Genomic DNA, 72,089 nt, shown 5'->3' on the forward strand with positions numbered 1-72,089 from the left:
TTACTATGAATATTATGTTCTCTTTTAATTCCAGTTCTTGATTAAAAAATTTTCTCATTAGAAACTCTTTTTTGATTAAATCTATCTATCCTAGCCAGGAACTTGCAACATCAAGAACAATTAAATGAACATAGGATTTTATCCCTATTTACGTAGAGGAACAGATTCCATCTTGATCAACACTTACCTTCATATATAACTAGTAGGAGCCAACGCATGCCCATATACCCATGCACAGTACAAGTATGAAAACAGTATCACACTCAAACCACCTATATACAAGATAACTGTGCTATCTCAGGTCTAAAGATTATATGCACTGATATGATTTATGACAATATATTGACAAGAGTAAACTCCATGTGCTTGTCATAAGTGTCACTGGTTCGACCTACTTATCATGTATAAGTGCCTATCATGTTTGTCATATGGCATGAGACTCACCATTCCATCTTATTTATATCTCATATAAATAACTTGGGAACAAACATGAGTACAATCTTTCTGGATAAGTCATGTCCTTATTGTGAAGTATCCTCGATTGTGAACCCATTTATGATACTTTGTACTAGAAATACTGTCATTCATATTCTTAACAACTTAAGAATAGAATTTCTAACAAAATATCAATGGACCTTTTCTATTACACATAAATATATTATGTAAACGGAAAAGTGAAAATGCCTTTTATTAATAAAAGATGTACAAGATACATACTAAATGATATGCTCTAGGGCATACTACTAACAATCTCCCACTAGCACTAGAGCCATTCATTACAATATCTTAGACCTATCTTCTCAAGATGTTGGTCTAGCTGAGTCAGTGACATGGGCTTAGTGAATGGATCAGTTGGATTTTCAGCTGATGCTATTTTCAGCATGGCTACATTGCCTCGCTCAACTATTTCTCTAATAATGTGGTAGCACCTTTCTATGTGTTTAGATTTCTGGTGAGACCGGGGTTCCTTAGCCTGTATGACTGCTCCATTGTTGTCACAGTGAAGTGGAACTGCTAACTCAATGGAAGGAACTACTGCAAGTTATGTCACGAACTTCTTTATTTAAACAACTTCCTTTGCAGCATCTAATGCAGCAATATACTCAGCCTCGGTAGTGGAATCTGCAGTCGTACTCTGTTTGGAACTCTTTCAATTGACTGCACCTCCATTACAAATGAACACATATCCAGAGGTAGACTTTCTATCATCGATATCTGATTGAAAATCAGAATCAGTATAACCATCCAATTGCAAGTCTCCACCTCCATATATCAAGAATAAATCCTTAGCTTTTCTCAAGTACTTAAGGATATTCTTGACAGCTATCCAGTGTTCCAAACCTGGATTGGATTGATACCTGCTAGTCAAACTAACAGCATATGCTATATCCGGTCTAGTACACAACATTGCATACATTAAACTTCCAATAGCCGAAGCATATGAAATCCTGGCCATTTTATCTCTTTCTTCAGGTGTCTTTGGAGACATCTCTTTAGAAAGGTGGATACCATGTCTCACTGGTAACAATCCTCTCTTGGAATCAAGCATGTTAAACCTCTTTAACATCTTTTCCAAGTATAGACTTTGGGATAACCCAATTATTCTTTTCGCTCTATCTCTATAGATGCGAATCCCAAGGATATAGGTTGCCTCCCCTAAGTCTTTCATGGAGAATGTATTTGACAACCATACCTTTACCACTAACCTTCTTATATACACATGGCTCATCCTCATTTTTGATAAAACCAAATGACTTAATCTCTTCATCAAAACGGATGTTCCAACTCCTCGAAGCTTGTTTCAACCCATAAATGGATCGCTTTAGCTTGCATACCTTAGAACCATCTTAGGATTCAAAACCCCTAGGTTGTTCCATGAAAATGTTTTCTTCAATGTATCCATTGAGAAATTGACATCCATCTACCAAATCTCATAATCATAATATGCAGCTATTGCTAATAGAATCCTAATTGATTTAAGCATGGCAACAGGCAAGAAAGTCTCCTCATAGTCGATTCCTTGCCTTTGGCGAAACCCTTTCGCTACTAGCCTTGCCTTATAGGTCTTTACCTTTCCATCAGAACCAATTTTCTTCTTGAAAACCCATTTGTTCCCTATAGGTACAATACCTTCAGGTGGGTCAACAAGATCCCAAACTTGATTCTTATACATGGAATCAATCTCGGATTTCATAGCATCAATCCATTTTGAAGAGTCTATATCTGATATAGCTTCTTCATAGGTAAGTGGGTCATCTCCATGATCTACTTCTTCATGAGTAGATAACTCTTGTTCATCTTCACGAAAGAAATCATATTTCACTGGTGGGTGAGATATCCTGGTTGTTTTATGAGGAATAGTTGTAGATGTTTCATCAATGGGTGTAGGTTGACTAGATGGATCTATATTCATCTGATCTGTTGGTTGGTCAGAATTCTCCAATTCTAACTCTATTTGCCTTCCTTTGCCTCCTTTTTGAACAAATTGTTGTTCAAGAAATATGGCATCTCTACTTATCACAACCTTTTGTGATGTAGGCAAATAAAAATAATATCCAAAACTATCTTTTGGATATCCAACAAATCGATCCTTTTCTGATCTAGTTTCCAATTTATCAGTGTTCAGCTTTTTGATATAAGCTGGACAACCCCAAATCTTAAAATGCTTAAGACTTGGTTTTCTTCCATGCCATATCTCATAAGGTGTGGAAGAAACTAATTTTGATGGAATCCTATTCAGAATATACAAAGCTGATTCTAATGCAAATCCCCAAAAGGAGATTGGCATATCAGTATAGCTCATCATACTACGTACCATATCCAATAGGGTACAATTTCTCCTTTCAGATACACCATTCAACTATGGTGTTCCTGGAGGAGTCAGCTGGGAAACAATGTTGTGCTCTCTCAAGTATTCATTAAATTCAGTACTCAGATATTCACCTCCATGATCTGATCGAAGAGCATTAATACTCTTTCCTGTTTGATTTTCTACTTCAAATTTAAATTCTTTGAACTTTTCAAAGGATTCATGTTTGTATTTCATCAAATACAAATACCCAAACCTTGATTTATCATCAGTAAAGGTAATAAAATAATGAAAACCGCCTCTAGCCATTTCCTTAAATGGACCACATACATCACTATGTATTAGCTCCAAAATATTTTCAGCCCTTAGCCCTTATCCAACAAAGGGTGATCTAGTCATTTTACCCTGAAGGCAAGATTCACAAGTTGGAGTAGGCTCAGAGCCTAATGAGGAAAGAATCCCCATTTTCTCCAGTTTTGCAATCCTATCTTCTGCAACATGACATAACCTTAAGTGCTAAATATATTTTGAACTTGAGTTGATTTTCACTGTCACACCCTACCCCTCCGTAAGGCATAACATGATCTCGTAGTATACCTAATGAATTACCAACTTCGTCTACTGATAATCCATTAAATACACTACAAGGGATTTTAAACTTTTTTTTACTTCTTTTTACAGTGGTGAGCACTATTTACAGGTGTTAAAAAATTTTTTAACTAAAGTGAAACCAGATAAAACATTTGAAGCATTAATAATTTTTGTAAAAATTTTGACAGAGTGCCATCTGTATTTTGAATAAAATAGTTCTTCAAAAACCTGTAAAAAGCACTTCCAATATTTTGTTCAATCCCCAAACTCTAATAATAATTCAACACAATAATTTTCTCAACATTTATCAACTCAGTTCAATAATCAATTTTCCAGTGTTTCCAAAAGATGAGATAAAAGAGACATGTCACAATATTTTTACAAGCCAAAATAATTTACAATTTTAATTTACAACTGCTCAAAACCAAGTACAATATATACATACAGTGCACATACATTACAACAAAAACTACACAAAATGGTATACTCGATATACTCGGCGAAATCTCAAAAGGTGGCACAAGCAGCCTACTCTGCTGGTCTGTCTATCTGTCCGTCTGTCTACCTGCGACAGCAATGAAAAAGCTATCGCTGAGCCAATGTCTCAGTGGTGCACAACATTAAGAAAATGCAATTTAAAACCATAAGCCATAAATCATATAAACTGTGGATACTTAAAATCATAGTTAAATTCAAAAGACAGTGAACGTCATAAGGAATTTAAACTCCATTTCACAATATCACAATAAATATCAATAAATCACACACACAGCTTAATCATTTTCCAAAGTTCAATTCGTCCCAAAAGCCGATGGCTAGTGAGGAATAACATAACTAGCTAGCAATAATATGAGTACTCATTCTATTCGTCCTCAACAGGCACACACCTCAACACTTTAGCCAGAGAGGGAATTTAAAGTCAATTCATCCCACTAGACAAGCTAGTGAGGAATTCAATCAATATACATGATAGCTGTGGTTTCAAACCATTTACAATGTTTTTCAAGCAATAAGTATCCATCAAATATCATTCAAATAATTTTCCACAATTTAAAATAACAACATACAAATAGTCATAATTTATTTCAATTGAAAAATTCAAAAGAAATAACTGTTGTGCACAAACCTCTGATAAATATCTCTTGGCCCTGACTCAGTGTTTCCTTCCCCTTCCCTGAGTCTTTGCTAACTAAAACACACAATTTGAAGTGTTTCAGTACTCATTTAAACTGTCTCTAACAATAAGGCTTAATAATTAATTTATTGAATTCTATTATTTTCCTTAGTCAACCTAAAATGTTGACCCTCGATGCACTCTAGGTGAATTAGGTTTAATGTTACCAATATGTCACATTTTATAGCCCTTTAGTATTGGTATATGTTACCAATTTCATTTCCAAGTATATTGCATTTTATTGTAATTTACCGGATTGACTATTTTGACCTAGCCAGACGACCTAGTTCCCTCGGTTTTCGAGTTTTGGTCTAAACTACAAACTTGTAGGTCTATGTCTTATTATACACGGGACAAAATTTCAGGTCATTCTGAGTTGTATAGACCAAGATATGGTTAATTTACCAATGCTGGACAGAATGCACTAAAATGGTAGGTCCAGGTCATTTTTAGGTCACTTTTGGTTCGGCCAGTTTTGGTACCTGAAATTGTGCAAGCCATTTGGCTTGGTTCTGGCCATTTTTGGGCTTTGGTGTCTTCATAAGAATTGTAGATCTATGTCTAAACTATTCATGGTAAAAATTTCAGGTCATTTGGACCTGTTTTAAGTAAGCTATGGTCAAAACACTAACTGCTGCCCAAATGGTCAGTTTTCAGGCTTTCAAGTAACTAATCCGGATTTGGTCATTTTTCAAGTCACCATCTAGGCAGAATTTATGTAAGTTTCCTTTATGAAAGTTGGCACATTTTGTGCCTAGTTTCACCTCCAATTGGTCTCATACCAATTGAAGTCACACACTTAAGGTTTCCAAGCTAAAACATACACTGCCCTACTACACATTCTTCATCACATACCAATTACACATTCTATACTTACCAAGCTAATCCTTTCATGCCAATTCTGGTTTGTACCATAACATTAACACACTTTACATTACATTTTGGTCATTTTGGGCAGCTTGTATCCACTCTCAACATACACATTATAACTCAGAATTTTCAAAATCCAATTACAATAATTTAACCACATGAACATACCTCATTTACATGTCCAAATCCAAATAATTATTCACATACACATGCTGCCACCATAAGCAACATAATTCAACAAACCAAACCATGAAACAACACATTTCTAACTAAACTTTAAGGTTGCCGAATCACCTCATGAACACATCTCCTTTAAATTTGCTTTTAAGCTTTCAAAAATAAGTGTACTATCACACATACACTTAGTACACATTGTCAAAATTATTTCTATACAAATAAACACTTACATCAATATCTTAACAAACATTTACATGCAAGAACAAGCTGTTCATGGTGAGTTCTCATGGCTGCCGAAATGGCTCAACTCCACTAATTCATCAAACATAAAAAATTCTTCCATAAATCAACTCCCTACAACATCCACTCAAAGTTTAAGGAAGTAAGATTGAAAAATACTCACTTACCACTTTTGAAGCTTGATCAAAACCTCACCAAAACTTATCTTTCTTACTCCAAGTATGCTGCCCAAGGTGTGTGGACAAGGTTTAGTGAAGGAACCTAGTGGAAAAAGTGACTTAACCAAGGTTGCATGGAGCTCACCATGGACGGCTATGGAGTTTTCTCTCAAGTTGATTTCAGCTGGATGTCCCAAGGTTGAAGATGACAGAATTTTCTATCCAAAGGCTAATTAAAAGTCCACTTAGGTGATGTTAGTGGAGCACTAATGAAGTTTATGATTTGTTTAATCCAAGTTTTCCATAATTCCCACATTTTCCTCATATCTTTTACTATTTAGATTATGGACCACCATTTTAATTTTAATGGTATTTTCAAAGTTTAATATCATTTATTTTTAATGTACATTTAGGTCAAAAGGCAACTCGGGGTGTCAATTGACCACAATGCCCCTATTCGGGTTGCATTCCCGATTTTTCGGTAACACCGAGTTTTATCGTTTTCTCGTTTTTCTTTGTACTAATTAATTAATTTTTTTCTTTGATATTTCTAATTACATTTATACTTTAATAAACGTTTATTTAAGTCTTAAAAATATTTTCCATGGTTCCCCACGGTCCAGGGCTAGTCAACGGTCCACGCTGCAACTTCCCGGTGCGGTCACCCATCGCTAAGGTTTTCGGCTCGTTTAAGTTGGTTACATTTCATTGCTATTATTTTTCCTTTGTTTTTCTTGTATTTTCCTTTGTTATATTTCATTATTTTATGTTTCCGCACTAACATTTAAATGTAGTTCTAAGCATTCTAGCTGTCCGGACAGACACTGGTCACCGGAACAGTAGAACGCACTATCAAACATAGGGGTGTTACATTCACCATGGCATTGCATTCATTTAGATCACTTGCATTTATTTTGTGTTTGTCATTATTATCCAAATAATAAAGACTATTATTCATATAACCCGAACCAATATATTTATTTCCAAAATAAATATTGCAAACATCATCTGTGAACTGAAATTCATAGCCATTTCTAGTCAGACTAGATATAGAAATGATGTTTTTAAAAGCATCAGGCACATATAAAATATTATTCAAACACAAAACATGTCCTGACATGTAAAAAGATTTAGAACCTAAGGCTAAAGCTTCAATAGTTGAGCCATTGCCAAACCGGACTCTAACATCTCGAGAATGCAAGCTGCTACTATTTGCTAGTTCCTGCATATCATAAGAAATGTGAGAACTGGCACCAGTATCTAAAACCCAAGCTGTAGATGAACTATGAGTATCATCAGAATCTAAATAATAAGATATGGACATACCTTCTGATGGTCTATCCTTCTTGTCCTTCAGAGAAGCAAGATACTCTGGGCAGTTCTTCTTCCAGTGCCCATCCTTCTGGCAGTGGAAACACTTTCCTTTGCCTCCATCAGCTTTAGTCTTCCCTTTCTGTTTAGCTATTTTCTTGGAAGGACCAGGAATCTGAGGTTTCTTTTTCTTATTACCCTTCTTCTTGTTGGACTTTCCAGCAAAAGAAGATGCAATCAAAGCTACCTCTTATCCTTTATTGCCCGGCATATTCTTTTGGACAATAACCAGCATGTTGAGTAAACCAGCCAAGGTGCATTCCTGTTTAGTCATATGGAAATTTGTCACAAAATTCCCAAAAGACTCAGGAAGGGACTAAAGGATCAAATCCGTCTGCAGTTGGAAATCCATGTTAAAGTCAAGGTGTTCCAGCTGCTCAATTAGCCGAATCATCTTGTGGACATGATCCCCAACATTCTGTCCCTCAGACATCCTCATGCGGAACAACTGCCTAGATATCTCATACCTAGCATTCCTGCTGTGCTCACCATATAACTCTTGTAGGTGAAGGAGGATCTCACTCACACTCTGCATGTTCTCATGCTGCCTCTGTAACTCATTACTCATGGAAGCAAGCATGTAACACTTAGCTCTCATATCATGCTCCTTCCACTTGTCCAAAGTTTCATGTTCCTCTTGGGTGGCCTCTGGAGGTAAGGGACCAGGAACATTTGAGTCTAGAACAAATCCTATATGTTTTAGGTTCAGGACAAGTTTCAAATTTCTTAGCCAATCAGACAGATTAGGTCCTGTCAACCTATTGCGATCAAGTATGCTTGCAAGGATATTGGATGGTGGTGGTTGTTCTGTGCTCATTATTATCAGAAAATTAACTGCAGAAAATAGCTAAATTAATTAGTAAATGTATCATGTAATTAACCAAAATGATTATGGTCTTTTAATCAAATTGGTCCTCCCACTAACTTAGCGAATCCTACACTTCCAAAGTAGAAAACGAAAATCCTAGTTGGATGGATTTCTAGTGGGTGATTGAATTCTTATAATTCTATTGATCATCCTCAGGTACATCCATTATTGGAATTACAATAAACTATAAGTGAGCAACTCCTTGCCCATCACATCTCATGTGAGGTTCAATCCTTTACCTAGCCCCTAATGCTCAAAATCTCAGGTACATCCATTATTGACTTATCTTGCATTAGTTAAGTTGATCCCATTTACCCAGTAATTATGTAAATAATTTTAATGTCCTCAGGTACATCTAATATTGGCCATTAAACTATTTATATATTTACAACATCTCATGCTTAACAATTATTCTTAAGAAAATCTCTTAAATTAATTGCATCTTATGCAAGTATGTAAAATTTCTTAAAATAATTGCCTCAATGGAGGGCCCATGTTATAATTACTTTAATTATAGCATTTCCAACTTAATCATTTGTTTGGAAGATTTTATGGTCATCCTAGTTACTATTAAGGTCTCACTTTGCACATTATCCATTTAGCATGCATATATTATATACTTGCATACATTCACATATATCTCATGCATTCATGGATAAACAGTAAATATGGTATGATCATGGACTTTCTAAGGGATTCAATTCTGAGCCACCAAGAATTAAATCAGGGCATTCCTAGGTGCATTTCATTCATTCATTTTATAAGAGTTGCTGAAGGAGTACATAATCAACACTTGATCTTGAATTCCTCCCACTGGTCCTACCAATGCTCTTGACCTCATTGATCTTCTTGCAATCCAATTACATAGTAATCCTTGGCATACCAAGGCGAATTTACAAGAACTAAATAAATGAAATTATAACCCAAAATTATTACAACCTTAATAATACATGCCCAAAATAAATTAAAATAAATTAATTAATTTACAACCCAAAGAAAACATAAAAGAAATAAATCCAATCACATTGGTCTTTTATAGTCCATGATCATCCATCATGCATATCACTATTTAATAATTAAATAAAACATATATACTTAAATTAAATTGAATATCTCATATTCAACTTAAAAATTCAGATTTGAATATGCTTCAAATAAATTTAAAAATTCAGATTTTAATCACATTCAAACAAATTTAAAAATTCATATTTGAATCACATTCAAACAACTTTAAAAATTCATATTTGAATCATATTCAAACAACTTTTAAAATTCAGATTTGAATCACATTCAAACAACTTTAAAAATTCAGATTTGAATATGATTGATACAACTTTAAAAATTTAGATTTGAATCATATTCAAACAACTTTAAAAATTCATATTTGAATCACATTCAAACAACTTTTAAAATTCAGATTTGAATCACATTCAAATAATTTTTAAAATTCAGATCTGAATCACAATTTAATTGTGTGATTAAAACTCTAATTAAACAATTTAATTAGACATAAAATGGACATAATTATGAGCATTAGATCATACAACAATTGCACAAACATTGCCCAAACCATGCGCACCATAAGAAGTGCACAAACCATGCACACAAATGGAGTCTTCATCAAGCCGCCACCTTTATCATTGTAACCAGAAATGGATCTATCATCTCATGATCAAACCACACAATTAAATCATATAATCAACAATCTAAATGGTAAATATAGTGACTTTGATACCATTTGAAGGAGCGGAAGTATGAAAAACACAAGTTTATATCATTGAATTCAAAAATTTTCACCTAGGGTCACATGCATCATGCAAGATTTATTTTTATATATTTGATTTCAATGATAAATAACATATTAAAACTCTTTTAATATGTTTTTGAATCTGTATTTGTCATTTAAGATTTTAGAATTAATCAGATTAATTTTAGAACCCTAGATTAGATCAAGAACAAGCGCACTAACCTCTTGATGCACTACAGTGTGTTTGTCACCTTTGGAATGCGTCTTTAGGACACTAGATGTTGTCCCTCTAGCTTGTCCACACCAAGATCACCTATGGCAGCCCTTGAACAGCTTCTAAAGCTTTTTCTATGAATTAAAAAATCAAGTTTTGCCTTTTGAGAGATTAAAGATGTAAACAGAACACTAGAAACAATTTTTAGTATTTTTAATTCAAGAGATTGTTTGCTAATCTCTTGGAATTGATGAGAGATGAAGAAGAAGAGAAGGGAGAGGTCTCCAAGGTGGCGGCATAAAGAGAAAGGCAACAGCTTGTTATGTTTTTCTTTTCATAACAACACTTATATAGCTAGGTTACCACTTAAAACCCTTGCCAAATGTCACCTTCTCATTGGCTCTAGGTTTAATTGACCCAATCACATTGTGCTAAGTGTCAAACCTATATTTAATCTTGACTTTGATCATCTTATATGATTAAAAGACATTTGGCAAGCTTATGTGTAGTGCCATGTGTCACCATCTCATGGTGCCACATGTCACCCTGTGAAATGACTAAAATGCCCCTATGTCTTAATTTTGAGTTCTCAACCCAAAATAATTATTTCTCTTCTTCTAATCAATTTATATCAAATATAAATTAATTAATTAATCTCTATTAATTAATTTCTCATTAATTAAATTCATATTTAAACACTTTAAATATAAATTTAACTTATATTATACATCCAATAACCTAGATTTGGTTTCAAGCCATGCTAGGGACTTTGCAATCTAATTGCAAACCAAACCTATTTAATTAATCAATTAAACTCTTTAATTAATTAATTAAATCATATTTAATTTAGTTATTACTTGTGTATGTGTGTGACTTACTAGGCTCATCACTAATTGGCAATGAGATATGATATCAACTCTTAATATCATCAGAACTCTTTCTTACCATAAATGATTTCTCTAAACCATTTTATGCACCTCATAGACCATGGTTAACACCTAGCATAGCATGCCATGGCCACCCAATCAGTAATAAGGTTTACCTTAAATGAATCTATAATCATATGTTACCATGCACTAGAATCTCTCTGTTACAAAATCTCAAATCAATCTGGAGTCATGGTTTATGTCAAACCCCATTTGTTATGAATATTATGTTCTCTTTTAATTCCAGTTCTTGATTAAAAGATTTTCTCATCAGAAACTCTTTTCTGATTAAATCTATCTGTCCTGGCCAGGAACTTGCAACATCAAGAACAATTAAATGAACATAGGATTTTATCTCTATTTACTTAGAGGAACAGATTCCATCTTGATCAACACCTACCTTCATATATAACTAGTAGGAGCCAACACATGCCCATATACCCATACACAGTACAAGTATGAAAGCAGTATCAAACTCAAACCACCTATATACAAGATAACTGTGCTATCTCAGGTCTAAAGATTATATGCACTAATATGATTTATGACAATATATTGACAAGAGTAAACTCCATGTGCTTGTCATAAGTGTCACTGGTTCGACCTACTTATCATGTATAAGTGCCTATCATGTTTGTCATATGGCATGAGATTCATCATTCCATCTTATTTATATCTCATATAAATAACTTGGGAACAAACATGAATACAATCTTTCTGGATAAGTCATGTCCTTATTGTGAAGTATCCTCGATTGTGAACCTATTTATGATACTTTGTACTAGAAATACTGTCACTCATATTCTTAACAACTTAAGAATAGAATTTCTAATAAAATATCATTGGACCTTTTCTATTACACATAAATATATTATGTAAACAGAAAAGTGAAAATGCCTTTTATTAATAAAAGATGTACAAGATACATACTAAATGATATGCTCTAGGGCATACTACTAACAGATAAGGTGGGCATTACTCCTTCAAGAGTTTGATATGGAAATTAAGGACAAAAAAGGAGCAGAAAATGTAGTAGCATATCATTTATCTAGATTAAGGCCAGAACAAGGAGATAATTTGGGAAGAGAGCTTCCAATAGATGATTATTTTCCTAATGAGCAGCTGTTGGCAACTATTAGTGCAAAGATCCCTTGGTATGCAGATTTTGTGAACTATTTGGTGTGTGGAGTCCTTCCACTTGATTTAACATGGCAGCAAAAGAAGCAATTTCTTTTTTATGTGAAGGATTATGGTTGGGAAGAGCCATTTTTATTTAAAAGATGTGGAGATGGGCTGATTAGGAGATATTTAGCTGATGAGGAGATAGCGGATGTCATTAGAGATTGTCATTCTTCACCTTATGGGGGTCATATGAGTGTTATAAAGACTGCAGAAAAAGTTCTTCAAGCAGGGTTCTTTTGGCCACATATGTTTAGAGATGTAAAAAAGTTTGTAAATGCATGTGATAGGTGTCAAAGGATGGTAAATATCTCAAAAAGAGATGAAATGTCCCTCCAAAATATATTAGAAGTGGAACTATTTGATGTTTGGGGCATTGACTTTATGGGACCCTTTCCATCATCCTTTGGACACAAGTACATCTTGGTTGGAGTAGATTATGTGAGCAAATGGGTTGAAGCTATACTATCTCCAACTAATGATGTTAGAGTTGTGGTTAAATTTCTTAAGAAATTCATTTTTACAAGATTTGGAGCTCTACTTGCCTTTATAAGTGATGGAGGTTCTCACTTTTGCAACCATCAGTTTGAGAGACTATTACAAAAATATGGAGTTAAGCATAAGGTTGCAACACCCTACCATCCACAAACTAGTGGTCAAGTGGAGATTTCAAATAGAGAGCTGAAAAGAATTCTTGAGAAAATAGTGAACAGTTCAAGGAAAGATTTGTCCTTAAAGTTAGATAAGGCTCTCTGGGTTTATAGGACAGCTTTTAAAACTCCCATTGGCACCACCCCTTTTAGATTAGTTTATGGAAAATCTTGTCATTTACCTTTGGAGTTGGAGCATAGAGCATATTGGGCTATAAGAATATTGAATTTTGACTTAAAGACTGCAGGGGAAAAGAGAATGTTGCAATTAAATGAACTTCAGGAACTTAGATTGGATGCATATGAAAATGCCAAGCTTTATAAGGAAAGAAGTAAGAGATGGCATGATAAGCACATTAGGAGGAAAGAATTTCAAGAAGGAGATGTAGTTCTCTTATATAATTCCATATTAAGGTTATTTCTCAAAAAATTAAAGTCAAGATGGTCAGGGCCTTACACTGTTACAAAGGTATATCCATGTGGAACTGTGGAGATAGGGAATAAAACGTCAGGTACTTTCAAAGTTAATGGGCAAAGATTAAAGCATTACATTGTTGGAGAACCCACACAAAAAGTTATAGAGGTTTCATGGCTTAGTTCCCCAACTGGGGATATTTAGGTGATTTGGAGTGGAAGGTCAAGCTTAAGACCTTAAACAAGCACTTCTTGAGAGGCAACCCAAGCGTAATCTTTTATAGTTTATTAATTTTCCATTTCATTTCATTTTAGTTTTTACCCTCATTAAACTCAAGGTGACATTTGTTTATATTTTTTAGGTCATTCATGAAAAGTGGGCAAATTGAGACTTGTAGCAAAGAAAGGAAGAATTGAAAGGGAGCAAGTATAAAGCAAATTCCTGCAATTTATCTAGTCCCTGTGAACAGTAACACTTTTAAACTTGTGCTAAATTGCTGATATTGTAATCTACTTGATAGCACATGTTTGATTTTGTGTCTTGTGTAAATTTTGTGAAATACAACTTGAATGAGGATCAATTTTGATATTTAGGACTGATGTGAGCTTTATTGAAGTGCAAAAATAGTGTTTGTTGAGTTTTACTTTTTAGTATATATATAATTTTTATAGTTTGTTAGAATTTGCATAATTTTGTTTAAGTTACTATTTATGTTACTGTTTATGCTACTGTTCATGTTGCTTAAGAAGTCAATTTCTATGTCTTTTCTGCAATTTTCAAATGCATGGAATTTATCTCAAATGCTGCTGAAACTGTGTTTTGGGTATAAGCTTAGGAATAAGACCATTTCATTAAGTTTGCAAAGGGTAATCACAATTTGTGCCTAATTTGAGTTAATTCCCATATGCTTGTATTATGCTTGATAAGTTTATGAGAGATGATGAGCTTAAATTCTTCACTTTTGTGGTGTTTATATGTATTTGATAATTGCTGAGGGTCATGATAGCATTCCATAGCATTCGGACTGTTTTTGGTAAGTGAAATTACAATTTTTCCCAAAACCTGTCGAAATTTGCTGATGATGTTGCTTACCCTAAGCTGTACCCTATGCAAATCCTACTTAACACTAAGCAAATTCGTGCTTGACTCTAAGCATTTCCAAACTCTTTAGTTCAGCAATTGCTATGTGCTTACCCTAAGCTGTACCCTATGCAATCCATGCTTAACCCCAAGTATTACCCCAAGCCACCCATGTTTGCCCTAAATTTTAAAAGTCCTAAACTTCTGCCATTTTTATCCCATTATCTCTCCTGAAAAACCAGAGCACACTTCCACTCCCTCCACCATCTCTTCAGGCTATTCTTGGGAAGTTAAAGAGATAATTCCTACTTATTAAATTGTGAGAACCAAGATCTGGTCTACCCACAAGCCCCAAAAATTCAAAAGGTCTGCTAAATTAAAAGTGGCCACTCCTTCTTCACCTTCTGCTAATGCAAACCCTACCCCAAGTTCAAGCCCACCACAATTCCACAATCGCCACCACCACCTTCACCACTACTACCCCAAGACCAAACACCCTCCCTCATTCCGCCGACACCTCTCACACCACAACATGAAGCCGCCATAGAAACCCCCATCCTAGCCCTTGCCATCGAGACCCCTATTGAAACACCCATTACCGAAACCTAAGTTCAAGAACCAACGCCTGAACCTGTGCCAACTCAAGCCAAACCTAAACCTAAAACCAAAATGGTTGCAGGTAGAACCAAGAAAGCCTCTGTTGTGAAAAGAAAAGGGTCATCCCCTATTCCCATGGATTTACAATCTTCACCTAGGGTTTCCTCAGAGCCAGTTAGTAAGAGAACAAGGTCAGCATCATCAATTTCATCACCAATTGCTCTAATTCCTGCATTTCAGTTGCCCTTAACATCTTTTCAGCCTGGCAATGCTTCGACAGCACCTTCAGCATCTACAGATGACATAGAGGAGGTAATTTCTCCATTACCTTAGGCTTTCAAAGACATAGATATGAAAAATGCATATGAGATTTTAGCCTCCAAGCCCATTGCAGCAAGTAAATATATGGATGAGCAAATTTTAAGAGAATTAGGCATTTATGATTATGTGTTTGCTTATTTAGATGCTGTCAATTGGACTGAGTTTGCTAGGATCAAGGAACCGGTGTATAAAGATTTGACTTTGTAGTTTTTGAGTTCCCTAAGGTTGAATTTCAAACCTATTATCCCTAGCCATAGAGATGTAATCTGCTTTAGATGTGCTGGTATTGATAGAGAGTTAGATATGGGCTTTATGAGTGCAATCTTTGGTTTTCAAGATGTTGGATATAAGAGCATTGAGTGGCAACAAACCATTTATGATCCTATTAAGTTCTGGAAGGAAATTGCTCCTTGTGGAGGATATTATAGGCAGAGGACAGCAAAGGCAACCAGGATATTTGATCCTGTGTTGAAATATCTTCATAGATTTATTTCTTACACTGTCCTAGGCAGAGGGCACAATAATAGCATTGTGGGTGCTGGAGACTTATTTTTCTTGTGGTGTATGAAGGAGAGAAAGCCAGTTAGCTCAGCTTACTTCTTAGCTACTCATTGGCACTAAACTATCACAAGGCACACCACAAGTAGCATAGTTTTTGGAGGTTATATAACTGTCATAGCCAATTCCTTTGGCTTTGATACTAGTTTATATAAGCTTGTGCCATTTTTTGGTGAGTCATTTTTAGACAACACAATGTTGCTTCACATGGATCTTTGTGAGAAGACAGGGCATACTTATGTATTGTTACAGCAGCATGGTGATGCTAGTGGTTCTCCGGCACCAAGTGCTTATGCACCAGCAGAACTTTTGTAGGCACCTCAAACAGCTACTGAACAGCAGATTCCATCAGAAATTCTTTCCCTTTTAAGATCCTTAGAATCCAAAATAGCCAGCTTCACTGCCCCACCATATGTTCCTCCATTTGAAACCACAAAAATTCTTAAAACCTTGAAGGGGTTAGAAGTTAAAATTGATGTTCTGGGTCAGCAGCAAGTCAAACAGCAGAAGAAGCTAGAAAATAGGCTTAAAAAGAGATTTTCATCTCTTAAAAAGAAGCAAAAACAACAGGAAATTCAAATGTTGGAGCTTTACAACAAATTGGCCTAATCTTTTAATAACTTATATCATTGGGGCCAAGACATGCTCCAGCAAATGAAGGACCTCATAGAAAACTTAGAGACAGCCTCAGAAGCTTCAGATCACTAAGAAGACCCTACAGAACCTGATGCGGCAACCCCTGTGCCACCTACAGACCCATTAGCAGCAGCAAAGCCTTAACAGACCCATCAACAGCAGCAGTTTATTTAGTTTAGTTTATTTCAGTTTTAGTTTATGTCTTGGGTTTACTTTTGTAATTTGACTGTTGAACTTTAAACTTTGGTAACAGTTATAGTTTATTTTATTTTCTGACTATGCTTGAAATTTACATATTTCCTTTAGTTTATTTTTATCTTACTTTATTTTCTAATATTCTTTTGCGGTTCTAAATATAGCTCTTTTATGCATGTTCTTTGGTTTGATTCTTAATTTCACTGTTAGATCTTATTTCATTATATTTTTCATCTTTTTGCACATTATTCTTGCACTTTATCTTTTATTCAGTTCTAATTTGGTTGATATTGATGAGTGACACAGTTTACCTTCAGCCAAATCTGTTTAATTTCATCATGAGGCACTAGATCACTTGCAGTTCTTTATATTTTTAGTATGTTCCTAGTGCTTACGATCTTGCTTAACCTTATGCAAACCTTGCTTAACCTTAAGCTATAGGTTAAGCAACATCTTAAGCACCTTCTTAAGCATTATAAATTCATACATTTGGGATACTTTTTCACATTTTTCTCTCTAAAGTTTCATTGTTAATATCATTTTAAGCTTAATTTTGGAATTCTTAAGCTTATACCGATCTAATTCCCAATTGTGTATATTTCATTAAATGATTAGCTCACACAATTTTGCCCATCTTTGCATTCATTCTAGACATTGAGGACAATGTCTCATTTGAGTTTAGGGGTAAGGGCAAAATTTTTGCAAAATTTTTAAAATTTTCATTCATTCATTTATTGCATTTCATTCATTCATACATAGCTAATCCATGCACATACACTTATACCACACATATGTCTATATTCATACACATACACTTGTATATAATTTTCATATAGATTACACTTAGTTTTAATTTGATTTATGCATTCATTTTAGAATCATGCATATCATAAAAATAAATTTTACCTTGTCCTTAGAGGATTGAAAATTGCTTTGAAGAGCAATTGAGCTTACTTTTAGAAGGGTTTGATGGATTGAAAGTTCTGGATAGGTGCATGGTTATTGATTCTTGCCTTAGTTTATATCTTCTTAACCAAGGGCCACCCAATCAATTGCATTGAGTTTTAGTGCCTAGAAAAAACTTTAGGGTAAGAAGTAGCTAATTGATGTCTCACCAATCCTAGAACAATCCTCCTAAACCTTTCAAGGAGAAATCATAGCATGCACTTGAGAAAGAAATGATCTAGGCATTCTTTGAATTTTAAACCCACATTTTAGCCTTAGCCAACCACACTTTAAAATTTCCCTTTGGAACTAATTTGAGCCTACATTTATCCCTTGTATTTCTTTGAAACCCACATTAATACCTAGCCATAAACCCAAACACTTACCTACCATTCATGAGAATAATTCTTTCAGTGATAGATACACTTAAAAAAATAATAATAATAATAAATTAAATTAAATTAAAAATTAAAAAAAAGAAAAAAAATATAATAATTAGTTGGGAGAAGTGACTAAAGTAAAAATGCTAGCAAATTCAATTATGGTATGTAAAGTAATTCACCACCCAAGTATACAAAGAAATGAGTTTAGGGGTGAATTAAAAGGAACAATTATAATTCAAAGTCAATGTTATTTATGTAGTCCCTCCAAAAGCTTTAAAATTATTTGCTAGCATTTGTGAATAGTTATAAAGTTCCTTCTTCCATTTGATTCAAAAAAAAAATTATGTGTCCTGATCTTTTAATAATTTGATTATTCTCATATTTTGTTACCTTTATCCTTTCCTTGTTAGCCACATTATCACCCCCTTAACCCTATTAAAACCCTAGAAAGTCCTTTTGATCTTTGGATAGTGTTTTGCTACATTAGTGGATATTGGAATAGGAGAATTGCCTATGGAATTGGGATATCATTCATCCATTCATTTACTTCCATTATTATTTGAGATACTTTAGTTTACGGATTGCTCTAGAGTCTATCTAGGCATGATTATTCTTTGTGATTGATTAGTTTAGGCTTGATGATATGGATAATTGACCCAAGGCTAAGCGGTGATAACTTTGGTAAGAATCGAATTCTTTGTACCTTGAAAGTTGGTATATGGTTTGCTGGTGGCTAAAGGTAAGCTTGAGAGCTTGGATAAATAATTTTCATGAATTTAAAGGAATGTACCCCAATTGCATTAATTGGTTTTAATTTGCTTGAGGACAAGCAAAGATTTGAGTTTGGGGGAATTTGTTGCACTCATTTCATATAGGCATTTTAGGATAGTTTTGCATCTATTTTACCCTTATATTTTAGTATGTTTTATGTTTTTAGCTTTATTTTAGCTTATTTGCTAACTTTAGTTACTTTATATTTAATTTTTATAATTTTGTTTTTTTTTATAGGTTTTTATGGTAAATTGAGGGCCAATGAGTGCATTAGGAATTGATTTGAAAAAATTTGGAGTCCTTTAAGCATGGAGGAAAGTTGAAAAAATTAAGCCTTGGAAGATTTAGTTGGCCGAAATTTGCTTGAGACTTTGCTTATGATGTTGCTCAGGGTATGTCATATTGCTTAACCTTCAGCTTAGGCAAGCCACAAGTCAAGCACAACTTAAATCCAATACATTCAAGCTTTCATCCTAAAACCTGCCGAGATTTGCTTAGGGTCCTGCTTGAGATCCTGCTTAGGGTAAGCGGCAGTACTTAAGGTGCAACTCAGGTCAAGCTGGAAGTCAAGCATGAGCAAAAAAACTCCTTTTATCCTAAACCTGCAAAGACTTACTAAGGGTCTGCTTAACCTTAAGCAGGCAGTGCATGCAAAGGCCGAAAATTGCTGAAGATCCTGCTTAGGGTAAGCAGTGCCCTAAGCAGAATGCCCAAAACGTGGATAACTCTGCTGACATGGATATTTTTACATCTCATTTTCCATCAACTCCTTGGCTCTTATCTATTTTTAGGGCAACTTTTGGGACCATATAAAAGCATCATTTTCTAGTTTTTGCCACAAGAAGGAAGGAGAGGAAACAATAAGAGAAAAAAGAAAAGAAAAATTACAAATATAGAAGGGAAAATGGCGCCATCAATTTTGTAGAAGAGGAGTTGCTGCAGCCATTTCTGGATGCTCCAAGACTCAGAGTTTTTGGTCTCTCTACCTGGGTTTTTCTATTTTTAGTTCTCTTATCATGTTTTTCTTTACTTTTCCATCAATTTCTCTTGTAAATACCAACATGAGTGAGTAAACTCTCTGGATTTCAGAGTTGGGAAATATATTTTAGATTAATTTGTGGATTTAGACTGGTTATTTCCATATTTTATATAAATATGAGTTTTGATTCCTTCTTTGTGTGCTTGATTTACTTGCCTAATATTGGTACCCATTGGGTATTGTGTTAATCTCTGATTGAAGGACCGAAAGGTGAAGGTCATTGATAGATAATCAAGGATTGGAACTTAAAATTACCTAGATTTAGAAATAAACTAGGGTTTTAAGAGGAATTAATGATTGGTTATAAAACTTAATGGGTTTTAAAGTAATAAAATATCATACGAAATTAGGTTTGGTTATTTTAGAACACACTTTGGTTTACTTGAAAAAGATATCAAAGGAATTAAGAATCAATCACCTTCAAACTCTGTTTTCCCTTAAAATTGGAATACCCAAGACAAATCGCAATTAATTTATACATAAACCTCCAACTCTGGAATCATTTTTATCATAATTAGACTTTGATTCAAATTACCAGTTTAGTAATTTAGTTCAATTGCACCTAGATTTAGAATTTATTTGCTTGCTCTTTACCCATTTTAATTAGATTTATCAATTTACTTTGCTCATTTACATTCACCATTTATTCATCAATCATAAGCCCAAATAATCGCTGCATTCATAGTTTGGTACTCAAACAGCAAATCCTCGTGGAAACGATACTTGACTTATCACTTTATTACTTGGTACGACCCGTATACTTGCGGATTCGCCCATCATTGGACTGTATCATTTAACTGGCATTTCTACAAGGTGCAGCAGCTGCAACCACATATACAGTTGGAGACACCACGGGTTGGACAATTCCTAGTAACTCTTCTTTCTACACTGCTTAGGTTGCAGATAAGACATTTAAGGTTTATGTTGATTATCCTCCAATGCTTTTTCTATATCCATAATTAATTTATTAATTATTTGACTAGTCTTAAAAAAAAATTCTTTTTCCTTGATTGATATATATATTTTGAAACAAGAGATTTCTTGATATAATATGAAAGCATGCATGATACTCCTAGTATATATTAATTAAATTTCAGATAATTAATTGTTGTCCCTGGCAATCCTTATATGCTTTTATTATTCATCTATGGACCATGAATGAGTATTTAACAAACACATCTTACCATTTATTTTAGTATTCAATTGGAGTGAGAGACACAATGTAGTGGAAATAACATCGAAGGCAGAATATGATAGCTGCATAAAAACAAATGGAATTCTCAAGGAAATCAGTCCTGTAACGATCTCGTTCACAGAAAATGGTACCCTCTACTTCATCTGCACCGTCGGCACTCACTGCCAACTTGGTCAGAAAGGTTACTATCAAAGTTGGGAATGGAAATACACCTTCACTAACTTCTTCACCATCAAACTCTCCACTAACAATCAGTACCTTGTCTCCACTACTTCTCTCTGCCTTTATCATATATTTCCTGAACTCTCTTGCCTTAATTGCCCACATTGTCTACTGAATTGGGCTATATATGTCTGCAGTTTCTTATTTTATTTTGTGTTTGTGTATTACCTGTTACTGTTGCAGTCTTATTGATTGTAGCTAATCATCTTCTGAAGTTATTTTATAGTAATCAATATTTTTCATCTCAATTGACGATCTATAATTATTATTATTATTGAAATTATAATTAAATTACCACTTAATTAAGAAATAAAAAATTATAAATCTCACTACAATTTGGCATAATAATTAAATGACCAAATTTGTAATTTAACCTACTCATATGTCATATATGCCATTAAGGAGGCACATATAATATAAAAAATTTGTCTCTATGATATGGCTATATTGACCTGAAAAATTCTATAATGAAATTGTCAATTTCGTAGTCTGTTCAAGTTGGAGGCATTATAAAATTGTTTTTTGTTTTAATTTAAAAAAAAAAGTGAACGTTTAATATTTGTTAATTAATTGCATATAGGATGAAACAATTTTCTTTCGTCCAAATCACGTAAACCTTTGCATTCTTTTACGTTTTAATTTTATCATTTAAATTTTAATAATAAAAGTTAAAATTAAAAGATTGGTAGACATTTTAGGAGTGTAAATCTTTAATGATGTGGGTGTCTAACAGATGTCTGTGTTATGATCATTGATCATCCTTGATCTAACTTAGATCCATAATAACTAAATGTATACGATCAGATGTATTTGTTGTATTCTATCGAATAAATTCTTTGAAATTAATTAGTTGAGATGCAAATAAAATTAGCCCGGACAATGATGAACCATAACTTAAAAAAACAAAAAGAATTCCATTAATTATCTCTGGTTATTCTTTTCCACTTCTCCAAGTCACGGTTTTAACTTGAAAGCTGGGCTGTTCCTTGCCAAAGCAAAGCACCTTTGAAGAGAAAGAAACATTGACTGAGGGGGCGACCTCCTCAAGACCGATCAGTCATAATGGCTGGCCGTCAAAGCTCGGTTGTGATATTGATGTTTACAGTGGCAAAATTATTATTTCAGGGCGCAAATGCAGCTACAAAGTACACAGTTGGAGACAGTTTGGGATGGACACTCCCTCCCAACAATTCACTTGGGTACTATGGCGACTGGGCTAACAACAAGACATTTCTGTTAGGAGACTACCTCGGTAAGCAATCTTCATAGGATTAACAAAAAAATGAACTTTTGATTTAATAGGGTTTTGAAAATCTTCATCTGCTGGCCTAGCTAATGACTTCGATAGCTAGTTTCTAACGAATAATGAAAATACAAAGTGATTTTTTTTTTCATTAATTTATCAGTGTTCAACTGGACTGGGACACATACTGTAACTGAAGTAGACAATGAAGATGAATATAATAACTGCACAAAGACAGGAATAGTGATCGTAACAAGAGGAGGAGTCATTGTCCCTCTTAGTGCAAATGGGACTCGCTATTTCGTGTGCTCTGTTGGAAACCACTGCGAACAAGGTATGAAGGTGGCAATCAAAGTTGGAAATGGAATATCACCGCCGCCACTGCTTCCCTCTGCAGCTCCATCCCTCACCGTTGGTTCCTTGTTGGCTGTTGTTCCCTACTTCTTTCTCATCTTCTTATTTAGTTACATGTAAAGCCTTCTTGGTGTACTAGATAATTTAACATTCATTACAGGGATTGGATTAATTCGTTTCTTGTAATTGAAAAATCTGTAACTTTTCTTGTAATTGAAAAATCTGTAACTATGTGATTGGCTCTTAAGTTTACTGACTTTATTCTTTTCTATCAGCTCTTGTTTGGATTGCAGAAATGTGGCTCAAAAACACAGAAGTTACATCTTTAAAACTGAATTAATTAGAACTTGCAACTCTCAAATTTCAATGTGTTAGAACCAAAGTGAAGGATTTGAAATATAGAATAGAACCAGTGAAGATAAGATGCTTTAACTACATATGTTTTTAAGGCTTCCAAGTTGCTTTCTTCATTATTAACAGAAAAATCATATTGGAATTCTTCTCTGCTACACTCGCTATCTTATTATCCTTAATAGTTATCATTTATTAATATAGAAAATTTATATGGAAACAGACAAGTCCCATGAATGCAACGTCTATGTCCTAATTGGACTTCTTATTTTGGTTGTGTTTACTGACTTCATTTCTTCCTGTAATACCACCCATACAACTTGATTTAGGTCGTGAAATCCACTCACTTATGGATTTTTTTTTTTTTTTATCGAAGACCTAATTTACTTTGAATTCAAGAAATAATTATAGAATATAGCAGTAATTCTATATAGACAATCTAGGACAGAGTCAGAAAATCTTACTTGAAGGGGCCAATGTAATAATTGAGTTACATACTCTTGAGTGTGGTCAATTGACCACATAACTTCATAAAAAAAATTACATATATATGATGCTGCCGGTAGTCCTTTTGGTCTTGACACATAGACCTGCAGTGAGGAAAAATGGTGAGGTGGATGGCCTTCTGGAGGGCCACTCTGACACTCAAGTCAGTGATCTTAATTCTCTTGAGAGATATTAAAGAATTCTTTTGTAACAGAGAGTAATAGAGATAGTATGCGTTCTTTAGTCTCCTCTTTTGGCTAGTATTTATAGGCTTTTTAGGAAAATAGCTGTTACTTTATTTACGGTGGTAATCTTGGCTAAATATTAATGGATCTGCATGATACTTGCTTTTACTAGATTATATGCCGGATTATCACTTGGTCCGTAGAATCCGGGCTGTATCCGATAGAGTGTTTGCTCGGTAAGGGTTTTGTTCGCTGTTTTGGGCAAACAAAACTATAATTCGGTCCTTTCTTGCTTTGCTTTATGTTTAGGCTTGCCACATTGGATATGTCTTTTGACTTTTTGACTTTATTCTGGGAGAGTGGTATCATTAGTCTCCCCCCTCGAGTCTTGTGTGCATTTATGTTTGTTGTTTGATCATTCAGCCAAAGGGTGATATGACTGCTTCGCTTGACTTCTTTGATCGTTGTGTTTGTAACTTTTTGGGATAGCTGTCAGGCTTTCATTTCTATTGTAAGCTGGCATTATTTAAAAGTTCCTTGGTAACTGAGAAGGCAACAGGTTACGATTTGTTTATCGGAGTTAATTAATTGCCCTTTTCCTTTAAAAACTCCTTTTTCTCTTTCTATTCCTTTCGTGTTTTCCTTCTGATTTCTTTTCTTCTCTGAAACTTTCAGCTGTGTGCTTTGTCTTTGTCTCCGATTTCCTTCAAGTCACTCCGTTGGAGGTATTTTTTATATCAGCATTTGCATTTTTCTTCCTTTCTTTCTGTTTCCGTTGAGAAGATGAGTGATTTGATCGGTATCGGTGATTCAAATGCCACTCCCTGGTCACCTGAGGTTGTCTGTAGTCAAAATTCGAGTACCTATGAATTGTTTTCCTGTGGGAATGTCACACCTTACTCCTCTGTAAGGCATAACATGATCCCGTAGAATACCTAATGAACTACCGAACTTCACCTACTGATAACTCATTAAGTACCCTACAAGGAATTTTAAAACAATTTTCTTATTTTTGATAAGTGGTGAGCATTTTCTAATAGGTGGATGGCCAAAAGAGGTGGATGGCCTTCTAGAGGGCCACTGTGACACTCAAGTCAGTGATCTTAATTCTCTTGAGAGAGATTAAAGAATTCTTTTGTAACAGAGAGTAATAGAGATAGTATGCATTCTTTAGTCTCCTCTTTTGGCTGGTATTTATAGGCTTTTTAGGAAAATAGCTGTTACTTTATTTACGGTGGTAATCTTGGCTAAATATTAATGGATCTGCATGATACTTGCTTTTACTAGATTATATGCCGGATTATCACTTGGTCCGTAGAATCCGGGCTGTATCCGATAGAGTGTTTGCTCGGTAAGGGTTTTGTTCGCTGTTTTGGGCAAACAAAACTATAATTCGGTCCTTTCTTGCTTTGCTTTATGTTTAGGCTTGCCACATTGGATATGTCTTTTGACTTTTTGACTTTATTCTGGGAGAGTGGTATCATTAGTCTCCCCCCTCGAGTCTTGTGTGCATTTATGTTTGTTGTTTGATCATTCAGCCAAAGGGTGATATGACTGCTTCGCTTGACTTCTTTGATCGTTGTGTTTGTAACTTTTTGGGATAGCTGTCAGGCTTTCATTTCTATTGTAAGCTGGCATTATTTAAAAGTTCCTTGGTAACTGAGAAGGCAACAGGTTACGATTTGTTTATCGGAGTTAATTAATTGCCCTTTTCCTTTAAAAACTCCTTTTTCTCTTTCTATTCCTTTCGTGTTTTCCTTCTGATTTCTTTTCTTCTCTGAAACTTTCAGCTGTGTGCTTTGTCTTTGTCTCCGATTTCCTTTAAGTCACTCCGTTGGAGGTATTTTTTATATCAGCATTTGCATTTTTCTTCCTTTCTTTCTGTTTCCGTTGAGAAGATGAGTGATTTGATCGGTATCGGTGATTCAAATGCCACTCCCTGGTCACCTGAGGTTGTCTATAGTCAAAATTCGAGTACCTATGAATTGTTTTCCTATGGGAATGTCACACCTTACCCCTCTGTAAGGCATAACATGATCCCGTAGAATACCTAATGAACTACCGAACTTCACCTACTGATAACTCATTAAGTACCCTACGAGGAATTTTAAAACAATTTTCTTATTTTTGATAAGTGGTGAGCATTTTCTAATAGGCATTTAAAACATTTAATTAAATTTAAGACTAGTTAATATTTTTGGTCCATTTTATTTTGCCGCAAATTTTATAAAAATTTTACCAGAGTTCCGTTTGTATTTTGAGAAAACAGTTCTTCAAATACCTGTAAAAAGCACTTCTAATAATTTTTCTCAACCACTACTTCAATTTCATAATCAATCTCAACCAATTTCTCAAGTCTCAAAATTCAACAGTCAACATTTTTCAATTCCCAAAATTCGATAATCATTAAAATAATATCTATCAATCTCATTCAAATTAAAATAAAATATTTCCATTCATTAAAGACAAACAATCTATATATACATCATACTAAAATCTACATTGAGAAAATCCAAACTAAATTTTATTACAACTTTATACAAACTTTGTACAAGCTGCTCAAGATCGAATTTACATGTCCATACATTTATGTGCAATACATACATCAAAAGAAATATTTACAGTCAGGGTATAATTTATACCCGATAACTTCAAGCTGATAGATCCACAATCCTCAGCAGCTTAGTCTGCTGCTCCTCTAGTCTCTAAATCTGCGACAGCAATAAAAGCTATCGCTGAGTACTAGGACTCAGTGGTGCACAACATATTAAAATAATCTTTATGCAGAACTTAAATCACATTTATTCAAAAATTTGACTGAACATAAGAATTAAATACAAATCATGCATTATGAGATTTTAATCCCAAACAATTTCATTTTGAAGTATCAAATCACATTTCATAAAACCCACAGTTAGATCATGCCATTCGAAACAAATAGAATCTCAATAGCCAGAGGCTGAAGAGAAATCATATCACAAGGCTAGCTAGCTCAAATATATGGATATCCATTCACATCCTCTTTTACTGGCACACCTCAATACTTCTCCAGAGAAGGAATCAAAATTCGAAACTAATTACCCCCACTAGTCATGCTAGTGAGGTGTTCAAATATATGGTCATGACACTGTGGTTTCAAAACTTATCTTAACAATTTGCTAAATATTGCTATTTCAAATATACACAATAACTTTCACAATTTAAATCAAAACATCATAATTAATGTTACAAATAAACTTTCAACAATTCAAAGCAAAAGTAAAATACATATTTCATTCAGTTTATCAATGAATTTTAAAGCATAGTGATGTTGTGCACAAACCTCAAGCGAGTCGCCTCTTAGCCTTGACTCGGTTCCTCGAGTTCTTTTCCGGTATTCTTTTCAACTGAAACACACAATTTTACAGTGTTTCAGTACCATAACTTAGCATAAATCCAAAAATAAATTTAACTTCACTTTTACCTAGCTCTAACGTGTTAAACTCGACGTTCTTAAAATTTTGTGTTTTGGGGTTACTATTCACTATAGTATTCAAGTCAAATTGTTGACTTTCTAAGGCTTAATAGGTATGGGAATCCCAACTTCACCCACATGCCACATTTTAGTCACTAAATTTGTTGGTTTTGGTTGTTTATTCAAATTCTAAGTCTTTTAGGCAAATTTGATAAATTTTCAGTTTTTGTGTCTAAGGTTGCACTGTTCCATTGGTCACTTTACTGTTGGAATTTGGCAAAACTTTCTTCACAGAAAATGTTCCCTATTGTCTTAAGTTTATTCTCCTTTTTGAATCACTCAAATTGGAGTTTTTTAGCTCAAGTTATAGCCATTTGAACCATGGCTGCTGGATTGGACTTAACCCAGATTTTCTGGGCAAATTTTGGTTCTGGCAGTTTTAGGTCACCAACTTAGGGTGGCCAAATGACTTGGTTAATGGCAGAATTTGGTTTGTATTCTTCATGAAAGTTTTAGGTCTATGTCTAAACTGTCCACTGGTAAAATTTCAGGTCATTTAGACCTGCCTAGCTCAAGTTATGGCCAAATGAACACTGTTCATTTGGTCAGTTTGTACAGGGCAGACTGTGATTTTCCAAGTTTGGTCAATTTGTTCACTAGGTTTTGGTCACTTTTTGGGCATGCTTCCTAAATGAAAATTGTGTCATTTAGTGTCTATTTTCATTCTCAATTGGTCTCATACCAATTGGACTTGTAAAATTTTATTTTTGATCCCTCAAAGTTAACTTAGTCATGCTGCCAGCAGTATGACCACACTCAATCCGAATTGGCTTTTGATTCAAACACTCCTAACACACCTCATTAGGTCACAATTGACCATTTCTTTCCTTAAACTAGGTCCAAGACATCATTTATCAATTTTTTCACTTTTTTAGTCTCTAAACCCTAAGTGTCCAACCTAGTTCACAATTTCCTTATATTTAGCTAACTCAATGTCTTTAATTATAATCATTCAACTAATTAAGGTTCATATACCCATTCAAACCAATCAAACCATGCAATAAAACCCCCATACACATGCTGGCCGAATTTCAATCATGGTCCCGCAACAAATTTTTCTTTCCATTTTAAATTTATTTACAAGTTAATCAAGCTAAAAATGTAGAAATCAAACTAAATTTATCAAGTTTGCTTACTAACCTTTCTTAGAACTTCAATTCCTTCAATCTCTATCTTTTGTATTTCTTTCCTCTTTCAATCTTCTTCTCAAGTGACTAAAAGAAGCTCTAATGAGGTTTTTATGGAAGCTATTAAGGTTTAGTGAAGAATTTCAAGCTTGAGTGCAAGCTTTAATGGAGGACTAACAATGGAGAAGTGAGGGAGAGTGAGGGCGGCAAGGGATAAGGAAGAAGACAATGAAATTTTTTTTTTCTTTTCTTTTCTTTTATTTATTTTGTCTTATGGAAGACCCAAAAATCCATTTAATTTAAATTTATTAATTATAGGATTTATGGCATCATGCATGATGTCACCTCCCTTCACTTTTTCATTTTCTCTTTTTTTTTTTTATCTTTTAGTTCTTTAATTTAATTCCCAACTCCGAAGTTTTCTTCTCTCCGATTTTATTTGACAGTTAGGTCAGGAGTCAGCTCTCGGGGTCAATTGACCAAATTACCCCTCGCCGGTTCAACCTGATTTGCAAATAATTCAATATTTCTTCCAGCTCCCTAACCTAATTATTTGACTGGCTTAACAGTTCTTTTTCGTGATTTTCTCTTTTCCACTGTGTTCGTAAGGGTCCTAAGGACTGCAGCGTCACATTTTACGGTTCGAAATTTGAGTTTACATCAACTTCGCAGTCGTTCCCGAGAATGTCACCCATCTCTGTGACTCTCGGCTCATTTAACTTCTTATGTTCTGTTTTTCTTATTTATACTTAACTAATTGACAATTATTAATTATTTGTGTTTATAGTTTATCTAGTTGTCTTAAGAGTGGTTCTAAACCCCTTAATTGTCCGGACCGACTCCGGTCACCCGGAACAGTGAAATATACCAGGCTATACAAATAGGGGTGTTACAGGGAATCCTACAGTAGTGATGGAGTTTCTCGAGATAATAGGTCCAAATGCTGGTGATTCGATTTTGGGTACTGAAGTGGGTTCATCGGGAGAGAACGTGCCTAGGGGGGTTTTCGATACTTCATCTTCCCTGATAGGGTGGGACCTTCTAGAATTTTCTGAGGTCTATGGGATATCTATCGAGCGATTTCGTCTTTCGCTTGGTAGGGCAAGAGGGCGAGCTGATAGTATGTTTCATTATCCTGTCAAGTAGCAGTATATGAAGAGCAATTAAGGTACAGTCTGTGCTTGCTGCTAAACCATCTAGATGTGGAAATTTTGAAATACTACCAAGTTTATGTGTCTCAAATGCATCCCAACTCATAGAGGCTACTGTCTAGATTCTGAGCTTTGTGTCGGAGAAAAAGGTTGCATACTTCAGCCTGCATAAAGCGTGAATCCACAAGTATACGGGTTGTATCAAGTAATAAAGTGATAAGTCAAGTATCGTTTCCACAAGGATTTGCCATTTGAGTACCAAACTATGAATGAAGCGATTATTTGGGCTAACAATTGATGAATAAATGGTAAATGTAAATGAGTAGAGTAAAATTGATAAATCTAACTAAAATGGGTAAAGAGTAAGCAAACAAATTCTAAATCTAGATGCAATTGAACTAAATCAATAACGAGTAATTTAAATCAAAGTCTAATTATGATAAAAAATGATTCCAAAGTTGGGGGTTTATGCATAAATTAATTGAGATTTGTCTTGGGTATTCCAATTTTAAGGGAAAATAGAGTTTGAAGGTGATTGATTCTAAATTTCTTTGATATCTTTTTCAAGCAAACCAAAGTGTGCTTTAAGATGACCAAACTTACTTTCGTACAATATTTGATTAATTTAAAACACATTAAGTTTTGTAACCAATCATTAAATCCTCTTAAAACCCTAGTTTATTTCTAAATCTAGGTAATTTTAATTTCTAATCCTTAATTATCTATCAATGATCCTCACCTTTCGGTCTTTCAATCAAAGATTGACACAATACCCAATGGGTACCAATATTAGGCAAGTAAATTAGGCACACAAAGAAAGAATCAAAGCTCATATTTATATAAAATATGAAAATAACCAGTCCAAATCCACAAATTAATCTAAAACATATTTCTCAACTCTGAAATCCAAAGAGTCTACTCACTCATGTTTGTATTTACAAGAGAAATTGATGGAAAAGTAAAGAAAAACATGTTAAGGGGACTAAAAATAGAAAAACCTAGGTAGAAGAACCCAAAACTCTTAGTCCTAGAGCTTTTAAAAATGGTTGCAGTAGCTCCTTTTCTTCAGAATTAATGGCGTCCTCCTCCCTTCTATTTTTGTAATTTTTCTTTTCTTTTCTTTCTTGTTATTTCTTCTTGTGGCAAAAACTAGAACATGATGCTTTTATATGGTCCCAAAAGTTGCCTTAAAAATGGATAAGAGCAAAGGAGTGGATAGGAAATAAGGTGTAAAAATATCCAAGTCAGCAAAATTGTTCACATTCTAGGCATTCTGCTTAGGGTACTGCTTACCCTAAGCAACATCTTCAGTAATTTTTGGCCTCTGCATGCACTGTCTACTTAAGGTTAAGCAGAACCTCAGCAAATCTCGACAGGTTTAGGATAAAATGAGTTTTTTTGCTCATGTTTGACTTTCAGCTTGACTTGAGTTGCACCTTAAGCACTGCTGCTTACCCTAAGCAAGATCTCAAGCAGGACCCTAAGCAAATCTCGACAAGTTTGTGAATGAAAACTTGAATGTGTTGGATTTAAACTGTGTTTGACTTGTGGCTTATCCCAGACTTAAAGTTAAGCATTATGACATACCCTGAGCAATATCATAAGCAAGATCTCAAGCAAATTTCGGCCAACTTCATCTTCCAAGGCTTGCTCTCTTCAACTTTCCTCCATGCTTAAAAGGCTCCATATTTCTTCAAATCACTTTCTAATACACTCATTGACTTTCAATTTGCGATAAAAACCTATTAAAAATAACAAAATTACAAAAATCAAATATAAAGTAACTAAAGTTAAAAAATAAGCTAAAATAAAGCTAAAAACATAAAATATACTAAAATATAAAGGCAAAATGGATGCAAAACTTTCTTAAAATGCCTATATGAAATGAGTGTAATAAATTTCCCCAAACTTAAACATTTGCTTGTCCTCAAGCAAATTAAAAACAATTAATGCAATTGGGGTACCTTCCCTTAAATTCATGAAAACTACTTATCCAAGCTCTTAAGCTTACCTTTAGCCACCAACAAACTATATATCCACTTTCAAGGTACAAAGAATTTAATCCTTACCAAGGTTATCACCGCTTAGCCTTGGGTCAATTATCCATATTATCAAGCCCAAACTAATCAATCACAAAGAATAATCACACCTAAATAGACTCTAGAGCAATCCATAAACTAAAGTGTCTCAAATAGATAGAAATAAATGAATGGATGAATGATATCCCAATCCCATAGGCAGTCCTCCTATTCCAATCTCCACTAATGCAGCAAAACACTATCAAAAGATCAAAAGGACTTTCAAGGGTTGAATTAGGGCCAAGGGGGTGATAATGTGGCTAACAAGGAAAGGATAAAGGTAACAAAGTATGAGAATAATCAAATTATTAAAAGATTAAGACACACAACCTCTTTCTTTTTTTTTTTTTTTTAAATGGAAGAATGAACTTTACAACTATTCACCAATGCTAGCATATAACTTTGAAGCTTTTGGAGGAACTACATAACATTGACTTTGAATTACAATTGTCCCTTTTTAATTCACCCCCAAACTCATTTCTTTGTGTACTTGGATGATGAATTACTTTACATGCGATAATTGAATTTGCTAGCATTTTTACTTTAGTCACTGCTCCCAACTAATTATTTTTTTTCTTTTTTTTCTTTTTTTTTAATTTATTTTTTATAGTGTATCTATCACTCAAAGAATTATTCTCATGAAGGGTAGGTATGTGTTTGGGTTTATCGCTAGGCATTAATATGGATTCCAAAAAAATGAAAGGGATAAATATAGGCTCAAATTGATTCCAAAGAGAAATTTTAAAGTGAGGTTGGCTAAGGCTAAAATGTGGGTTTAAAATTCAAAGGATGTCTAGATCATTTCTTTCTCAAGTGCATGCTACGATTTCGCCTTGAAAGGTTTAAAAGGATTGTTCTAAGATTGGTGAGACATCAATTAGCTACTTCTTACCTTAGAGTTTTCTCTAAGCACTCAAACTCAATGCAATTGATTGGGTAGTCCTTGACTAAGAAGATATAAACTAAGGCAAGAATCTAATAACCTTGCACCTATCCAGAACTTTCAATCCATCAAACCCTTCTAAAAGTAAGCTCAATTACTCTTCAAAGCAATTCTCAATCCTCTACGGATAAAGTAAAAATTTATTTTTATGATATGCATGACCCTAAAATGAATGCATAAATCAAATTAAAACTAAGTGTAATCTATGTGAAAACTATATGTAAGTGTATGTGCATAGGTATGTGTGGTATAAGTGTAAGTATATGGGCTTTTTGTGCATGAATAAATGAAATGCAATAAATGAATGAATGAAAATGCTCAAAAAAATTTTAAAAATTTTGCAAAAAATTTTGCCCTCACCCTCAAACTCAAATAAGACATTGTCCTCAATGTCTAAAATGAATGCAAAGATGGGCAAAATTGTGTGAACTAATTAATTAATGAAATATATACAATTGGGAATTAAATCAATATATGCTCAAGAATTCTAAAATTAACCTCAAAATGATATTAACAATGAAGCTTTAGAGAGAAAAACGTGAAAAAGTATCCAAAATGTATGACTTTACACTGCTTAAAATGTTACTTAACATATTGCTTAAGGTTAAGCAAGATTTGCATATGGTCAAGCAAGATCTTAAGCACTGGCAACATGCTAAAAAAACATAAAGAACAGTAAGCTATTACCTCATGATGATGTTAAACATATTTAGCTTAAGGTAAATTGTGCCACTCATCAATATCAACAAAATTAAAACTGAGTAAAAGATAAAGTACAAAAATAATGCACAAAAAGATGAAAAAGTGTAATGAAATAAGATCTAACAGTTAAATCAAGAATCAAGCCAAAGAGCATTCATAAAATAACTATATTCACAACTGCAAAAGCATATTAGATAATAAAGTAAGATAAAATAAGCTAAAGGAAATGTGTAAAGTGCAAGCACAGTCATAAAATAAAATAAACTATAACTGTTACCAAAGTTCAAAATTCAACAGACAAATTACAAAAGTAAATCCAAGATAGAAACTAAAACTGAAATAAAAGCTAAGACTGGAACAGAGTCTAAACTAAAGAAATTTCTGCTACTGCTGCTGTTGTCCAGGTTTTGCTGCTGCTGATGGGTCTACAGGTGGCACAAGGTTACTACATCAAGGTTTGCTTCAAGTTCTGCAGGTGCTTCTTGGTGATCTGAAGCTTCAGAGGCTGTCTCTAAGTTTTCTGTGAGGTCCTTCATATGTTGGAGCATGTCTTGGTGCCAATGGTATAGGTTATTGAAGGATTTAGCCAATTTATTATAGAGCTCCAACATTGGAATTTCCTGTTGCTTTTGTGTCCTTTTAAGAGATGAAAACCTCTTTTTAAGCTTCTTCTCTAACTTTTTCTGCTGTTTGACTTGTTGTTGTCCCAAAGCATCAACTTTAACTTCTAACCCCTTTAAAGTTTCAAGAATTTCTGTGGCTTCAGTTGGAGGAACAGATGGTTGAGCAGTTAAGCTGGCTACTTTAGCTTCTAAGGATTCTAAAAGTGATAAGATTTTTGGTGAAAACTACTGTTCAATAGCTGCCTGAGGTGCTTGCATAGGGTCTGCTGGTGCATAAGCACCTGGTGCTGCAGAACCACTAGCATCACTATGCTACTGTAATAACACATAAGTGTGCCCTTTCTTCTCACATAGATCCATGTGAAGCAACATTGTGCTATCTAAGAATGACTCACCAGAAACTGGCACAAGCTTGTATAAACTAGTATCAAAGCCAAATGAATTTATATATCCTCCAAAAACTATGCTACCTGTGGTGTGCCGTGTGACAGTTTGGTGCCAATGAGTAGCTAAGAAGGAGGTTGTGCTAACCGATTTTCTCTCCTTCATACACCACAAGAAAAATAAGTCTCCAGCACCCACAATGCTATTACTATGCCCTCTGCCTAAGACAGTATAAGAGATGAATCTATGAAGATATTTCAATACAGGATCCATAATCCTAGTTGCCTTTGCTATCCTCTGTCTATAATAGCCTCCATAAGGGGCTATTTCCTTCCAAAACTTAATAGGATCATAGATGGTGTGTTGCCACTCAATCTGCTTATATCCATCATCCTTAAAACCAAAGATTGCACTCATAGAGTCCATATCTAACTCTCTATTGACACCAGCACATCTGAAGCAAATTATATTTTTATGGCCAGGAACATTAGGTTTGAAATTCAACCTTAGGGAACTCAAAAACTCCAAAGATAAATGTTTGTACACTGGTTCCCTAATCTTAGCAAACTCAGTCCAATTGACAGCATCTAAATAAGCAAACGCAGCATCATGTATACCCAATTCTCTTAAAATTTACTCATCCAAATATTTATTTGCTGAAATGGGTTTGGAAGCTAAACTCTCATATGCATTTTTCATATCTACATCTTTAAAAGCCCAAGGTAATGGAGAAGTTACCTCCTCTATGTCATCTACAGATGCCGAAGGTGCTGCTAAAGCTCTAGCAGGCTGAGAAGATGCCAATTGTGACTGAAGAACAGGGATTGGAGCTACTAGTGATGAAATTGATGATGTTGACCTTGTTCTCTTGCTGACTGGCTCTGAGGAAACCCTAGGTGAAGATTCTAAGTCCATAGAAATAGGAGATGACCCTTTCCTTTTCGCAACAGAGGCTTTCTTGGTTCTACCCGTAGCCATTTTGGTTTTGGCTTTAGGTTTGGCTTGAGTTGGCGCAAATTCAGGTATTGGTTCTTAAACTGGGGTTTCAGTAGTGGGTGTCTCAATAGGGGTTTCAATGGCAGGGGCAAGGATGGGGGTTTCTATGGGTGTTTCTTGATGTGGTGTGAGAGGCGTTGGTGGAATGAGGGAAGGTGTTTGGTCTTAGGGTAGTGGTGGTGAATGTGATGGTGATTGAGATGGTGGTGGTGGTTTAGGTTAGGGTTAGGTTCAGCAGAAGGTGAAGATGGTTTTGCCATTTTCAATTTGGCAAAAGTTTTAGAATTTCGAGGTTTGTGGGTAGACCAAATCTTAGTTCTAACCATTAAATAGGAAAATTAATCTCTTTAACTTCCAAGAACTGCTTGAAGAAACTGTGGAGAAAGTGGTAATGGGCTCTGGTGTTTCGGGTGAGAAGTGGGATGAAGGGGCGGAAACTTAAGACTTTAAAATTTAGGGCAAACAACTGGTGGCTTGGGTTAATGCTTGGGGTTAGCACAAAATTACTTAAGGATAAGCATGATTTGCATAGGATACAGCTTAGGGTAAGCATATAGCAATTGTTGAACTAAAGACTCTGGTAATGCTTAGGGTCTGTACAAATTTGCTTAGGGTTAAGCAGGATTTGCATAGAGTACAGCTTAGGGTAAGTAATATCATTAGCAAGTATCGGCAGGTTTTGGGAAAAATTGTGATTTCACTTACCAAAAACAGTCCAAATGCTGTGGAATGCTATCATGACCCTCAGTAATTATCAAATACACATAAACACCAAAAAATTGAAGAATTTAAGCTCTTCATCTTTCAAAAATTTTTCAAGCATGATATAAGCATGTGGGAATTGAAAGACAAATAGCCCAAATTAGGCACAAATTGTAGATTACCCTTGCAAACTTAATGAAATGGATTTATTCCTAAGTTTATACCCAAAACATATTTTTAGCAGCATTTGAGACAAATTCGAAGCATTCAAAAATTGCAGAAAAGACATAGAAATTGACTTTTCAAGCAACATAAACAGTAGCATGAACAGTAACATAAATAGTAACTTAAACAAAATTATGCAAATTCTAACAAATTATAAAAACTATATATACACTAAAAGGTAAAACTCAACAAACACTATTTTTCCACTTCAATAAAGCTCACATCAGTTCTAAATATGAAAATTAATCCTCATTCAAGTTGCATTTCACAAGATTTACACAAGACACACCTTTAAATAAGTGCTATCAAATAGATTTTCTAAATCAGTAAATTAACACAAGTTTAAAAATGTTACTGTTCACAGGGACTGGATAAATGCAAAAATTTACTTTATACTTGCTCCCTCTCAATTCTTTCCCTTTTTGCTACAAGTCTCAATTTGCCCAATCTTTATGAATGACCTACAAAAGATAAACAAATGTCACCCTTGAGTTTAGTGAGGGTAAAAACTAAAATGAGATGAAATAGAAAATTAATAAACTATAAAAGGATACGCTTGGGTTGCTTCCCAAGAAGCGCTTATTTAAGGTCTTAAGCTTGACCTTCCACTCCAACTCACCTAAATATCCTCAGTTTGGGAACTAAGCCATGAAACCTCTACAACCTTTTGCGTGGGCTCTCCAACAATATAGTGTTTTAGTCCTTGCCCATTAACTTTAAAAGTACCTGAGGTTTCATTCCCTATCTCCATAGCTCCATATGGATATACCTTTGTAACTGTGTAAGGTCCTGACCATCTTGACTTCAATTTCCTAGGAAATAACCTTAACTGGGAATTATATAAGAGAACAACATCTCCCTCTTGAAATTCTCTCCTCCTAATGTGCTTATTATGCCATCTCTTAGTTCTTTCCTTATAAAGCTTGGCATTGTCATAAGCATTGAGTCTAAGTTCCTCAAGTTCATTTAATTGCAACATTCTCTTTTCTCCAGCACCCTTTAAGTCAAAATTCAGTGTCCTTACAGCCCAATATGCTCTGTGTTCCAACTCCAAAGGTAAATGATAAGCTTTCCCATAAACTAATCTAAAAGGGATTGTGCCAATGGGAGTTTTAAAAGCTGTCCTGTAAGCCCAGAGAGCATCATCCATCTCTAATGACCAATCTTTCCTTAAACTGTTCACTGTTTTCTCAAGAATCCTTTTCAACTCTCTATTTGAGATCTCCACTTGACCACTAGTTTGTGGATGGTAGGGTGTTGCAACCTTATGCTTAACTCCATATTTTTGTAATAGTCTCTCAAATTGATGGTTGCAAAAGTGAGAACCTCCATCACTTATAATGGCACGTGGAGCCCTAAATCTTGTAAAAATGAATTTCTTAAGAAATTTAACCACAACTCTAATATCATTGGTTGGAGACGGTATAGCTTCAACCCATTTGCTCACATAATATACTCCAGCCAAGATGTACTTATTCCCAAAAAATGATGGAAAAGGTCCCATAAAGTCAATACCCCACACATCAAATAGTTCCACTTCCAATATGTTTTGGAAGGGCATCTCATCTCTTTTTGAGATATATTCTATCCTTTGACACCTATCACATACATTTACAAACTTTCTCATATCTCTAAATATATGAGGCCAAAAGAATCATACTTGAAGAACTTTTTCTGCAGTCTTTGCAACACTCATATGACCCCCATAAGGTAAAGAATGGCAATCTCTAATGACATCCTCTATCTCCTTATCAGCTAAACATCTCCTAATCAGCTCATTTCCACATCTCTTAACCAAAAATGGCTCTTCCCAATCATAATCCCTCACATCAAAAAAGAAATTTCTTCTTTTGTTGCCATGTCAAATCAGGTGGAAGGATTCCACACACCAAATAGTTCACAAAATCTGCATACCAAGGAATTTTTACACTAATGGTTGCCAAAAGCTGCTCATTAGGAAAATAATCATCTATTGGAAGCTCTTTCCCCAAATTGTCTCCTTGTTCTTGCCTCAATCTAGATACAGCTACTACATTTTCTACTCCTTTCTTGTCCTTAATTTCCAAATCAAACTCTTGAAGGAGTAATACCCACCTTGTCAACCTAGGTTTAGCCTCTTTATTATGAAGAAGATACTTAATAGCTGCATGATCTGTGTACATTATTACTTTAGACCTCACAAGATAGGACCTGAATTTATCTATTGTAAAGACCACTGCCAAAAACTCTTTCTCTGTAGTAGAATAATTTATTTGAGCATCATCTAATGTCCTACTTGCATAATAGATTGCATATACCTTCTTATCTTTCCTTTATCCTAAAATAGCCCAATGGCATAATCACTTGCATCACATATCAACTCAAAAGGTAATGACCAATCAGGTGGCTGCATAATAAGAGCAGATATCAAAGCTTCTTTTATCCTGCAAAAAGCATTCATACAATTAGTATCAAAGTTAAATTCCACATCTTTACTCAATAAATTAGTAAGAGGTTTAGAAATCTTAGAAAAATCCTTGATGAATCTCCTGTAAAATCCAACATGCCCCAAGAAACTCCTCACTCCTTTTACATATATTGGGGGTCGCATTTTCTCAATAATTTCTACCTTTGCTTTGTCTACCTCAATACCCCTGTTTGACACAAGATGTCCCAAAACAATTTCTTCTTGTACCATAAAATGGCACTTTTCCTAATTCAAAACTAAATTAAACTCTTCACATCTCTGCAAAACTTTAGACAAGTTAGATAAGCATTCATCAAAAGATTTACCATACATAGAAAAATCATCCATGAACACTTCAATAATATCCTCAATGAAATAAAAAAAAAAAGGACATTATACATCTCTGAAATGTAGCTGGGGCATTACATAATCCAAATGGCATCCTTTGATATGTAAAGGTACCATAGGGACATGTGAAGGTGGTTTTATCCTAATCATCTAGCTGAATAGGGATCTGAAAGAACCCTGAATAGCCATCCAAATAGCAAAAATAAGAATGATGAGCTAATCTCTCAAGCATCTGATCTATAAATAGTAATGGAAAATAGTCCTTTCTAATTGCATTGTTCAATCTCCTATAATCTATGCGCATTCTCCATCCAGTTACAGTCCTAGTAGGTATTAGTTCATCATTTTCATTTTTCACTACTGTGATGCCCCCTTTCTTGGGTACAACATGAACTGAACTTACCCAATTGCTATCAGAAACAGGGTAAATGATGCCTGCATCAAGTAATTTTAAGATCTCTTTTTTCACAACCTCTTTCATATTTGGATTCAATCTTCTTTGTGACTCTCTAGAGGCTTTGTGATCATTATTCAACAAAATTCTATGCATGCACACAGAAGGATGTATTCCTTTAATATCATCAATGGTATAACCAATTATCCTCCTATGCTCTCTAAGAACTCTTAATAAATTTTCAACTTCACAATTATTTAATTTAGCACTAACAATCACAGGATATGTAGAATTTTGACTAAGAAAAGCATACCTGAGATTTGTTGGAAGAGATTTTAACTCTACCTTTGGTGCTTCACTTCTTTCAAGCATTGGTGGTGAAGTAGCATCTTGCTTCAAATCTCTAATCTTCTCAACACTAGCCATCGGCAAATGTAAATTTCCTTTCAAAATTTGAGCATATTCTGCAGCTTCTTCAATCTCATCTCCGTTTTTTATGCTGTGAACCAAACAAGCTTCTAAGGGATCTTTAGGATGTTGCTTTTTAAACACTTCTTCAACCAACTCATCTACTACATCAATTCTTAGACATGAATCTGAATCATCTTTCTTTTTCATTGCTTGAAACAAATTAAATTCAACTTTTTCTTCCCCTACATCTAATGTAAGCCTACCATTCTTTACATCAATCATAGCTCCAGTAGTAGCAAGGAAAGGTCTACCAAGAATAAGAGGAATTTGTACATCCTCCTCCATCTCCAATACTACAAAGTCCACTGGTATGAAAAATGTTCTAACTTTCTGAGGAACATTTTCAATTACCCCAATTAGAAGTTTAATAGACCTATCTGCTAACTGTAGTAAAATGGTGGTAGGCTTCATTTCTCCAATCTTCTTTTTCTCATAAATAGACAATGGCATTAGACTAACACTGGCTCCAAGATCACATAAAGCTTTATCTATACTGACATCTCCAATGTGACATGGTATGGAAAAACTACCAGGATCCTTTAGTTTGGGTGGAAGCTTATTTTGAAAGATAGCACTGCTTTCTTCTGTAAGAGCTATTGTCTCAAATTCTTCCAACTTCTTCTTGTTAGACAAAATCTCCTTCAAAAATTTAGCATATGAAGCCATTTGTGCTAAGGCATCAATGAAAGGAATAGTCATATGTAAAGACTTCAACACCTCCAAAAACTTCCCAAACTGTTTATCTAACTTTGCTTTCTGAAATCTTTGTGGAAATGGTAAAGGTGGCATGTAAGCCTTAGGTGCTCCATATTTAGGTTCTTCTTCTTCACTCTATCTCTCTTTACTCCCTTTTTCTTCCACTAAACTCTCTTTCTCAACTTCAACTCTAACCTCAACTTTAGCGTTTTCATTTCCTTCTCTATTTTTCTCTTCTTCAACTTTCCCTTCAATCTTTTTATCTCCACTCTCCAATATTTTTTCATTTCTCAATGTAATAACCTTGCAATGCTCCCTTGAATTTTCTGGTTGGCTAGGAAGCTTCCCAAATGCTTTTTGTTTGAAGAGCTAGCCTGTTGGGCTATTTGATTCTTCAACATCTTGTTGTGTGTTGCCATTTGATCCACTTTAGATGCTAATTGAGAAATCATTTCTTGTTAACTTTGATAGCTTACTAGTAGAGTTTCAATCATGGCTTCTAATCTAGCCGTCTTGTCTGGTTGTGCTTATTATGGTTGTGGTGGAGTAGGTGCATTTTGAGGTTTAGGAATTCTAGGAGGAAGACCTCTATTCTGCTAAAAATTCTGATATTGTTGATACCCAGAAGGTTGTTAAAAATTCTGGTGTTGTCCTTGTCTACCTTCCCAAGAGAAATTGGGGTGGTTTCTCCATGCTGGATCATAAGTTACAAAAAATGGGTTACCATCTGGTCTTTGATTGTAATTCCCCACATAATCTACTTGCTTACTTGAAAAATCTTGACCAAATACAAGAAAATCAGTTGCACAGTTGACATTTGCAGCTCCACTATGTACTGAATTACTTGAACCTCCAACTGAAGAATCTACTTTCATGCTTAACTTGTCTATCTTCTTTGTCAAAGCATCAAACTTAGCATTAATCATATTCATGGCATCAAGCTCAAACATACCAGCTAGTTTCTTGATCTCATTCCTCTCACAACTCCACTAGTAGTTATTATGCGCAATTTTATCTAAAGCAGAAAAAGCTTAATCTTTAGATTTCTCTATAAGATCACCTCCAGAAGATGCATCAGTTGTACTTCTAATAGCTGGTGAAACTCCATCATAAAAGTGTTAAACAAGTATCCACTTAGGAATCCCATGGTGTGGACATCTCCTTTACAAATCCTTGTACCTCTCCCATGCTTCATATAAGCTCTCATCATCTCTAGGTTTGAAAGAAGCCAGCTCATTTCTTAGCTTAGTTGTCTTGCTTGGTAGAAAATATTGAGCTAAAAATGCTTGAGAAAGTTCATCCCATGTTGTGATAGAACCTGATGGCAAGAATGTAACCACTCTCTAGCTCAGTCCTTCAAAGAGAAAGCGAATAATCTGAATCGAGTTACATTATCAGAAACTCCATTTATCTTCAATATATCACTGATCTCAAGAAAGTGTGCTAGATGAACATGTGGACTTTCACTTGGACTTTCCCCAAATTGTGATTATTGTACCATTTGACAGAGTGCGGGCTTCAATTCAAAATTATTAGCTTCTACTCTTGGTCTTATGATACTTGGCATGAAACCCCCAATGTTATGATAGGCATGATCCTTCACAAAATGGTTGTTATTGTTGTTGGCCATTTCTTCTTGTAGTTGCTCTTGCTCTTATGCTCTTTCTTATTATTGTTGAGCTCTAAATTCGGCTTTTCTCCTCTTAGCTTTTGCTCTTAAAGTTCTTACTATCTTTTCTATTTCTAGATCAAAGAATAAATTGATTTCTTTATTTTTTATCCTTCTCATAAAATAAAAATACCTAAAAAACAAAATAAACAAATTCTCAAAATAAAATGGTAAAAGAAATTAAAAATAAAAATAAAATACCCAAATTAACCAAACAAACAATCGTTCAATATCAAACAAAAATCAAATCCCCAGCAACGGTGCCAAAAACTGGATGCGTGAATCCTCAAGTATACGGGTCGTATCAAGTAATAAAGTGATAAGTCAGGTCACACCTTACCCCTCCGTAAGGTATAACATGATCCTGTAGTATACCAAATGAATTACTGAACTTCGCCTACCGATAACCCATTAAATATACTACAAGGGATTTTAAAATAATTTTCGCTCATAATTTAAAGTGGTGGGTAAATTTTTTTTTTTTACAGGTATTAAAAACCTTTAATTGACACTAAGTCATAAATCAAATTTTTAGATATTTAAAATTACCACAATTTTTATAAAAATTCAGGCAAAGTGCCGACTGTATTTTGAGAAAATAAATCTTTAAAACCTGAAAAGAAACACACTCCCAATATTTCTTTCTCAACCACAACTCCAATACAAATCATTTTTGTATCCCAATTCAATATAATTAACTCAATTAAATTTTCAAGCCATACTTATCATAAAGAAAACCATTCATTAATTACAAAACTCAGGAAGAAATATGAATATTACGTTCATTAAGGTAATAAAATTAATATTACAAAAATATACAGATAAATAAATTCTCAAATTAATATTACAATAATTTGCATTTCATTACATACCAAAATAATATTACAAGAGTTTTTGTAAAACTGCTCAAATAATTTACATACATATTATTACATGAATACATTAAAATCTAATGTACAAGGGTATACCCATGATATACTACGATACATCCCAATAGATCAAATTTTTTTATATCTTATCCTTCTTGAATTCATATCTTATTACTCACTAATATCTATCGACGGTAATACCTTTGTCCTCATCTAGGACAGCTATATTATTATAGTTCACTTTTAGGTCTTTTTACCTTGCACTAAACAGGCACACCAATTAATTCTATAATTTATCGTATTCTAGGGGACGTCTCTCCCTAGCAACTACTCCAAGACTGATTTCAATCACAGTTATTGTCGTAGTCCTTATCCTAAAGGACTAATCACTAAAGAATCAAAATTTATTTCTATGCAAGGGAATAACAGCAAAATATATAATTCTAACATTATCATATAAGTAAGTAGAGCCAGAAATCCAATAGTGCATAATTATTCCTTTCAAAAATTAAGAACATACCGGCAACTATGTCGAAAGTCTCCACTTTTCTCTCTTGATGCGTGAGGAACACTCGGGTTGGTGTACTACTCTGTTCAGATTGATGCCTTATGCCCTGGCTGTCAGTAATACCACCTCTACCTTTACCTCTGCCTCCACTAACTATCTGTGAATCTCTAAAAGCAGAACCTTGGACTAATCCTTCCAGGGTAGTATGTGGCATAGGTCGACATGCTGTAGTACAATCTCTGGCGAAATGTCCGATTCTTCCACAATTATAGCAGGCTCCAATGGCCTTACGACAAATGCCCCCATGTAACTTTCCACATACATCACAGACACAGATAGGGTAGGAACTTCTGGTTCTCGATTGCTTCTGCCCTGAAGATCCGCCTCTATCATACTTAGAGGTTCGGGGTCCTTCAAACTCTTTTCTCTTTCCTAAACCACTACTCGAACTCTGACCCATAGGTTTCTCACTCTTCTCTATTTCATGTTGCCCTTGTGGGGTTGGGTTTGTGCTTGGGCTTGGGTTGACAGGTTATCAGCCATCTGCTGAAAAAAAAATGGCCATTTGCTAGGCCATTTGTGCGGTAATTTGTACAGGTGGGGCTGGTACAATCGGGCTCTCGACACTCTGAGGAGCTGGGGCCTCACTGACTGTTATATTGTCCCATCCTTCTCTTCCATATCTTTTCACAGGATTTTCTATTTCCTGTACAACCAACACAAGGAGATTTCTCCCTGTCAGTTTATATTTATGATGTAAATGTACTATATGTATCAAACATTTGAGCAGCTATATTTATCAAAAATTATTTCAATTTCACAATTCAAAATTTTCATTAAAACCTAGGCTTTGATACCACTAAACATGTCACACCTTACCCCTCCGTAAAGTATAACATGATCCCGTAGTACACCTAATGAATTCCCGAACTTCGCCTACCGGTAACCCATTAAATATACTACAAGGGATTTTAAAATAATTTCCGCTCATAATTTAAAGTGGTGGGTAATTTTTTTTTTTTTTACAGGTATTAAAAACCTTTAATTGACACTAAGTCATAAATCAAATTTTTATATATTTAAAATTACCGCAATTTTTACAAAAATTTCAGCAGAGTGTCAGCTGTATTTTGAGAAAATAAATCTTCAAAACCTGAAAAGAAACATACTCCCAATATTTCTTTCTCAACCACAACTCCAATACAAATCATTTTCGTATCCCAATTCAATATAATCAACTCAATTAAATTTTCAAGCCATACTTATCATAAAGAAAAGCATTCATTAATTACAAAACTCAGGAAGAAATATGAATATTATGTTCATTAAGGTAATAAAATTAATATTATAAAAATATACAGATAAATAAATTCTCAAATTAATATTACAATAATTTATATTTTATTACATACCAAAATAATATTACAAGAGTTTTTGTACAACTGCTCAAATAATTTACATATATATTATTACATGAATACATCAAAATCTAATCTATAAGGGTATACCTATGATATACCCGGAGCTAGTCCCAATGTGTCTTCAAGGAATCTTACTCAGCTGCTCTATATTCCTTTCACCTGTGATAGCATACAAAACTATCACTGAGCGGTGAACTTAGTGGTGTACAACTATAATTTAAAACATAATACACTATACATTGACAAAATTATAGCAAAGAATTTGGACATCTTGAAATTCATCAAATCAAAGTCAATATTTTCAATGATACAAATCAAGTATTTAAATGACATTGATCAAGAAATTCAATTTATAAATCATAACTGAACATTTAAGATAATTCCATCAATTTATGGAAATAAAGAGAAAATTTCACCAAAATCAATTATGTACAATTCTTATTTTAAAAATCACCATTGCTCATTTTCCAAAAACCATTCTTAATCTCACTAACTCTATGCATGACTAACCCGTAAGGGCCATCTTCGAAGTGATTCTCACTCCCTATGGTCAGGGAGATCGAATCGTCGTGCACATTACATCCACACAACAAATTACTTCCGAAAAGGGCCAAGTTAAACTTAGATCTAACCTCTAATAAGAGGAGGATCTAAGCATGTGCACGTACCATAGTAATCAAAACAAAGCTAACTCCAGTGTCTCCTCAACTAATGAGGGACGAGTAATAACTAAGTCAAGCATCTATAGTGAGATATAAAATAACCTCGTAAATTTCATTATTCCTTTTTGTGAGCATAAAATTCACAGTACAATTCAATTCAATGTCAATTCTAATATCCAATAATTTTTATGTCCATCATAATTCAAAACATATTTTATCCATTTCCCATGTAACCATATTCCAATCATAATTTTCCAAAGCAAAATTCTTTTCAATCCATAATAACAATAAAGTCATAATTTAACCATTTCCCAAAACTAAACTCATTCATAGTGTAATACATTTTCATAATTGTTGAAATAAGTTCAATGCTTGAGAAACATAAAACATCAAGAAAATAAACTCATTTAATCAAAGGAAATATGCAAAACGTTATAAATGGAAAACTAGTTATGCACAAACCTCTTTTGTTGACTCAATTTACTCCAATTTTTGTTTTTCATTCGAAGATCCCTTTCCAACTGAAACACATAATTTAAAGTGCTTCAGCATCCATTCAATCCATTTCTAATAATTAATTCCAATAATTTCTTTGCATACTTATCCTACTCCTTACGGTTCTTAAATTCGGTCCTTTACATTTTTGTGTATGGTGATACTATTCATGATACTATTCAAGTCAAAATATTGACTTTTTTATACTTAAGGGGTATGTTAATTCTAATGACACCCACATGCCACATTTTGAGTGTCAAATTGGTTGGCATTGGTTGCCATTTAAATTTCTAAGCTTCCTAAGAGACATTGTAAATTTTCAGTTTTGGGTCACTATTTTCTACTATTTCATTGGTCTGGTTACTGTGGGAATTTGGCTAAATGTCTTTCATCAAAGTTATTTCTTATTATCTTAGCTTTAATTCCCTTTCTGAATCACTCTATTTGGAGTTTTGTAGCTCAAGTTATGCCTATTTTTCTAAGGCTGGCCGGATTGGTTACAACCCAGAATTTTGGGCACTTTTTGGTTCTGGCAGTTTTGGTGACCTAACTTTGGGTGACAAATTGACTTTGTTATGGGCAGAATTTGGGTTTGTGTTCTACACAAAAGTTTTAGTACTATGTCATAACTTTCTAATGCCACAAAAATCAGGTCATTTGGACCTGCCTAGACCAAGTTATGGCCAAATGAACAAATACTGTTCATTTAGTCATTTTTGTATAGTGGTAGTGTGCCAATTTCGGGTCTAACCTAATTGTTCACTAACTTAGAGTCATTTTCAGGGTAGGGTTTCCACATGAAAATGGTGGCATTATGTGTCTACTTTCATTTTCAATTGGCCTCACACTAATTGGAGTGGTAGATTTACAGTTTTGGTCCTTGAAGTGGACCAAGGTCAGGCTGTCCAGATTTGGACCCCTACCAATCCGAATTTGACTTCACTTCTCACCATTCAAACATACCATAATTGGTCCCAATTGACCATTTTGAGTCTCAATTTGGTCACTTTGGTTCAATTTCAAAAAGCTCTAATTTTTCCCCCAATTTACCTAAGGGTCAAGAACCTTAATTATGCAACTTGTTCAATTGATGCAATTAAAGCGTGTAGTCATCTTCTACCCACTTTATTACACTTACATACCATTTTAATTTCATCAAAATCATGCAAACCCTAGTTCACTACATGTTGGCCGAAATTCCATTAGTGTTCTTCATGCTTGATTTTGTCTCAATTTTTCAAAATTTCTAGTGTAATTCAACTACTTAATTATGAATTTAAACATAAAATTAAAAACTAACCACTAACCTCTTTTGTTGAATTTCTCCCTCTTCAAATCTCCTTTCTTTCCTCTTCTTTTTATTGTCAATAGTTTTACCTAGCTTCAAAAATAAGGTTTATTGAAGGAATTTATGGAATTTATGGTTAATTTTGGGGTTTAAGAAGCTTGAGAGTAAGCTTCCATAGAGGTGTGTAGTGAGAGAATTGGGAGAGGGAGTGGTGCCAGCTTCATGAGAAAGAAGAAATGAAAAATTGATTTTTAATTCTTTTGTTTTTATCCCCTCAATTGACTTAGTCAAAATTTAATTAAATGAAAATTAATTATGAGGTCATTGCTTAGGTCATTTTGGGTGATGTCATAATTCAAATTTTCTTTTCTTTTCTTTTCTTTTTCCTTTCTTTTTCCATAGTTCTTTAATTTAAATCTATACTTCAAAATTTTAATTCCTCAGATTTTATTGGACAGTTAGGCCATGAGTCACCTCTAGGAGTGAATTGACCAATTTGCCCCTTGCCGGTCTGATCCGGTTTGCTAATAATTCATTATTTCTTCTGGAATCCTAACCTAATTATTTGATCTGATTCTCTACCTTTTTCTATGATTTTCATATTTCCCCTAGCTTCGCAATTTTTCCTAGGACTGAGGTGTCACAATGCCCCATACGAAATTAGGGTTTTGACTGATCTTGCAATCACTTCCCGTGCGGTCACCCATCGCTGTGACCCTCGGCTCATTTAACCTTTTATGTTCTATTTTTCTGATCTGTATTTACCCTTCTAGTAATCACTATTAATTTTTGTTCAGGGCTTTTCTAGGTGAATTAAATATGATTCTAATCCTCTTAATTGTCTAAACCGACACTGGTCACCGGAACAATGATTTGCACAGGACTATGCATGTAGGGGTGTTACAAGTCAAGTATTGTTCCCACGAGAATTTGTCGTTTGAGTACCAAACTATGAATGAAGTGATTATTTAGGCTAATGATTGATGAATAAATGGTAAATGTAAATGAGCAGAGTAAAATTGATAAATCTAACTAAAATGGGTAAAGAGTAAGCAAACAAATTCTAAATCTAGATGTAATTGAACTAAATCAATAACGGGTAATTTAAATCAAAGTCTAATTATGATAAAAATGATTCCAGAGTTGGGAGTTTATTCATAAATTAATTAAGATTTGTCTTAGGTATTCCATTTTTAAGAGGAAATAGAGTTTGAAGGTGATTGATTCTAAATTTCTTTAATATCCTTTTCAAGCAAACCAAAGTGTGTTTTAAGATAACCAAACCTACTTTCATACGATATTTGATTAATTTAAAATCTATTAAGTTTTGTAACCAACCATTAAATCCTCTTAAAACTCTTGTTTATTTCTAAATCTAGGTAATTTTAAGTTCCAATCCTTGATTATCTATCAATGATTTTCACTTTTCGGTCCTTCAATCAAATATTAACACAATACCCAATGGGTACCAACATTAGGCAAGTAAATTAGGCACACAAGGAAAGAATCAAAGCTCATATTTATAAAAAATATGAAAATAACCAATCCAAATCTACAAATTAATCTAAAACATATTTCTCAACTCTGAAATCCAAAGAGTCTACTCACTCATATTGGTATTTATAAGAGAAATTGATGGAAAAGTAAAGAAAAACATGATAAGGGGACTGAATGTCACACCTTACCCCTCCGTAAGGCATAACATGATCCCGTAGAATACTTAATGAACTACCAAACTTCACCTACCAATAACTCATTAAGTACCCTACAAGGGATTTTAAAACAATTTTCTTACATTTTGGAAGTGGTGAGCATTTTGGTAGGAATTAAAAACCATTTATTCAAAGTTTAAATACTAGTAAAAATTTTGTCCATTTAAATTTTGCCGCAATTTTTATAAAAATTTTGACAGAGTTTCCTCTGTATTTTGAGAAACCAGTTCTTTAAAGACCTGTAAAAAGCACTTCCAAAAATATTTCACAACTCCCAACCACCAATAATTCTCAAATCAACTCAATCAAGGCACTTCAAATAATTTCACAATACAAATCAAGATTTCTCATCTCAAAGTATTTAATATCTTCATTTACAAAACATAAAGTAGAAAATTCATGTTTACAAATATTAAATTTACAGAAACAAACCCAAAATAATATTATTACAATTTATTTACAACTGCTCAATTTACATTGATACTTATGACATTACAGTATTTACATCAAAATAACCATAAGGGTATAAAACAATACCCGTACAAAAGCTTGATGTGATCTTCAACTCAAGAGTACTCACTCTCATCGCTTTTTCCTTGCTCTTATCTGCATGATAAGAATTAAACTATCACGAGTATAAACATACTCAGTGGTGCACAATAAAGATTTAAAATGTGATACATAAATCATTTATTGATGAAACATAATTTGAATACTTCACAATCACATTTCACAAATATCAAGCTCATAACAACTCATTTTGTCAAATAATATATTAAACAACAGTTTAGTCAAACAATTGCGTAAACACAGTGTTGCCAAAGTCGTACACAACTTAAGCCATGACACAAAATTTTCGATCAATGCCGTGTTGTACACCACGACAAAGCAATCTCAACCCCATTAATCGAAATCAATGAGGGAGGTGGCTAGCTAGCTAATGAGTACTCATCCGATCTACAACCTCAACTGGCAAGCCAGAGAGGGAGGAAAATAAACGATCTCAACCCCATAAATGGAGGAGGAATAATAAGTAACTGTCATGCTAAGTGTGAATCAAAAATCCACTTCAAACATTTCATTCAAATATTGCATACAAAAATCAAATCAATTTCCAAAGTTACAATTTGATCACAAGGTGGCAACACAAAAGTTCATAAATTCATAATGCGTGCTAAATCAATTTTTCAAGGGTAAAATGCTTAAATAGAGTTTATTGTGCACAAACCTGACTGGAGTCGCCTCTAGGCCTTGACTCAGTCTCTCCGAGCTTCCAAGTCTTTTTCAGCTGAAACACACAATTTCACCGTGTTTCAGTACCATAACTTAGCACAAATCCAAAAATAAATTTCACTTCATTTTAACTAGCTCTATTGCGTTAAATTCGACGTTCTCTAAGTTTTTGTGTTTCGGGTTACTATTCACTATACTATTCAAGTCAAATTGTTGACTTTTTAAGGATTAATAGGTATGGGAACTCTAACTTCACCCACATACCACATTTTGGTCATTAAACTTGTTGGTTTTGGTCATTTTCTCAAAGCCTAGGTCATTTTGGCAAAATTGCCAATTTCCGGTTTTGGTGCTCCGAAGTTGCACTATTCCATTGGTTGATCTACTGTTGGAATTTGACAAAACTTCCTTCATAGAAAAATGTTCCTTATTGTCTTAAGTGTATTCTCATTTTTGGATCACCTCAATCGGAGTTTTGTAGCTCAAGTTATGGCCAAAATAAGTTTACTGTTCACGTGCACTGTTCATACTGGTATCTTGGGTTCTGGCAGATTTTGATCCAACTTTGGTCAGTAATTTGGTCAAGTTAAGCTCATAATTTGGTCTCACTTTCTTCATATGAAATGTTCTACTATGTCTTATGTTTCCATCGGTTCAAGAATCGCCTAAATCCGAGTTTTCTAGAGAGAGTTATAGCCATCCAAACATTACTGCTCAAATGAAAATCTGCAGAGTTGCAGGTTTGGTAACTCAACTTTGCTCAATAATTTGAATGGGTTAATGGCATAATTTGGGGTGATGTTCTTCATGAAAGTTTTAGATCTATATCTCCTCTAACCCCTGGCCAAATTTCAGGTCAATTTGACCTGTCTAACTCGAGTTATGACCAAATGAACAGTTACTATTCATTTGGTCAGTTTGTGATGCAGCCTGCTCTCATTTCACTTTGGTCAATTGTTTCACCAAGTTTTGGTCAGTTTTTTGCCATAGTTCCTTAATGAAAATTGTGCTATTTTATGTCTATTTTCATCTCCAATTGGTGGCATATCAATTGGACTTGTAAAATTTGAGTTTTGGTCCTTCAAAGTGGGTTTGGTCATGCTGCCAGCAGCATGACCATTGGACCTACGAATTTAGTTTTCATTCCAACAATTCCCACACATCTCTTTTAGTCATTATTGACCATTTTTCATCTCACAATAGACCAAAGTCATCATTTGTGCATTTCTCCAAAATTTGGTTCATAAACCCTAACATTCAAAACCCTAACTCATCACTTTCATGCATTTAACTACTTCTAATGGTTTTAATGTTAATCATTTAACTAAGTAAGGTTTCTAAACTCATTCAATTGCATCATATTCATGCAAACCATACTCCTCTCAAGCTGCCCGAAAATTCAGTTTGTTCTTCCCCATATTTTTATTTCATTTTTCTATTAGTTCTTTAATTTAATTCTCGATTCTGAAATTTTCTTTGCTCCGATTTTATTTGACAGTTAGGTCAGGAGTCAGCTCTCGGGGTCAATTGACCAAATTGCCCCTCGCCGGTTCATCCCGGTTTGCAAATAATCCAATATTTCTTCCAGCTCCCTGACCTAATTATTTGACTGACTTAACAGTTCTTTTTCGTGATTTTCTCTTTTCCACTGTGTCCATGTCCTAAGGACCGCAGCGTCACTTTTTACGGTTCGAAATTTGAGTTTAAAATGACTTCGCAGTCGTTCCCGAGGAGGTCACTCATCGCTGTGACTCTCGGCTCGTTTAACCTCTTTTGTTCAGTTTTTCTTATTTATAGTTAACTAATTAAACATTACTAATTATTTGTGTTTATGGCTTCTCAAATTGTCTTAAGTGTGGCCCTAATCCCATTAATTGTCCGGACCGACACCGGTCTCCGAATGATGAAATATACCGAGCTATACAACGGGGTGTTACAATTCTCCCCCTTAAATAAATTTCGTCTCAAATTTTTACCAGTATCAATCTCTCGAACATTGTGGGTGTTGTCTCCTCATGTTCTCCTCTCGTTCCCAAGTAGCTTCTTGGCCCGAATGATGGTTCCACAGCACTTTTACCAACGGTATCTGCTTATTCCGTAGCTGCTTCACCTCATAAGCCAGAATCTTTATGGGTTCTTCTTCATATGTGAGGTCTGGATTCACTTCTATTTCTTCTACTGGTAGTACATGAGATGGGTCTGATCGGTACCTCCTCAACATAGACACATGGAAGACATTATGTATCTTCTCCAACTCTGGAGGTAGTGCCAACCGATATGCCAAAGGACCCACTCTTTCCAGAACCTCATATGGCCCGATAAAACGAGGACTTAGTTTCCCCTTTCTGCCGAATCTCATAATTCTCTTCCAAGGAGAAACCTTGAGAAAAACTTTCTCACCCATTGCATACTCAATATCTCATCTTTTCAAATCAACATAGGACTTTTGACGGTCTGATGCAGCTTTAAGTCTGTCTCTGATTACCCTGATTTTCTCTTTAGTCTGTTGAACAATTTCGGGTCCAATCATTTTTCTTTCACCCACGTCATCCCAACACAACGGGGTTCTACATTTCCTTCCATACAAAGCTTCATATGGAGGCATCCCAATGCTTGATTGGTAGCTGTTGTTGTAAGCAAACTCAATCAAAGGCAAGTGTGTATCCCAACTACCCTCAAACTCAATCACACAAGCCCGTAGCATGTCCTCCAAGATCTGAATTACCCTCTCGGTCGCCATCCATGCGTGGGTGGAATGCAGTACTGAAGTTCAATCTAGTTCCTAGGGCTCTCTGAAGACTACCCCAGAATCTAGAAGTGAACCTAGGATCTCTGTCTGACACGATGGATACTGGCACTCCATGAAGTCTCACAATTTCATCGATGTACAACCTGGCCAATCTGTCCAAACTGTAGTCCATTCGAACTGGTAGAAAATGAGCAGACTTAGTCAGTCTGTCGACAATGACCCACACTGCATCATGACTCTTCTGTGTCCTTGGAAGTCCCATCACAAAATCCATTGTTATTCTTTCCCATTTCCATTTCGGCACTGGTAGTGGATGTAACAACCCAGTGGGTACTTGATGCTCTGCCTTTACTTGCTGACAAGTTAGGCATTTGGACACAAACTCTGCCACATCTCTCTTTATACCCATCCACCAGTAATGCTCCTTTAGCCCTCTATACATTTTTGTACCACCAGGGTGCATGGAAAAAGGAGACTCATGTGCTTCCTTCAAAATGATCTGCCTCAAATCAACATCATTAGGAACACACATTCTGCCCTGGTGTAGCAGTAAACCATCATCTCTGATTGAGAACTCTGGTTTCTTGCCCTGCCGGACTTCTTCCAACAGCTTCTGATACCTTTCATCATTCTGAGTAGCCATTCTGATCTGATCAATCAACACTGGCTGTACATGCCATGCAACTGCTGCCTGCCCCTCATCATTAATCTCTAAACTAGCATGTAATGATCTCAACTCATGTACCAAAGACAAAGGAGTAACCCGTAGACTTGCCATAGTCTTGCGACTTAGGGCGTCAGCCACAACATTAGCTTTCCCTGGCTGATAGTCTATCAGACAATCATAGTCTTTTATCAACTCTAACCATCTCCTCTGTCTCAAATTCAACTCTTTACGGTGCCCAAATACTTCAAACTCTTATGATCTGTGTAGATGTAACATTTCTCCCCATACAAATAATGTCTCCAGATCTTAAGAGCAAACACAATGGCTGCAAGCTCCAAGTCATGTGTCGGATAATTCCTCTCATGCGGTTTCAGCTGGCGTGATGCATAGGCAATGACATTTCGATCTTGCATCAACACACAGCCTAACCCATTATGAGAAGTATCGCCAGAACAGTATATTCTTTACCCGGTGTAGGTAAAGTCGGATCGAGCCTCACAAACATCTTTTCAATTCATCAAAACTTTGCTGGCATTTGTCCGCCCACCGAAATTTCACATCCTTTCTAAGTAGCTTGGTCAATGGAGATGCCAACATGGAGAATCCTTCACAAATCGACGGTAGTATCCATAACTTGACTGCGAATCTCTGTGACATTTCTGGGTGGCCTCCAATTAAGGATAGCTTCAATCTTACTTGGATCTACCTTAATGCCCTCTTCTGATACTACATGCCCTAAGAAAGATATTTCCTTCAGCAAAAATTCACACTTCGACAATTTGGCATATAGCTGTTTCTCCCTCAAAGTCTGCAGTACAATCCGTAGATGTCTATCATGCTCTTCTGCATTCCTCGAATAGACCAATATATCATCTATGAATACCACAACAAACTGGTCGAGGTATGGTCTGAAGATAGTGTTCATCAGATCCATAAAAGCAGCCGGAGCATTAGTTAACCCGAATGGCATAACCAAAAACTCATAATGGCCATAGCGGGTTCTGAAGGCAGTTTTTGAAATACTCTGCTCTTGTACTTTCAGCTGATAATAACCTGATCTCAGATCAATTTTGGAGAACACAGCTGCGCCCCTCAACTGATCAAACAAGTCATCAATGCGGGGCAATGGATATCTATTCTTTATTGTCACCTTATTCAACTGCCGATAATCAATACACAAACGGAGAGTGCCATCTTTCTTCTTTACAAACAACACTGGCGCTCTCCAAGGTGACACACTAGGGCGGATAAAGCCCTTGTCAAGCAGTTCTTGCAACTGCACTTTCAACTCTTTCAGTGCGCAGTGCCATTCTGTATGGTGTTATGGAGATTGGGTCCACACCAGGCATAACATCAATTTCAAACTGCACTTCTCTTTCTGGAGGTAATCCTGGCAATTCTTCAGAAAATACATCCGGAAAGTCACATACAGTAGGAATGTCCTCCAATGCTGGACTCCCCACTTGGATGTCTATCACATGTGCCAAGTATGCCTCACACCCTTTTCTAATCATTTTACTGGCCAATGCAGCTGAAATGATGTTTGAAGGCAATAATTGTCTCTCCCCATGTATTACTACATCACCATACTGAGGGAGACCAAAAGTGACTGTCTTCAGTCTACAGTCAATCATGGCGTGATGCCTGGCTAACCAATCAATGCCCAAGATAATGTCATAATCTCTGAAGGGCATTTCAATTAAATCAGACAGAAAAGTGTGTCCTTGGATCACCAAAGGACAATCTCTAAATAGCCTATTTACCCTAACCTCTTGGCCTAATGGACTAGTTACTAACACATCATAGTCCATTGGTACACACTGACTAGCAGTAGAACACATCACACTAGCACTAACATACGAATGTGTGGAGCCAGGATCAAATAACACATACACATCTTGGTCAAGGATGGAGAAAATATCAGCTATAACATCTGATGTTTCAGCCTCTTCCCTCTGACGCATGGTATACACTCTGAATGGTGCGCCACTAGGTAATGGCTGGTTAACAGTGCTCTGACTTCCAGGGGTGTTACCAATACCCCTACCTCTGCCTCTACCTCTAGCAACTGACGGTGACCCTCTAGGTGCAGAGACTTGGGCTGATCCCTCAGATGTAGTGAAAGATCCAGACCGGCGCGGACTAGTGCAATCCTTAGCGAAATGTCCGCTTCCTCCACAGTTAAAACATGCACCAGTAGCCTTGAAACAAACCCCACCATGTGTTCTACCACACGTTTCACACTGCCGGACCGATAGAGATCCTCGGTGCTCACTGGTCTGCTGACTGCATCGGGTGGTCTTTGGCCGTAAAATCTGCCTCTGCCTCTACGGAGCTAGATCCCCAAATCAAGCTTTCCTCTTCCTGCAACCACTTCCGGATGTTTGTTCAAGAATCTTTTCGATTTTCTTTCTCTTGTGAACCCTTCTTCACTGCCCCTTCAGATTCTATCCTTTCTAATTCCAAGGCTTGTGAGATCAATTCAGCAAAATTCTGATGTCTGAAACCCACAACTTGCATTCTCAGACTTTGCCTTAGCCCGGACTCAAACCTCTTGTATCTGTCTCTGGGGGTGGAGACTAAGGTTCCAGCATAGTGGCTTAGCCTTGAGAAATCTCTCTCATATTCTGCTACAGTTCGGTTCCCTTGTTTCAAACTCAAAAATTCTTGCAACTTCATGTCCACATATGCATCGGGAACCCATTTCTGTCGGAACTCCCTCAAGAAGTCTAACCAGGTTAACACAGGTGGCTCCACCAGGCTGTGGGGGATGGTCTTCCACCATTCATAGGCATCCCCATGTAATAAGGAGACAGAATACTCAAACTTCATTTCTTCTGTACACTGCAGCTTTCTAAAAACCCGTTCCATTCTTTCCAACCACTGTTCTGCTTCCAGTGGATCCACAGTGCCTTTAAACTCGGTAGCCCCAAATTTCATCAGTTTTTCATATTGCCGAGCTGAGGGCTGTGGTTGTGCTGCGGGTACTGGCATTTGAGCTTGGGGTGGCACATTACCCGCCATTTGCTGAAAGAAGGCAGCCATCTGCTGCATAAATTGAGCAGGAAACTGCGGTGCTGGAGCAGGAGCCGGAGTGGCTGACCCACTCACGTTCGGGAGTGCTGGGGCTTCCCCTTGAACCTCAGCCTCAACAGATTGTTCTTCGGAATGATCTCCTCCTTCCATTCCGTTTTTCACAATTTTCTACTTCCTGAGATCAAACACAAGGAGGTTGACCTCCGTTAGTGCATATTCATGATGTAAATATGTCATATGTATCAATTAAAGACTCTTGAGCAGTTGTACTTATCAATAAAATGTTCATACACAGTCAAAATTTATTCAAAAATCATGCTCTGATACCACTAAAACATGTCACACCTTACCCCTCCGTAAGGCATAACATGATCCCGTAGAATACTTAATGAACTACCGAACTTCACCTACCAATAACTCATTAAGTACCCTACAAGGGATTTTAAAACAATTTTCTTACATTTTGGAAGTGGTGAGCATTTTGGTAGGAATTAAAAACCATTTATTCAAAGTTTAAATACTAGTAAAAATTTTGTCCATTTAAATTTTGCCGCAATTTTTATAAAAATTTTGACAGAGTTTCCTCTGTATTTTGAGAAACCAGTTCTTTAAAGACCTGTAAAAAACACTTCCAAAAATATTTCACAACTCCCAACTACCAATAATTCTCAAATCAACTCAATCAAGGCACTTCAAATAATTTCACAATACAAATCAAGATTTCTCATCTCAAAGTATTTAATATCTTCATTTACAAAACATAAAGTAGAAAATTCATGTTTACAAATATTAAATTTACAGAAACAAACCCAAAATAATATTATTACAATTTATTTACAACTGCTCAATTTACATTGATACTTATGACATTACAGTATTTACATCAAAATAACCATAAGGGTATAAAACAATACCCGTACAAAAGCTTGATGTGATCTTCAACTCGATGACTCACTCTCTTGCTTTTCCTTGCTCTTATCTCATGATAAGAATTAAACTATCGCTGAGTATAAACATACTCAGTGGTGCACAATAAAGATTTAAAATGTGATACATAAATCATTTATTGATGAAACATAATTTGAATACTTCACAATCACATTTCACAAATATCAAGCTCATAACAACTCATTTTGTCAAATAATATATTAAACAACAGTTTAGTCAAACAATTGCGTAAACACAGTGTTGCCAAAGTCGTACACAACTTAAGCCATGACACAAAATTTTCGATCAATGCCGTGTTGTACACCACGACAAAGCAATCTCAACCCCATTAATCGAAATCAATGAGGGAGGTGGCTAGCTAGCTAATGAGTACTCATCCGATCTACAACCTCAACTGGCAAGCCAGAGAGGGAGGAAAATAAACGATCTCAACCCCATAAATGGAGGAGGAATAATAAGTAATCACATGCTAAGTGTGAATCAAAAATCCACTTCAAACATTTCATTCAAATATTGCATACAAAAATCAAATCAATTTCCAAAGTTACAATTTGATCACAAGGTGGCAACACAAAAGTTCATAAATTCATAATGCGTGCTAAATCAATTTTTCAAGGGTAAAATGCTTAAATAGAGTTTATTGTGCACAAACCTGACTGGAGTCGCCTCTAGGCCTTGACTCAGTCTCTCCGAGCTTCCAAGTCTTTTTCAGCTGAAACACACAATTTCACCGTGTTTCAGTACCATAACTTAGCACAAATCCAAAAATAAATTTCACTTCATTTTAACTAGCTCTATTGCGTTAAATTCGACGTTCTCTAAGTTTTTGTGTTTCGGGTTACTATTCACTATACTATTCAAGTCAAATTGTTGACTTTTTAAGGATTAATATGTATGGGAACTCTAACTTCACCCACATACCACATTTTGGTCATTAAACTTGTTGGTTTTGGTCATTTTCTCAAAGCCTAGGTCATTTTGGCAAAATTGCCAATTTCCGGTTTTGGTGCTCCGAAGTTGCACTATTCCATTGGTTGATCTACTGTTGGAATTTGACAAAACTTCCTTCATAGAAAAATGTTCCTTATTGTCTTAAGTGTATTCTCATTTTTGGATCACCTCAATCGGAGTTTTGTAGCTCAAGTTATGGCCAAAATAAGTTTACTGTTCACGCAATCGCTCATACCGGGTATCTTGGGTTCTGGCAGATTTTGATCCAACTTTGGTCAGTAATTTGGTCAAGTTAAGCTCATAATTTGGTCTCACTTTCTTCATATGAAATGTTCTACTATGTCTTATGTTTCCATCGGTTCAAGAATCGCCTAAATCCGAGTTTTCTAGAGAGAGTTATAGCCATCCAAACATTACTGCTCAAATGAAAATCTGCAGAGTTGCAGGTTTGGTAACTCAACTTTGCTCAATAATTTGAATGGGTTAATGGCATAATTTGGGGTGATGTTCTTCATGAAAGTTTTAGATCTATATCTCCTCTAACCCTTGGCCAAATTTCAGGTCAATTTGACCTGTCTAACTCGAGTTATGACCAAATGAACAGTTACTATTCATTTGGTCAGTTTGGTGCAGTGGCAGCCTGCTCTCATTTCACTTTGGTCAATTGTTTCACCAAGTTTTGGTCAGTTTTTGGCCATAGTTCCTTAATGAAAATTGTGCTATTTTATGTCTATTTTCATCTCCAATTGGTGGCATATCAATTGGACTTGTGAAATTTGAGTTTTGGTCCTTCAAAGTGGGTTTGGTCATGCTGCCAGCAGCATGACCATTGGACCTACGAATTTAGTTTTCATTCCAACAATTCCCACACATCTCTTTTAGTCATTATTGACCATTTTTCATCTCACAATAGACCAAAGTCATCATTTGTGCATTTCTCCAAAATTTGGTTCATAAACCCTAACATTCAAAACCTTAACTCATCACTTTCATGCATTTAACTACTTCTAATGGTTTTAATGTTAATCATTTAACTAAGTAAGGTTTCTAAACTCATTCAATTGCATCATATTCATGCAAACCATACTCCTCTCAAGCTGCCCGAAAATTCAGTTTGTTCTTCCCCATATTTTTATTTCATTTTTCTATTAGTTCTTTAATTTAATTCTCGATTCTGAAATTTTCTTTGCTCCGATTTTATTTGTGATTAGGTCGAGTCACTCTGGTCAATTGACCAAATTGCCCTCACGGCTCATCCCGGTTTGCAAATAATCCAATATTTCTTCCAGCTCCCTGACCTAATTATTTGACTGACTTAGCAGTTCTTTTTCGTGATTTTCTCTTTTCCACTGTGTCCATGTCCTAAGGACCGCAGCGTCACTTTTTACGGTTCGAAATTTGAGTTTAAAATGACTTCGCAGTCGTTCCCGAGGAGGTTACTCATCGCTGTGACTCTCGGCTCGTTTAACCTCTTTTGTTCAGTTTTTCTTATTTATAGTTAACTAATTAAACATTACTAATTATTTGTGTTTATGGCTTCTCAAATTGTCTTAAGTGTGGCCCTAATCCCATTAATTGTCCGGACCGACACCGGTCTCCGGAACAGTGAAATATACCAGGCTATACAACGGGGGTGTTACACTGAAAATAAAAAAACCCAAGTAGAAGAACCCAAAACTCTGAGTCCTGGAGCTTTCAAAAATGGCTGCAGCAACTCCTTTTCTTCAGAATTGATGGCGTCCTCCTCCCTTCTATTTTTGTAATTTTTCTTTTCTTTTCTTTCTTATTGTTTCTTCTTGTGGCAAAAACTAGAAAATGATGCTTTTATATGGTCCCAAAAGTTGCCCTAAAAATGGATAAGAGCCAAGGCGTGGATAGGAAATGAGGTATAAAAATATCCAGGTCAGCAAAACTGTTCACATTCTAGGCAGTCTGCTTAGGATACTACTTACCCTAAGCAACATCTTCAGTAATTTTCGACCTCTGCATGCACTGTCTACTTAAGGTTAAGCAGACCCTCATCAAATCTCGATAGGTTTGGGATAAAAATGAGTTTTTTTGCTCATGTTTGACTTCCATCTTGACCTGAGTTGCACCTTAAGCACTGCCACTTACCCTAAGCAGGATCTCAAGCAGGACCCTAAGCAAATCTCGGCAAGTTTGTGGATGAAAACTTGAATGTATTGGATTTAAGCTGTGCTTGACTTGCGGCTTATCCTAGACTTAAATTTAAGTAATATGACATACCCTGAGCAACATCATAAGCAAAATCTCAAGCAAATTTTGGCCAACTTAATCTTCAAAGGCTTGCTTTCTTCAACTTTCCTCCATACTTAAGGGGCTCCATATTTCTTCAAATCACTTCCTAATGCACTCATTGACCTTTAATTTGCCACAAAAACCTATTAAAAATAATAAAATTATAAAAATCAAATATAAAGTAACTAAAGTTAACAAATAAGCTAAAATAAAGCTAAAAATATAAAATATACTAAAATATAAGGGCAAAATGGATGTAAAAATACCTTAAAATACCTATATAAAATGAGTGCAACACTGCATCTTCTCCATGTTTTTCCAGCTCAACGTTCGGGAGAATGAGGAGTATTGACATTTTCATTCTCAGAAATGGATGGGATTATTTGTGGGGCTTCCCTCTCCATTAAAAAACTGGAAAGACAAATTCTTTTTTGTAGAGGACACGGCCAATGAGCAGTGGGTTGGGATCTAAACATTTTGGAACTGTCTGGCGAACAAGAGCTCTAATAAGCTGAAATTGGATGCCAAAGAAAAGCTAGTTGTGAGGGAGATAAAAAAACCTTGTTCACGACAACAAAATATCAACAAAAATTTTATTGGAAGCCGAATCCAGATGGTGGGAATTGACTTATGTGATCGGGGACCCTGTGGTGGCTGAGCACTATAATAACCTACCTCTCGAGTGTAAAAACTTCTGCTTCTTCTCTTAGTTTATTTTTACTTGCTGAAATTCTTTTATTTTTGCAGATATGGAGAGTCGAGCAAAGAATATTGAGCTACTAATTCAAAAGAAGAACAAAGCTGCTCATCCGATTGAAGGTGCATCCCCTTCGAATCCTAAACAGGTAAGGGTTGACCTGCCTCCTTCTCCGCCTTCAATCATTCCTACTTCGGAGACCCAAACTTCCCAACCAGAGATTGAGAGAACTAAAGTTGTTCCTCCCCCTTTCCACCGTGTAAGCAGTCAATCGAAACAAGCTCTGGCTAGTGAATCTGTAGTGGATAATTTAAAACTGCTAATTGGCTTGCCAAGAAGTATACTCTTTCGCTTAACTGGGTAAGGCTAGAGGGGGAGCATGATGACGACCTGGCCCTCTGCTTGGTATCACTTCTAATGGAATAACTGGCTTGTAATCAAATCCTGTGAGAGAAAAATAGAGCTTTGCATGGCCAAGTTGGTTCACAGGAGACTGAGCTTCATTTGCATGTTGACGCTGCTGCTGCTTCTGAGAAGAGAGTGAAAGACTTAGAGGGTGAGCTGCAACAAATGAAAGATCAATTTTGTGCTCTTCAAAATGAACTGGCTACTACTCGGGAGAGTCACTCATCAATGCTAGAGAGCTTAACCAAAAAAATTAAAGTTCTGAAGGGAGAGCTTGTTGCAACTGACAATTAGATCACTGAGATATATGTGAAATCGCAAAATGATATGGTTATTCAGTTGCAAAAGCACTACCTAGGGAATGATTTCTCCTGGGTAGAAGAACTTGGAGGGGGAGAAGGAGAAAAGGATAGGGAGGTCGAGCAGAAGGGCAAGGGTGATGATGTAAATCCCTCTGCCTGAAAACTTTTATAATGATTTTTGTATAAAATTTTATAATTGTAAGAACTTATTTTTGTTCCTTCTCTTGTGTGTTGAATTCTTACTACTCGAACCCTCCAACCGAGTTGATTTTATAGGCACGGAGTAATTGCTAAATTATTTAGTTATGCAGTGATCATCTTAATTGTTCAAAAAAATAATCTTAATTTTGTAACAGTGACTGCAATTTACCTTAATTTAATATGAGTAGCTCGTTAAAGTATTTTCTAAGATATGTTGTTGTTTAATGAATGAGCTAAACATCATTTTTTTGTATATATTTTCAATTTGATTCAGAGGGGTTAACCATCCTTTGATTATTTTAGCCCAATGTACTATCATCGTGGATGGGCTAAACACCCCTTAAATTATTTTAGCCTAACGGATTATCGCCGTGGATGAGCTAAATACCCCTTAAATTGTTTTAGCCTAGTGGACTATCGCAGTGGATGGGCTAAACACCCCTTAAATTGTTTTAGCCTAATGGACTATCGTCGTGGATGGGCTAAGCACCCTTACTGAGATTTCTAAAGAAAAAAGTAATTTATTTATTGATAATATTTTCGAAGGCTACATATATTCCAAGTTTGGGGGAGTATTCTTCCACTGGTTTCTGCTAACTTGTAAGTTCCTGGGCATGCAACTTTTGAAATTACATAAGGCTCGATCTAGTTTCATCCTAATTTTTCAGCTATTGCTAGTCCTCCTGTGATGTCATCTCATTTAAGCACTAGATCTTCTGCCATGAATGCTTAGTTTTTAACTTTCCTGTTATGCATGTTTATCATTTTACGTCTGTACTATGCTATGCATGTTTATCATTTTATGTCTGTACTGTGCCATTCGTATAAAAGTTGTCTCTCTGAGTTCCTCAGCTACGTTAAGGTTTAGTGGTAGTTCATCCTCTTGTGAAGTCACTTTACGGTGTTCTATTCAAGTTGATGGAATGTTGATCTCTGCTGGTATTACTGCTTCTGATCCATACATGAGTGAGAATGGTGTTCCACCTGTTTTCGTTCTTAGTGTGGTTTGGTAGGCCCACAAGACGTTTGGCAAATGGTTCAGCCATGCTCCTTTAGCTTTTCCTGACCGCTTCTTAAGTCCATGAAGAATTATTTGGTTCGTGATTTCAGTCATGCCATTCGTTTAAGGGTGGTACATTGAAGTGAATCGAAGGTCTATCCCCCACTCCGTGCACATTCTCTTAAATTTTTCACTGGCTAACTGTGTACCATTGTCTGCTATGATGATTTTAGGAACTCCAAATCTACAGAAGATATTTTCTCTGATGAAGGTAATAGCTCGGTCTGCTATTACATGCTACGATGATTTTGCTTCTAGCCATTTAATGAAGTGATCGATGGCAACGATGATGAATTTGCATGACCCTGATGCTTTGGGAAATGGGCCAATATGTCTATGCCTCATTGATAGAAGGGCTAGGGGCTACTAATGGCTGAAAGTAACTCTATCGGCTGTCAGGGGATGTTGCTTTGTGCTTGGCATTTTTGACATTTTTGGACTAATTACTTAGCGTCTTGTACTACTGTGGGCCAAAAATATCCTTGTTTGAATGCTTTCTTAGTGATTGTTCTTGCTCCTTCGTGGGCACCACATAATCCTTCGTGGATCTCCAGGAGTACTAATAATCTGTCTTCTCTGCTGATGCATTTTAACCATGGTTGGAGGTAGGATTGTCTATATAAACATCCATCGCGAATGCTGTATCTTACCGATCTTTGTACAATTTTCTTAGCTTCAAGTTGATCTTTCAGGAGCATGCCTTGATCAAGGTAATAAAAGATTAGAGTCATCCATGTTTCCCCAATTTTAATGGGAAGAACTTCCTCTTCTCTATCGATGGTTGGAATGGCAATCTCTTCTAATGGGATAGGCTATGAGAAATGTTGTTTTCCCACTACTGTTACTTTGGCTAGACTATTTGTTTCTTGATTTTCTTCCCTCGGTATTTGGAGGAGTTTGATGTCTCCTCCTTCGGCCTTGATTTGTGCCAATATTTCTTAGATATGGAGTTCCTATTTTCCCAAGTTTGGATCTCATACTTGAAAATTTTCCTGCACTTGATTGACTATTAGTTGTGAATCGCAATGAAGATTGATGTTATGGGCTTTTACCTCTCTAATGATTCGGAGGGCCATGAGGATGGCTTCGTATTCTGCTACATTGTTTATTGCTCAAAAAATTAGTTTTGCCACTTATTTCATCTTTGCTTTGAGTGGTCCTTCCATTATTATTCTAATTTCTACACTGGAAGAGCTAGATGCTCCGTCTATCCATACATTCTAGTGTTCTCTAATATTGCCCTTCCTTTTGGGTACTGGGGTTAGTTCAACCATGAAGTCGGTGAATACTTGTGCCTTCAATGTTGTTCTTGGCACGTACCTGATGTCATATGCTCCCAAGCTGACCGACCAAGTCACCAATCAACTGGATGTCTCTAGTCTGTGCAAGATCTTTCTAAGCGAGTAATTCATCCAGACTTCTACGTTGTGTGCTTCGAAGTATGGCTTTAATTTTTTCACTGATAACAGGACTGCATAGGCGAGCTTCTCTAAGATTGGGTAATTAAGTTTTGATCCCTTCAGCACCTAACAGGTGTAATATATAGGTCGCTGATCATCTTGTTCTTGTCTTACGAGGATCGAACTGATTATTTCCTTTGTAACTGCAAGATAAAGATAAAGAACCCCGTCTGGTTTTGGCGAATCAAGTAATGGAGGTGAAGATGAAAATTGTTTAATTTGTTCGAAAGCTACCCAGCATTTATCAACCCATTTAAAGTTTCTTCTTATTTTTAGTGCTCAGAAGAAGGGTAGGCATTTCTTAACTGAACAGTTTATAAATCTCCCTAATGCGGTGATTCGTCCGCTTAATTGTTGGACTTCCTTAATATTGCGTGGGGGTTGCATATCAAGGATTGCTCGGATCTTCTTGGGATTTGGCTCGATTCTTCTCTCAAAAATCATATAGTAGAGGAATTTTCCCGCCTTCACTCCGAACGTGCATTTGTTCAAATTTAGCATCATCCCAATTTTGTCCAATTCGTCAAATGCTTTGGCTATGTCATTGGCATGCTTTTCTATTTTCTTAGATTTGATGATCATATCATTGATGTAGACCTCTACTGTTCTTCCTTTTTGCTCCCTGAACATCTAATCTATAAGCCTTTGATATGTTGCTCCACCGTTCTTTAATCCAAAGGGCATTGCTTTACAGTAATACACCCCTTAGTCTGTCAGGAAAATAGTTTTCTCTTTGTCTTCTAGGTCCATTAGTATTTGATGATATCCTAATATCACATCGACCAGCAAGACTATCGCATGTCCTGCTATTATGTTTACAAGTTTGTTGATGCTCGGCAACTGATAATGGTCTTTCAGACATGCTTTGTTAAGATTTGTATAGTTGAGACATATTTGCCATTTCCCATCTTCCTTTTTTCACCAGGATGACGTTGGCCAACCAGGTTGGGTATTTTACTTCACGGATTAAACCTACATCTAACAATTTCTTAATTTCTATTTCAATTACCTACTATTGCTCTGGTGCGAAATGCCAATTCTTTTGTTGGACTGGTTTGGCTTCTGGATTGACATTCAACCTGTGGGTTATTATTGTTGGATCCACTCTTTTGAGGTCCTCCTCCTTCCATGCGAAAGTCGCTGTCTTGTTTTTTAATGTTTGGATGACTACCTCTCAACTCCCTCTGCCGAATACTGTTTCGAGGCATACCTTATTTCCTTCCTCTAGCTCTTCTTCTCTATTGATTTTTTATAGTATTCATGTGCTAATTTTTGGCTTCCTCGTACCACTACTATACCTCCTGGGGTTGGCACCTTCAAGCATATCCACTTTATGCTAATTATTATGTCATTGTCATTTAAGATTAGTCGGCTAAGGATGATGTTATAGGACAGGGGAATGTCAATTACTGCGAACTCTGTGTAAATTTCCTTTTTGTGCCCTTCATCTCCCAGCACAATGGTGAGATTTATAGTTCCTAAGACCGAAACTATTTTGTTTCCCAAACTAACCAAGGGGTACATTACTTTGGTTAAATTTTCTATTTTGTGTTCGAGCTTCTCCATTACTTCCTTTATCAAAAGATTAACCGAGCTACCTGTGTCAACTAGTACTCGTCGGACTGTGTACCTGTTGATCTGCACAGAAACAACTAAAGGATTAGTATAAGGGTGATGTACCTCACTGTAGCTTAGCTTTATAGTGATAACTCAGCTTGATTGGTTCCTTTCCATGGAGAGGATTGCTTGGTTATTACTCGGTTCGACTAGCCTTTTATTGCTCATTTTTTTGGTGTTTGGCCCTCCAGCTATTACGTTGATCACTCCAATTGAACTTTCGTCTTTGTCTGGAATGATGTCCTTGCTAATGGGGGCAGGTGTTCTTCTTTCACTCTGACTGTCTTTGGTGAATTTCCTGAGTTGACCAACTCTGATGAGTCATTCTATGTCATCTTTCAGTTGTTTACATTCATCAATTGTGTGGCCATGATCTTCATGAAACTTGTAAAATTTTCCCTTGTCTCTTCTATCTGTAATATCTGGGTTTAATTTCCTTGGCCATTTAACCTGTTCTCCATTCTTTTGGATCCACATAAGTACTTGGGAGTTGGGCTTGTTCAAAGGAGTATAATTGTGGAATCTTATTCTGTTCTGCTCTTCACTTCTATCCGAATGGCAAGAAAGACTCAAGCTATAGTTCTTTCTGTTTTGCTTTTTATCATTGTTCTGCCCAGACGTTCTTTCTTCTCTGAGGGCTTGTCACTCGTCATCCAGCCTGATGTACTTCTGGGCCCCCTGCATTAATTGGTAATATTCTGTTGTAGGTTTTTAATGAGAGAGTCTAAAAATTTAATATTTCTTATTCCTTTCTTTAAAGCTTCACATACTGTCTCGTGGTCCAAGTTCTCCACTTATATTGCTTCGGTGTTTAAATGAGCAATGTAGTCTGTCAATGAGCTGATGAAAGTTCTGGATTGATCTGGGCTCAAGGCACTGGTACCATTTTTGTGCCAAGCTGGTCAGTGTTGTTGGGAAAACTCTGCACAGGTGATAATCATTGACGTTTTGGAGCATCATGATCATTCAAAAATTTGCTACGTGGCTCCTTGGATCTGTTGTCCCATCATATATATTGAGGGTGGGCAACTTAAATTTGGTTTGGAACTGTTTAGCCAAGATTGGTTCGGACAGTAGAGATTCATCTCCCATGTCAATTTCTTCTTCCTCGGCTTATTTTTAGTATTTCTATACTACCCTCACCAATCCCCAATTTAATGGTGGGCATTGTGATTCATCTGACTGATCCTCTAGTTTGCTCGCCAAGTCTCTTCCATTCTTTTTTCCTTATTTGTTGTTCATTGACTAGGTGGCTTCCTGTGTTTTTCCTTCTATTTTGAATGGGTCTGTATCTATGATTCTTCCTATTTCTGGGGTGGGTGTTCCTACTGGGGCATTGGTCCCTGGGATCAGACCTTTGAGGAATGAAATCTGGGCCTTTATCTCGCGGATGTGCTGGAAAATATGATCTGATGCCATTCCCTTGAAGGGGTTCTACTGATCTGTGGCCATGTTGTGTGCTGTGGATTCGCATCGAATGGGATGCCAGGTGTGGCCATATTTTAGACCAAGGTCAATGCTGGAAGATCTCCTCCCAATGCGGAGGTGACAAAAATGATGCCTTTGTTTGGGGTCCTTGAATCTTTGGCCATCAAAGAGAAAAAACAAAAAATTATAGGAGTGATTAGGTTTAAGAACTTTAAAGACTACTGGAAGCAACAAAGAGAGGATGTCATAAAAAGGAGGTGTTCTTGGATGCAAATGTTTCAACTGGTGATTTCGTTTCCCACAGACGGCGCCACTAATGCTATCGATAGTCCTTTTAGTCTTGACCCAAATGACACGTAGACCTGCAGTGAGGAAAAAGGGTGAGGTGGATGGCCTTTTGGAGGGCCACTTCGAAGTTCAAGTCAGTGATCTTAATTCTCTTAAGAGAGATTAAAAAATTCTTTTGTAACAGAGAGTAATAGAGATAGTATGCGTACCTGAGTCTCCTCTTTTGGCTGGTATTTATAGGCTTTTTAAGAAAATAGCCATTGCTTTATTTATGGCAGTAATCTTAGCCAATATTAATGGATGTCCATGATATTTGCTTTTACTGGATTATATGTGGGATTATCGCTTGGTCCGTGGAATCCAGGCTATATCCGATAGAGTGTTTGCTCGGCAAGGGTTTTGTTCGCCATTTTGGGTGAACAAAACTATAGTTTGATCCTTTCTTGCTCAATTTTATGTTTAGCCTTGCCACATTTGATGTGTCTTTTGACTTTTTGACTTTATTCTGGGAGGGTGGTATCAATATAATATGTAAAATATTTTAATAATTTGCAATAAATTTTTATTAAAATTAATAAAAAATATAAAATGAAGTTAACCATTTTATATTTTTATTAATATATGTAAAAAGGGTTGAAGTAACTATATAATTTATTTAAAAAAAATTATATAATTTATTTGTAAATTTTTTTAATATTTTAAATGATCTTAAAAATTTAAGATTAACAAATGAACTTTAACTCAGTGGTGTTGAAGTTTTCTCCATGATTGTGAGGTCATCAAATTCGAGTCCCAATTAGATCTAATTATAAAAAAAAATTGAGATATGCATAAAAATATTTTATGTTTAATTCTATTAGGTAGCATAGATAAAAAGAAAAATACTCTCAATTTACAATCATCATTTTAATATTTAAATTTATTAAAATAATTATAAATTGTCTTGATTATTAAAATTTATTTTTTGAAATTAATTTTTTATTTACAATTATTTCAAATTTTAATTATTAAAATTTAATATATATATATATATATATATATATATATATATATATATATATATATTTGATTGATATATAATTATTTACATATATCTAAAATTGACAAATTAAATAAATGATTATATTAAATAAAATTTTTAACTCGAGCATTGAGATTATATTAAATATAAAATTAATTTAAAAAATAATTAATTATGCTTATTATTTATATATTTTAAAGGAATAATATTATATAATAAAGAAATCCATAATATGGTATAGTTAAAAAAAATTTAAGGGTGCCAAATAAAATTTTATTAAATGTATGATAAAAATAAAAAAGAATTCAAATATTTCGGATTATTTTTATCATAATAAAATAATAAAAATTATTGAAGGGTCAATAATTAAAGTGGAATAAAATTTTTAAAGAATATACATAAAAATATAAGAAATTTTTAGGAGGGTGGGGTCACGGTCCCACAAGCCTCCCTTCCCTCCGTCCCTGAGCCAATCCCATATGAAATTATAAATCAAGATATAATACAAATATGCAATGGTGAGTCTCATAAAATAGCTATTTTATTATGCATTAAAAATAGTTTTTTTTTATTATAATTATTTTTTTCATCTACTTATCACAATATGATTTATTTTTCATTTAATATGTTAATCTATATGAAATAATAGAAGTATAATATAATTTCTTAAATTTAATATATAAAATATATGATAAAAATTCCCTATTAAACTCATAAACTTCATTGTCTACAGTGCAACTAGTAGGCAAGAATTTCCCTCATTCATTACAATGTTTTGGAAGTTCAGTAAAGCCATTCAAACCCAGGGAGCCATACTCCTTTTTTATTTAGATTTAAGTAGATAATTGGGCCTAGCCCAATTTGTCTCATCTTTACATAAATCTGTATGCCTCCAAAGGTAAAAAATGATAAAAATTAAACAATTTGGCCTAAATTGTAAATATAGCTAAAAATTTAATTTATATTAATTACATATATGATTTTTAATGTTAATAGTTTAGTTATGTCCAAACATAAAAGAATATATGTTAAAACTCTTAAATTACTAATATTTTATTGAAAGAATTTCAGATTAACATCCAATCCAGCAACATATAATTTATTAAAATTTTGAAATTATGGCATTGTCCAAATTAAAATGTGCACTTACCAACAAGCTGTGAAGGCAAAGATAGAATCTTCGAGGCTTAAAATAAGAGGTAGCGATATGCTTTGAACAATTCTCATAATAAAAATAATAAAATGTGCACTTACCAACAAGCTGTGAAGGCAAAGATAGAATCTTAGAGGCTTAAAATAAGAGGTAGCGATATGCTTTGAACAATTCTCATAATAAAAATAATAAATCTCACTATCTTGTTTCGTATAACTAATTTTGATTGATATTTAAATTCAATTAAATAATAAATAAAAAGACTTAAATTAAGATAACATATTTTATATTAAATTTATTTTTTTAATCTTATTTTAAAAGACGCTAAAATAAGTAAATTTGAAAATTAAATTAAAATTGTAGTTTATCTGTACATACTAATCAAAACATTCTATAGAATTGTCTTTTATTGCCATTTTAGAATGAAACAGTATATAGTTGAAAATCCTTGACAAGAATCTTTCTATTAATGGAAAATTTTTGAATAAATCTAATTTATTAATAAGTTAAGATATAAATATATAAAACTCATATATTTAATAAATGTGTCGCACCATATATTATATGTTTTGAGTTTATGATAGATCGAATTTAGACATAAAAAATACCTAATAATAATTATACTATAAAAAAAATGTTATTGGTGATGTTTCTTCTCATTTTTAATAAGTTATATTTGTATTTGGATCTATAATAAATCAAATTTAGATGAAAATTTACCTTGCCATTGGTTTCTTTGCTTGCACATTTTCAACAAATCTAACACCATAAATTATAGTTAAATGGTTGTACACGGATACACTTCATAATTTTCTATCTATTAACAGGATTAGAAAAAAAAAATTCAACTTAATACTACATGGGCAAATCAAGAGTGATATCACCCAACAATAACATAAAAAAATAAAACAAAATAAAATAAAATAAAAAGCGTGTGCATGCAATATTTTAATATAGTGAGAATTAGTTATTGTACTGTTAATAATTTGACAAGAAAATTCTACAGAGACAATGTCAATTTTCCAAGATTGCCAAAAGTGCATGCGTATGCTAAAAGAAGACTCATATACGGTTTGTAACCTGAAGGAACGTGTCTGGGTTTCCAATTGTATAAAATTGAACTAGTCTGGATTAGGGGAGAGCCGTTTTCGGTTTAAATCGAAAAATTGAATCGAATCGATTAATTCAGTTCAATCAGTTCGGTTTTAAAATTTAATCGATTCGGTTCGGTTTATAATTT

General features: G+C 35.0%; 2 protein-coding genes and 1 non-coding gene across 3 annotated transcripts; 2 read left to right on the forward strand and 1 right to left on the reverse strand.

Annotated features, from left to right (window-relative positions):
• The first annotated feature begins 22,329 nt into the window (after positions 1 to 22,329).
• Positions 22,330 to 23,168, forward strand: LOC110643450 (mavicyanin). Its single transcript, XM_021795824.2, has 2 exons — positions 22,330 to 22,583; positions 22,738 to 23,168. The coding sequence occupies exons 1-2, from the start codon at positions 22,394 to 22,396 to the stop codon at positions 23,046 to 23,048; spliced, it is 501 nt and encodes a 166-aa protein (XP_021651516.1). The 5' UTR covers positions 22,330 to 22,393; the 3' UTR covers positions 23,049 to 23,168.
• A 13,846-nt stretch (positions 23,169 to 37,014) lies between these two features.
• LOC110643445 (uncharacterized) lies at positions 37,015 to 37,545 on the reverse strand. The gene has a single exon (XM_021795818.2). The coding sequence runs from the start codon at positions 37,543 to 37,545 to the stop codon at positions 37,015 to 37,017; it is 531 nt and encodes a 176-aa protein (XP_021651510.2).
• Positions 37,546 to 41,890: 4,345 nt separating this feature from the next.
• LOC131175738 (small nucleolar RNA R71) lies at positions 41,891 to 41,997 on the forward strand. The gene has a single exon (XR_009145927.1). It is a non-coding gene; the product is annotated as a small nucleolar RNA R71 (small nucleolar RNA).
• The last annotated feature ends 30,092 nt before the right edge of the window (positions 41,998 to 72,089 follow it).

This window comes from Hevea brasiliensis, chromosome 17, assembly GCF_030052815.1.
Source record: "Hevea brasiliensis isolate MT/VB/25A 57/8 chromosome 17, ASM3005281v1, whole genome shotgun sequence".
Taxonomy (NCBI): Eukaryota; Viridiplantae; Streptophyta; class Magnoliopsida; order Malpighiales; family Euphorbiaceae; genus Hevea; species Hevea brasiliensis.

Bases quoted from the DNA above. Each gene is read 5' to 3' on its own strand.
- LOC110643445 (XM_021795818.2), bottom strand. From the start codon at position 37,545: ATGGATGATGCTCTCTGGGCTTACAGGACAGCTTTTAAAACTCCCATT.
- LOC110643450 (XM_021795824.2), top strand. From the start codon at position 22,394: ATGGCTGGCCGTCAAAGCTCGGTTGTGATATTGATGTTTACAGTGGCA. The intron at 22,584-22,737 runs GTAAGCAATCTT...TTAATTTATCAG, and splicing joins TCTGTTAGGAGACTACCTCG to TGTTCAACTGGACTGGGACA.